Here is a 68,725-nt window from a genome sequence, read left to right as displayed (position 1 = left end):
TTATATTATGTGTATATTGTTTTATTCTTTCAGGGTGGTTTTCTTTTAAATCACATTCATAATTTCTGCAAATAAATATTGGCCATTGACGAACACCGTAGTGTCTGCGGTCTGTGGGCGTCGGACCCAGTCCTGCTACACTGGTACTGATACTTTGGTTTAGCACATTTCTTCCCCAGTTAACATACTTGCCGTATATATATATCATTATTTCACATGACACTACAACCAAGCTCTTTGATCAAACCATTAATATAGTGATGCTGCCATAAAGTATCTCCAACTGAAGGACTCCAGTAGCCACTCATGCGGACATGGTGTCAACTTTAGGGGATGTTCCAGCATACTGGGTTAAAAGTCTGGTCATTTAATGTACTCCCATCATTGGAACTGAATATCAGGATTGACGTCATCCTACAGCCTTTAAACATATAAATAACACTCGTCATTTGCTTGCCGTGCCGTATCCATGTCCGACCAATCAGACCGCTGCAGTATTTGGTATCGTGTAACACCAGATGTTGCTGTCATCCAATACTCATCTCGTAAAGAAATTTCTCTATGAAATGTATGAGGTCAATGCTATAGAATGACCAGCCTCAGATTAATATACATTTTTTATTGATGTCTGTAATCAGGGACATATATGTAAATGTACGTACATGTCGTGTATTTATATCTGGAAAGCATTCTGCACATGAACTTTTTTTTGTTTATTTGTCGTTTAACGTCGCACTCAGCAATATTACAACTATATGACGGCAGTCTGTAATTAATAGAGTCTGGACCAGACAATCCAGTGATTGACATCGTGAGCATCGATCTGCCATGCTTGTCGTAAGAGGCGACTAACGGGATCGGGTGGTCAGGCTCGCTGACTTGGTTGAAGCATGTCATCGATCCCTATTGCGTGGCTCGTGATATCAATCACTGGATCATTCTAGTGCAGACTCGATTATTTACAGACCGCCGTCATATAGCTGGAATATTACTGAGTGCGGCGTAAAATAGCAAACCAACCAACTTACCTTGGGCAATGAGTACTGGGCCAAGGTATATTGTAAAGGATAGAAAATACATCTCTTGCAGTTGTTAATTGTTTAACGCCGCCCTCAGCAATATTCCAGCTATATGATGGCGGTCTGAATATAATCGAGTCTGGAACAGACAATCCAGTGATTGACATCATGAGCCTCGAACTACACAAATTGAATACGATGACATGCGTTAACCAAGTCAGCGAGTCTGAGCACCCGATCCGGTTAGTCGCCTCTTACGACAAGCATAGTCGCCTTTTACGACAAGCATGGGTTGCTGAAGACCTATTCTACCCCGGATCAGTATAAGGTGTGTGAGTAGAGTATCCATGCTATACTTTGCACAGCATGGTATTTTAATGGGCGGGCAGAAAATCTTATTCATATGCATAAAGAAACAGATCAGCAAAAAGGGGTGCCCATGGGAATGCCTTCTACTTGCCTGTGTTACCCCCAAATTTTACACAGATGTTATCAATGAAGACGCCCAGCATTTCACATATTGCATTCTCAGTGAGCTTCGGGTAGCGTTTGCTTTCATTTGCTTTCCGCAGCACGAAATGTTGAAAGTGAAACATTCATTTAATAAACCACTATTTCGAATACAACTTTAAAAATGAATAGTGTCTTATTTGTGAACCTTTTCAAGAGGACCATGCTCTCTGTTTGTTTTTCATAAATGTCAATGCCAACATTTCAATTTTCAGAGTTTGTAAAATCAATGTGACATGGTGGGATAGGGAGGACATGTGTTTCGTTCAGTCACATCACCTTCACCTTTCTGCTTCCTGACCAAAGAGCCTTCATATCTGTGATAACTGGACTTCACCAGAACAGTCCAATAAGTTAGACTGGGGTGTTTTCACAGTGACACGTCTCATCCGACTGATGATTAAATCTTAAAACCACACCGCTATACCCCAAGAAAAGACAACGTAAGATGAACAGTAAACTACGTTGTCAATGAACACGCTCGTTACGAACTGACCGATATAACGAACGTTTAGTACCTATTGGTGTATATAAGCTGTATATATGCTTCTCGGGGCGGTGGGGTAGTCTAGTGGTTCAAGCGTTCGCTCGTCACGCCAAAGGCCCGGGTTCGATTCCTCACATGGGTACAATGTGTGAAGCCAATTTCTGGCGTCCTCCGCCGTGATATTGTTGGAATATTGCTAAAAGCGGCCTAAAACTATACTCACTCACTAACTATATGCTTTTCACTAACTGCGGTTATTACGAACTAAAATTTGTGTTTTTTATAAGCCTAGTTTACTGTATATCTATTGAGGAGGAAGTATAATGAAGGTGTTATAGAAGAGATTAATATCAGGTCAGGTCAGGTGAAATTGGGTTTAACGTCGCGTCCAAGATTATTGCACTTATAATTATATTGACGTGCATGTAAGTGTGTGGATTTGTGTGGCTGTTTGTACGAGTCCGGACTGATGCCGTTTAAAAGTGCCAGCTCACTGAGATATCATGCCGCAGTTTAACATGAATACCCCACTCAGACACAGTATACTGACTCCGAGCCAACCAGTCCTTGTTTTAGCCCCTTAATGCCGTGCGCCAGACAGGGTAACAACAAGTACCATCTTTTAATGTCTTTTGGTATGACCATCCCCTTAAAACTAAGGCTGGCATCATCTCTACCCTCACCAAACGAGCCATCAACCCTTCTTCTGATGACCTCAAATCTGAGATCGAACACCTCCACCAAGTCTTCACTCACCTCCACAATTATCCACAAAAGTCATCTCCTCTGTATTCCATCCCACACCTAAATCTGCGACCTCTATAAAACCTGAATCAGCGCCCTTCCGCTTCGTCCTCCCATTCATTGGAAAACCATCCCATATCATCAGCTGCCTCATCAAACTGCAAGTCAATATTGACACCAACTCCACCAGTTCCACATCCCTCAATTACCTGTAAAGAGGGGCGGTCGGGTAGCCTAGTGGTTAAAGCATTCACTCGTCACGCCGAAGACCCGGGTTCGAGTCCCGACATGGGTACAATGTGTGACGCCCATCTCTGGTGTTCCCCGCCGTGATATTGCTGGAATATTGCTAAAAGCGGCGTAAAGTCATACTCACTCACTCACCTACAAAGAGCCTAAGGAAGAAAGACAACCAAACGCCAAGAACCTAAAGGTGTAGTGTTATTTTAAATCGACTGTAACTGTGCACACTCCTACGTAGGTGAAACATCCCGCCCCATCAACACCAGAATCAAAGAGCACGCAACTCCAGCCATCAAATCAGACAGTAAATCAGCTATCTCGGACCATACCAGCAACTGTCCCAATCACATCAACTTGGAAACGTCCAAATCCTCTCCAACAACATCCATGACGTCATTAAAAGAAAACTAACATAAACAGTCCGCATCCGCCGCCGCAAGCCATCAAATAACAGAGATCAAGGCTATTTCATACCATCCGCCTACTATGAACTCATTCAGCAATAATCACCCCACCTATGTATACTTGATCCTGTTTAATTGGCTTTCTGTCTTATTGGCTTCCTCATAATGAGTTCCCATCCAGTAGCGACAGGCGCTTACGGTCAAATGGAGATAACTCTAGATAACAATGTTGCAGTCGCTCATTGGGGACAGCAGCGTTAGAGCGCTTGGTCTAAGGGAGATAAATCTGGATACTGGAAGTGACTGCGAATGTAAACACTGTTTAATGCTGCTAAGTAACGCAGCTCATAATTTTGTGTACATAGATATCTGAGCCTCCTGCTTGGAAACTCCTGTGTTGTATCCTTGGACGAGGTCTTGACTCCACTTGTCCTGCTGTGATATGACTCAAACAGTTGTTGACTGTGATGTGAAATGCCCATTCAACTTCATTTAACCTTACTTGGAAAAATGTACAACATGAGTATAAATACAAATAGTTTATTGCAATCACCTAAACTGACGAGTACGGAAGCGTAGTAGGGCCACGGTGAAATTTCTTTTTGTCTATGTTAATCTCTTTCATGTATGCAATTGTTGGTACAGTTAATCTTCCACCTGTTATATATATTCTGTACCATTTTCATTATTCAGCCTTGCTTTATCTGTACCGAAACGTCGCCTTTACATTACATGAATCAGTTGCTATCCATAAATTGTGTCTACTTTGGAGCCATAAGCTCAGTAGCATGTATCTATGCTGAGGCAACTACAAAAGAAATGTTTGGGCCGAGAAAAAGCGTTGTTGCAAAACTTCTTAAATGATTTTCTTTACTTGTAAGCAGCAGAATCTCTGCACTGTACACTGTAGACGTAATTCAAAATTAACATATCGTTTTTCAAGAAAACCAGTAAAGCTGATTGTGTGAATGGCGGGTGCTGCCGGTAGGACAGGACATGCTTTTCGCGAACACGGAGTATCGTCACTGATTTTCATTCAAATGTTTTTCACAGCTATTTGCCCTTTAAGCCAAATGGAATCTGTTTCGGGGGATAATCTAGAATCTAGAATGTTTTGTCAATATATGATCCTCCCCGTGAATGCATTACTGCTGTCAACATCGACTAATCTGCTTAACCTTGACATGACTTTCACTACATATCGTTATTCATGGACATGGTTATTTATTCTGAATATTTTTTGTCGTTTTTTGTGTCGTTATCACCAGATATATGCCTAGTGGGTGACATGTATTGTGCTGACATGACGGATACAGATACATGTTATATATAGATATACGACGATATGCATCTGAAACAAGCATTAGGGAGACCGTATGTAAAAGTCAGCATTAAGGAAACCAGGTTAATATTTTGCTGCAAATAACCTTTTTTTACTTGAACTATTATTTTATCCGTCCTGACAAACGATAAATGAAAGATGATAAAAAAAAGTAAACAGTAAAAAATATACATCCTATATGCTATTTTCCTTCCCCTTTTCCATCAGATATCAATATCATTTTAATATTATTTATCATTGTTATCATCCCGTTTTTTATTATTTATTTGTTTCTTTTCAACATTGAAAAAAATATATTACATCCACATTTTATGCATGACTACCAAATACAACTACAGTCTGTAGTGGTATATGCTAGGGCTAGCGACAGGCGCTTACGGTCAAATGGAGATAACTCTAGATAACAATGTTGCAGTCGCTCATTGGGGACAGCAGCGTTAGAGCGCTTGGTCTAAGGGAAATAACTCTGGATACTGGAAGTGATTGGGAATGTAAACACTGTTTAATGCTGCTAAGTAACTAAGTATCGCAGCTCATAATTTTGTGTACATAAATATCCGAGCCTCCTGCTTGGAAACAAAATCAGCCTCAATAGAAAGTATCGACCTCAATATACCCATCCTCACCAATACAGAGTATTTCGCCCCCATTATGTTTCTAGGTTTGTCAGCACCATACCCGTGCTCGTGGGTTTCACCGAAGTAGTAAACGTCTGAGACCTACGTCACTTCCAGTTATATCACGGCGTGTCAGTTTAATGTGGGAGGACCACATTAAACTGACACGCCGCGATATAACTGGAATACTGTTAATACTGTTAAACCCAACTCAGTCACTCACTCAGAGTATTTCGTGAGCGAAGACATATTTAATAATCTTAGACATAGAAACACGATCATGTGAGACCGAATGCCTGTAACACTTATCTATTAATAATCATTTCAAATCTTTCATTTCAAGATGCAAGATGCAAGTCACTGTGTTGTATCCTTGGACAAGGTCTTGACTCCACTTGTCCCGCTGTGATATGACTCAAACAGTTGTTGACTGTGATGTGAAATGCCCATTCAGCTTCATTTAACCTTACTTGGAAAAAGTACAACATAAGTACAAATAAAAATAGGTTATTGCAATCACCTAAACTGACGAGTACGAAGCGTAGTAGGGTCACGGTGAAATTTCTTTTTGTCTAAGTATCTCCTACGTAGGACTTATTATCTCCTACGTAGGATTTAGTATGGCCTAGAATCACTATCTCCTACGTAGGACTTAATATCTCCTACGTATGGCTTATCATCTCCTACGTAGGACTTAATATCTCCTACGTATGGCTTATCATCTCCTACGTATGGCTTATTATCTCCTACGTAGGACTTACTATGTCGTACGTAAAACTTACTATCTCCTACGTAGGACATAGTATGGCCTAGAATCACTATCTCCTACGTAGGACTTAATAGCTCCTACGTAGGACTTATTGTCTCCTACATAGGACTTACTATCTCCTACGTAGGACTTAGTATGGACTAGAATAACTATCTCCTACGTAGGACTTAATATCTCCTACGTAGGACTTAATATCTCCTACGTAGGACTTATTATCTCCTACGTAGGACTTAGTATCTCCAATACAAGAATAAGGATTTGGTGTGCACTCCGGCTTTTACATTTATACACTAACAGATTTATTGACAGACCCATACCTGACACGCCCTAATCACACTGCTGTAACTACACAATTCACAATGTCAGTATCGGGGGTGACCATCATTTGCGTTGATACAGCAGAGGGAGCGGACAACAGATGATTGAAAACAACCAGGTGGATGTTGTTCCCCATTGAAACCAAAGATCGACCCAACTGAGGCAGTTCCATCCAATCTCAGACATGTTCTATGGGGAGGCGTTATGTCCCTAAATTTGCACAAAGGATAGAACATTATCTTGAGCGATGTCGTCCCGATAGCGTACGCCATTCAGCCATAAAGGATGGTGAGTTGGGTTCTGCCATCAATTGTGATGCCACACCATACCATTACACTGCCACCCCAAAACTGACGACGTTGAGTAACCCAGTGTCGCTAAAACGTTCTCTTGGGCGCCTGTAGACCCTTGCACGACCATCCAGATGGTGTCCAAAGCTGTCCAGATGAAACCAGGACTCATCTGTGAACAGTATACTGTCTCAGAACCTACTGTCACTGTCTTTGGAACCTTAAATGCTGTCTACACCAAGCTAGGCGTGCCCGACGGTGACGTGGAAGCAATATTGGGCGTATTGCTGGACGTCGAGGCCGGATATTGTGCTCCCCATGTGTTTCGGGCTGTTAATGGGGCAGGTTGGTATGAAATTCCGTAGATACTCCAACCGAATATGGTCGTCTTGAAGACGTGACGTCACACGTGGACGACTGGCCCGTAGCAAGTCATGAGTTTTGCCCTGCTGTGTTGATAACGTCTCCTAAGCCATAGCATTTCAAAATGTCTGACAACTTCGTTTGGCGTCACAGTCAACAACTGTTATGGGCCCTTGAAATGAAACATTTGCAATGACTATTAATAAAAAAGGGTTACAGGCATACTGTCTCTCATGGGCATGTCTATCTGTCAAAGATTATGGCTTTGTTCACGAAGACGTCCATATTGTGGTCGATACTTTTTATTGAGCCTGAGTTATTCACACACACACACACACACACACACACACACACACATACACACACACACAAATACCGGCCCCTCCCCCCTAAATGTTTACATATGTTTGATTATGAATACTGCTGCTTCCAAGTCTTGATTTTCGGCCATTAAACAGCGTCCACAGAAATGTGTTGCTAAGTAGTGTCAGGATCTGCTGATCGTGTGTTCCAATCCTAGATTCGCCTTGAAAATGATACCTAGCAGCAGCATCACACTCTTGGCTCTTGGGTTACACCAACACGATAAACGTCTAAAACTGGCGTATTTTGGACTTTACTCCCACATTAAGCTTGGAACAGACATTCTGTTCTGCACTACACCCAACTCACTCACACCAAATAGAGCAAGAATGTATTTGTGATACGAGCGGCAGTCGAGAACAGTTTTCGGAACTGTGTTTTTATTTGTTCCCATATCGTCAGTATTATTTATATAGGTGGTCATTCTTTATCGTATTGACTCATATACACGAGTAACATCATGTCAAATTAAGGCAAAATATAGTTCTTGCGATTTGCCGGGTAGACAGTAGACTTGCGTGTATTAGATGCCATGACACTCTGGTCGAACGTTCGAATCCTAAATTCGACCTAATTGTGATCCTTTGTGTATCAGCTACCAAACCATGCAATCCTCGTGGGGTTCATAAACTGTCCACTTTGTGGCACTTACGTCGTAACTTAACTTATATACTGTAACAATACACTATAACCTTTGACCTTTTCCACTAGCATATCACGCCATCACTTAATGAGTAGGAGCCTCACTATCAGTAGAAGTACCCTGAACATGATAAACGCCAATGTCAACCGTTCCTTGTCTTACATGTCATCACCTGGGGTCATGAAATCCAATGTAATGCACCCCAAGCTGTATGTGTGTTTCAGAAGTCCTGTGTCATTACACTGGAGACCGCCCACGTGGTCTAGAGGTAAAGCGTCCGCCCGGAGAGCGGAAGGTCCGGAGTTCGATCCCCTGCCGCGTCATACCAAAAGACGTTAAAAGATTGTTGTTACCCTGTCTGGCGCTCGGCATTAAGGGGCTAAAACAATGACTGGTCGGCTCGGAATCAGTATACTGTGTCTGAGTGAGGTATTCATATTAAACTGCGGTATGGTATCTCAGTGTGCTAGCACTATAAATCGGCATCAGTCCGGACTAGTACAAGCAGCCACACACACGTGCATGCACGTCGCTATATAAGTGCAATAATCTTGGACGCGACGTTAAACCCAATTTCACCTCACCTCGTCATTATACTGGAGGGGAACATTAGGCTTGCTTTTCTCATACCAAATTATCGTATCAAACGCAAACATTGCGCACGACGAGCGGACACGCCGAATACAGCTGAAACTTGTTCATGTCCCTTAAGGGTAGACAGGTTGGGTCAGTTTGTTTAACGCCGCTTTGAACATCACGACGTGTCAACTTATCACGGCGTGTCAACTTATGGTGGGAGGAGAGCCCGAGGTAATGGGGACTTTGACGTTACCACTTTCGCGAAGACCCGTGAAGATTCGGTTTAGAATAGGTCTTCAACAACCCATGACTTGTCGTAAGAGGCGACTCTTGCTTGTCGTAAGAGGTGACTCTTGCTTGTCGTAAGGAGCGACTAACAGGATCGGGGGGTCAGGCTCGCTGACTTGTGGTTGATGCATGTCGCCCCCCGTCAAAAAAACTACGGCCTTGTCTGCCGGCTCCGTGGAGAGCGTCGCTGTTCGTGCTTTACGTCTGTGCTTTTACAACCCTTTTGCTAAGCTTCAATAATGATGACTGTGGCGTTTCAACATTCATTCAATCACTCACTCACTCGAACACACTACCACGTGTGACATTGGATGTACAAAGGTATAAAAATACGCATAATGTCTGCAGAACGTGCAGTCCAATGTACCGCGGTGCTATTGGTGTAAAAGTGCAGTCGGAATGTTTCCTCGGTGGTTACGGAACGTGACGAGATAGGCCGAAGTGTTATCAATCATCTGCCCCCACGATTCATGTTCACCCTTCATATTAACGAGGCCGCGTTCTGCACACGCCTGTTAATTATTCATCTATGAAATAGGTTAATATCGCCTGGCTCAGTCACAAAGTTCACCCTTTCCTCGCCAACAGGAATAGGAAATCACAGCTGGTGAGAAGAAACCATTAATATAATTACTCAGTCGAGAGCGTGCATTATAACAAACTCGCTTTATATTCCTTTTACTGTATTATTGCCCTTAGTTCGATGAATGTTACATTTTCAAATAAATTGTAAGCTTGTATGAATACCTTTCACAACATTTTCACAGGCCGCCTGGTTACAGCTGTATATGAATACTCTGTAATTCAAGGGGCATTTAGTGCGTCCTAAGTAAACATACAACTTAAAAAGAGTTAAGGATCACCAGACTCTTTCATATTACAATACAGCAAACTACGGTTATAACGAACCCAAAGGGACCACTAATTTTAGTTCGTCATAACCGTAGTTCGTTATAGGCATATATACAGCATAACTACAGCAAATTTTAGGGACAGAAAAGTAAGTTCGTTATATCCGTCAGTTCGTTATAAGCGTGTTCGTTATAACCGTAGTTTTCTGTACTTAATCTTTCATAGCATGACAGATTAGCTACAGCGATATGAAAGAATCCCGGTGGTCCTTAACTTTTTTGAGGAGCATATTGTCACTAATCCCTATATTGAGATAACGAAACTATTTCAGTTTAGGTTTAACGTGTATTCACTAATAAAACGTTGGTTCTTTTTCATTTTCTGTTTTCACATGTCATGGAGTACAAGCAATGAATTAAATTTCACTTTACTGTCAAGGGGGCACAGATGGCCCAGTCGTCTAAGGCGCCGCGATTCGCTGTGCAGAGTTACGTCAATTGGGCACGCCAGAAACCTATGATTGTGGGTTCGAATCCCGGTTCGCCCCGATTATGTTTCTAGGTTTGTCAGCACCATACCCGTGCTCGTGGGTTTCACCGAAGTGGTAAACGTCTGAGACCTGCATCACTTCGGGCTTTCCTCCCACATTAAGCTGACACGCCGCGATATAACTGGAATACTGTTAAAAGCGGCGTTAAACCCAACTCACTTACCAGCTTTACTCTCATCTTTCACAAAGAGTTAAATACAATAAAGTACGCTTATAACGAACACGCTTATAACGAACTGGCGGATATAACGAACTTACTTTTTTGGTCCCGACTATTTGCTGTAGTTATGCTGTATATGTGCATATAACGAACTACGGTTATAACGAACTAAAATTAGTAGTCCCTTTGAGTTCGTTATAACCGTACTTTACTGTATGCAAATTCTTCTTTTTTGACCAGCCAGGGTTTGGCAAGACATGTAACTATATATGTTTTGACTTTCCAATAAAAAGCATTACATATTACGTTGGTAAATATTTTCATGACTTTGTATTATCTCCGAGAAGATCCAGATTATCGGTCTTCAGCAACCCATGCGAGGCGACTAACGGGATCGCCTGGTCAGACAAGCTGACTTGGTTAATGCATTTCATCGTATCCCAATCCATGCTCATGATGTCAATCACTGAGTTTTCTGGTCCAAGCTCGACTTACAGATTGCCGTAACATAGCTGGAATATTGCTCACTGTAGCGTTAAACAACAAATAAACAAAACAAACAAAATATATATTCCAAAAGAGAGATGGTTGACAATTCTACTCCCGGGCTAACTGTAAAAACCAACTGTAACTGCCTTGATAAGTACAGTCTGTAGTAGAAAGGTACGATATAAACAGCGATTAAAATGCCAACGTGAACGCGAGCAGTTAGGCTTTAGGCTGTTTTTCGTGGGTCATCGACCTGACGACCCAACATGTAACTCATGTATTTGCGAAAATCCCATTAAATGGCTCCAAAATATTCCAACAGATTAGCTGTGTTTCGACTGTGTGGTAGAGCGTTGAAGAGATTAAATTCAGAGCATAGGCGTTGTGGGCAAAGACACCAACCACGAGTCTACCCTCCCGCCCGCGGTGACTGTACAAATCGCCAGTTGTGTATTCACAGTCAATAACAAGTTATCGGCAAACATGCACAGCCCTGGGTTTCAGCTTTTGATTTTTCACATTGCAGCGTTGTGGTCTGTAGTTTCAAGTATTTAGCAGCGGTGTGGCCTCTAGTTTCAACAGTAGTACTTAGCAGCATCTTGGTCTGTTTCAGCATACCCGTGAATATCCGGGTCAGATTAGGTCTTCAGCAACCCATGCTTGCGACTAAAGGAATCGGGTGGTCAGGCTTGCTGACTTGGTTGATGCATGTCGTCGTATCACAATTGCTCGGATCCATGCTCATGATGTCAATCACTGGATTGTCTGGTGCAGAATCGACTATTTAGCAGTATTGTGGTCTGTGTCAGCATCAGTATTTAGCAGCATTGTGGTATGTGTCAATACCAGTATTAAGCAGCATCGTGGCGTTAAACAACAAACAAACTGTAGTAACATTAGTATTAAACAGTATTGTGGTCTATGTCAGCACCAGCAGCGTCGTAGCCTGTGTCAGTACCAGTATTTAGCAGCGTCGTGGCCTGTGTCAATGCCAGTATTTAGCAGCATTGTGGTCTGTGTCAGTACCAGTATTTAGCAGCATTGTGGTCTGTGTCAGTACCAGTATTTAGCAGCATTGTGGTCTGCTTCAGAATTAGTACTTACCAGCATTGTAATATGTGTCAGCATCAGTATTAAGCAGCATTGTGGTCTGTGTCAGTACCAGTATTTAGCAGCATTGTGGTCTTTGTCAGTACCAGTATTTACCAGCATTGTGGTCTGTGTAAGTACCAGTATTTGCCAGTATTGTGGTCTGTGTAAGTACCAATATTTAGCTGCATCCTGATCTGTGTCGGTGCTAGTATTTAGCAGTATTGTTGTCTGTGTCAGTACCAGTATTTACCAGCATTGTCGTCTGTGTCAATACCAGTATGTAGCAGTATTGTTGTCTGTGTCGGTACCAGTATTTAGCAGTGTCGCGGTCTTTGTCAGTATCAGTATTTAGCTGCATCCTGGTCTGTGTCAGTACCAGTATTTAGCTGCATCCTGCTCTGTGTCAGTACCAGTAGTTAGCAGTATTGTTGTCTGTGTCAGTACCAGTATTTAGCAGTATTGTCGTCTGTGTCAGTACCAGTATTTAACAGTATTGTCGTCTGTGTCATTACCAGTATTTAGCTGCATCCTGGTCTGTGTCAATACCAGTATTTAGCAGTATTGTCGTCTGTGTCAGTACCAGTATTAAGCAGTATTGTCGTCTGTGTCAGTATCAATATTTAGCAGTATTGTCGTCTGTGACAGTGCCAGTATTTAGCTGCATCCTGATCTGTGTCAGTACCAGTATTTAGCAGCATCGTGGTATGTGTCAGTACCAGTATTTAGCAGCGTCGTGGCCTGTGTCAGTACCAGTATTTAGCAGTATTGTCGTTTGTGTCAGTACCAGTATTTAGCAGCGTCGAGGTCTGTGTCAGTACCAGTATTTAGCAGCATTGTGGTCTGTGTCAGTACCAGTATTTAGCAGCATTGTGGTCTATGTCAGTACCAGTATTTAGCTGCATCCTGGTCTGTGTCAGTACCAGTATTTAGCTGCATCCTGATCTGTGTCGATACTAGTATTTAGCAGTATTGTCGTCTGTGTGAATACTAGTATTTTGCAGTATTGTCGTCTGCGTCAGTACCAGTATTTGGCAATATTGTCGTCGTCTGTGTCAATACCAGTATTCATAAGCATCGTGGTATGTGTCAGTACCAGTATTTAGCAGCGTCGTGGTCTGTGTCAGTACCAGTATTTAGCAGCATTGTGGTCTGTGTCAGTACCAGTACTTAGCAGCATTGTGGTCTATGTCAGTACCAGTATTTAGCTGCATCCTGATCTGTGTCTGTAGCAGTAAGTCAATATATCAAATGTGTTTACATTATAGCATGTTCCACCAGAGTGCTATGTACACAGTTATTATAGCTAGTTGTTGTACAAGCACTATACTGTAGATCATTGGGAGTTATTACCCTTTAGTTGATTAAACATGGCTACAACCCAGACATGTGCTTTTGACTCAGTAGAAAGTTGAACCTCCTAAACAGAAGTTCCACAAGTCAGTAAGTCCATTACAGTGTCGGTACCGGTATTTAGCAGTATTGTTGTCTGTTTCAGCACCAGTATTTAGCAGCGTCGTTGCTTCTGTGTTTGTCATAAGAGGCGAGTTGTCGGGTGGTCAGGCCTGCTGACTTGGTTGATGCATGTCATAGTATCCCAATTGCGTGGATCGATGCTCATGATGTCAATCACCGACTTGTCTAGTCCAGACTCAATTATTTACACACCGCCGTCATATAGTTGGAATATTGCTGAGTGAGGCGTAAACAAACAACCATTCAACAAATCAGCGTTATGGTCTGTTTCAGCACCAGTATTTAGCAGAGTCGTGGTCTGTGTCAGTATTTTGTATCGAGATTAGGTATTTTTGACAGCTAAAACTACAAAGCTTTTTTTTTAAACTAATAGCCTGAATTTTTTTCAGAAAAACCCCTTGCAGTAATGTGACGGTCTGAAGCATAATTGTTGTTTTCAAGAAAAACTGTCCGACCTCCGATCCCGAAACCAGATCACACCTCTCCCGTTCTCCTTGCGGCCTTCAGCGGCTATGTATTGTCAAGGAGACTACTAGTATAATCACACTCCATCTGCACTGACCCGTCTGCACCCTGAGTGACCTGTGAATTAGGTAATAAACAAATTAACGGAATTCCTCGCAGTTATCAGCACTCTGCTTTATAGTATTTACTGTAATGCTTGATACTATATAACCCCACGGGCATTCCTACCATCGCCTGTGGTGTAATAACCTATATTAATCACTCATAATTCCATCCACTACTTATCCGACAGATAAATTACCGTCACATGGTAAAAATTTGAGCCGGAGGGGCGTTAACTTCCTTATTAGGAAAGTTTACTGTCAGCTCACTGCTGATTGGTTCAAATGCGTCGTCTGCTAGCCATCTCGCGAGCTCATTTATCGATCGAGGTGATGTCACTGGGCGAAGATTGCAAGGATTGTCGAAACAGGTAAAGACGGGAGCATTTGTTGAAAGAAGCCGGTCTCGTACCTGGGAAATAACAGTGTCTGTTGAAGAGCACGGCGACTTGTACCTGTCAACCTCTAGACATCGTCCCCGTCTATCGTCTGCCCGCTCTCACTTGGTGACCAGACGAAATCTACGACTTCTCCCCCTTGAAGCTCAAACACTCGTCAGTGTTGATATTCACAACGAGCAGTATGTCGACTAAACTGGATAAAGACGACGTGAGGGCCGCCTACGAAGACGTGAGAGATGATACATCGGCCACCTTGTGGTGAGTGAAACACCGGGGACCACTTCGCCATATGTTCAAAATCCTTGTTTAACGATCAATCGCTAATCTGATGCTAATTCGCTTGATCAGCGTAAATCTTTCATTTAACATTTGCTTGAAATATTTAGTTTGCTGCTTGTTGTTTTCTTAATTGATTTTTGTAGCGTGTCTGCAAACTTGTAGTGGGTACTTGAATAAAGACACACCCACCAACCTGACACTTCAATGGTGTCTCGTAAGTCCTGGAATGTTTCATCATGAGTTATGACTTTTTCAGGGCTGTGTTTAAATATGAAGGAAATACGATTCAGAAGAGCGCAATTGGGAATGATTACGACGAATTTCAATCACAATTTGGGGGTAAGCTATAATAATGTATATAAATCTCGCAACGTATGTCAATAATATGTACTTATAATTGTTGCATAGCCAGAGTCACAGTACTTAATGGTTTCAAAAAGTTTAAACATCATATGTAATTGAGTATACTAGCTTCTAAATGTCGTTAGCACCATTCGACATTCCTCTATGTCTATTATAACCCTGCTTGACATACTGACGCTAATTGTTTGCATACGCTATTCTGTCATTTACTTTGAATTTATTCGTGTTTTACTCTTGCTTCTGAACGACCATGACTTTTGTGCTGAGTGTGCGATGTAGTGTTTGTTGTCTTTTCATTGTGTTAATGTATATTTTGTTTGTATTCTGTATTCGACATATTTTGTTGCAGATGAAGAAAGGGCCTTTGGTTTTATACGTATAACCACAGGCGACGAATTGAGCAAACGATCAAAATTTGCTCTTGTCACGTGGGCCGGTTCTCATTTATCAGCATTAAAGCGAGCGAGGCTGAGCACCGACAAGTCCCTTATAAAACAAGTCATCCAAGTATGTATTAATGAGGTGTTTTACCTATGACTTTAACCCTTGTTATGACATTTCTTTACACAACTCACGACAACACAAATTAAGGGTTCGGTGTCTGCATCATTCTGTATGTTAAAGTGCACCCAGTGCACTCGTTACCTTACAAAAGTGCAGTGGACTTCCCACAAATTATCTCTCAGGTGTTCAGGTTTTGAGACGTGTGTCACAGAAATTGACAGCCGACTTTTACATGCCACTCAATATGGGACTGGTAACACGGGAATGGTGTCTTAAACCGTAGGCGTTGGAACTACAGTGTATCTATAGATATCACATACGGACATGCATGTGCGTGTATTATGCCTTCATTGTCCTTGACTATTGAATTTATTATGGAAAATATGACAATATCTTTACAATCAATGTATTTCCGAAACCATGACGTTCATTATGTAAACGTATAAAATTATTCCTCTATTTCTTTTACTCTTGACGTTTGCCATTTCACATGACATATCCTACACTTACATGCCTAACCCCGCCTTGACGTTTCCTGTATATTATAATCCCTGAATTTCCATGCCTGCTTTCTTTTTGACGTTTCCAATATAAAATATGAACATATCTCTCCTCCTTGACGTTCTTTTATAGCATATTTCACATACAGACAGAATCCAACGGTCCCGTGCCTTCATCCTCCCTTACATATGGTGTTGCACATACAGACACATCCCGAATCTACCATGCATCATTTCACTCTGGCATATGCTGTTTCACAAACAGACGCATCCCGAATCTACCATGCCTCCATTCACCCTGACATTCTGTTTCACATGCGGACACATCCCGAATCTACCATGCCTCTTTTCACTCTGACATATGCTCTCTCACATACAGACCCATCCCGAATCTACCATGCCTCATTTCACTCTGACATTCTGTTTCACACGCTGACACATCCCGAGAATTCCATGCCAAGCCAACCATTGACATTTCCTAATTAACACCTCGTCATATTCCTTCACCTCGACGCGTAAATTACACTGGTTTTTAAATAATATTGGCGTATACTGAACAAAACTGTTAATTTCATGAATATGTTTAGGGATATTTTTTTGGTTGACATAAAATTTTCACATTTCATCAAAATATCATAAAAAATGTTCTTGATCCCTAACTATTTCTTGTTCTGTATGGATCAATGCCTAAAATTCATCTTACAGAATAAAAGTCGAAAATAGTCAATACTGAATGTTAAAGAACTGTCACATCGAGTTTTGTGTTTGCGTATGCGTGATTTTTATACCTGTACATGTGAACGTGTAATATTCATAAGGTCATACAGGTTGTAGTGCATTTGCCCCGTTGTATTTCTGTGTGTCACGTGCGACCTAATGTATATCATATCTATAACACAATAGGGTATCATATGACAATCGACGGTGGACTCGGTATGAATGCTGTAGTCCGTTACAGTAAATACGGGTCAATAGTTCACTGATAATACATTGGTATGTATTTCATGTGGTTTCATTAATTTAACAGTGCGTTCCTAAGAGATTTCATCATCATCATCATCATCATCATCATCATAACAACTGTGGCAGCAATTAGTGCAGTAGCCAAATATGCTTTAATGAAAATATAATTTTGGAGCAATTATTGTAGAAGATACAATAAAGATGTTTTCATAATTGTTGCATCGGCTTTGAGGATATAGGAAACACATCACGTTAATCAACGGTGATAATCCCGCACATTTATATCTTGTTGTTCTAACACTTTGGTCCGTAATAAGCAGCTGGTATATAAGTCGATTAAATCCTTGATCTCGTGGAAGTTATTTGGGGTAATTCTCGAGCTCAATAAGTCACATTTAGAATGTTGTGCAAATTAGTCGTCGACTCTCTCTTTAAGACATTATAGCATTTTATTTTTCACAACTGGGGGATAGCCGATTTGACTTTATAACAGAATAAATATTCAAGAGAATCGTTATGGAACCTGTGGCGTTAGACATTTTAGCGTTAAAAACATTAGCATAGGGAAAGGTGCACTTGTGATTGTAGCTAAAAATGATTGAATTGTTAGATGTGAAACAAACAATTGGAAGCTTCCATAACCGCATCTATCAAATAAAGATTTGTACTTAGGGTCTGTTGTGTAGTTTAGATTGTGAAGCATCTTGGTGTCGGGCGGCCGTGATGCTGTTGATGTATGCTAAAGGCGGAGCAGTGAACGCTTATCGCTCTGTAAAACGCGATGCGCTACTTTATACTGCATATACAAGCACATTATTTCGGGAATATACTGTCAAATATAAGGTCAGGTTTCCTGGTTACCCTAGTGTTCAACACATCTATAGGAAAATACCCACGTAGTGCATTGTAGCTCATGGCATAATCTTATCAGATAAGCCAAGGCATTGTAATGGAAAGATATTTGTTTAAAATGAGGAAGATCATAACCAAATATGTTAACATGTTCTTTGTTTTCGCCAATCGATTGAATAATAATACTTTTTTTGGAACGTTAATGCATAAAACGGGCCAGTATACATACATGGACGTGCAGGAACCTTACACAGGTAAACGGCCACTAGTAAGTCCCGGCCAGGCAAAACAAAACAAGGTGATTCACTTTGCCTTATGTTATTTATTGCGACTATCTTCCAATCGTAAATATTATTAGTTTCTTACAAATAATATGGCCTCATCAGTTGTCACACACACACACACACACCTTGTCTTACAAATTAATGTTTGCCTGAATGTTTCTGAAACGAGCAAGTGAAGGTCCATCTTGTTTACATATCATGAGTCACGTAATGTGCCGCCTTAGAGCTGGAATATTGCCGAGTGCGCCGTTATACAATAAACTGATACTTTGTGTTATGCATGACTTAAGCTAGGTGACATGCAAAGAAGCCTAAGGTGTTGCAACTCGCTATGCGGAGTTGCGTCCCTTAAATTAACCGTGCAATCCGCACCAATTGTAATTCCCGGTGTGCCAGGGGCGGGATTATACCCGTGATGGTGGGTTTTATCAAAGTGATATACGTTTAAGTGAGTGAATGAGTATGGCTTTACGCCCCTTTTAGCAATATTCCAGCAATATCACGGCGGGTGACACCAGAAATGAGCTTCACACATTGTACGAGAATCGAACCCGGTTCTTCGGTGTGACGAGCGAACGCTTTAACCACTAAAGCTGATAAACGTGTAAGACCTCCATCTCTTTGGGCTTGCAAACACGCCGTGATGCAACTGAACTACTGTCCAGAACGCCGTTACAATCAACTCACTCACTTAATTATTTATACACATCCGATCTCATTGCAGAACTTTGCCGTGGAGATCATGACGTCAGAACAGGATGAAATCAAAATAGAGTATATCACGGACGAGGTGAAGAAAGCAGGTGGCGCCAACTATGGAACCGGCAAATGATGACAAAGAACTTAGTCCATTGTGCAGTTGAACAGTGCTGACTATCTTAAACGTGAATCACCAGGGTTGAAACTGTGGATTATGAGTAGAGATCTTAAAGGACTGGAATGGTGCAACGTCTTTGATAGTTGTCCTTCTGTGCTCTGATGATTCTGGGAATATGTGTTCTGTGGCAACGGAATCGAGAATCGGGGGACAGTTTTTGAAGAGGCCGCATCTGGATCCACTACTCCACATCTTAAACTCTCAAGATTCACTTTCATTTTCTTTAAACATTTCTGTAATATTTTCACTTTTGTGAAGTAATGGGGTTTCAAACGTTGTGTGAATGCTACACATCACTGAAGTGCCTTCCTACCAACTACTTTGTGTTGTATTGTAAACCCAGATTAACTTGTAGATTTAATTTTCGTATACAGTTTGTAATGTTACTTTGTATAACCAAGGAGAAGAAGGATTATCACCATCGTACAATTTGGAGCTATTTTGACTTTGCAATATTTACACGAAGATCACCTTCACCTTCATGCAATCACATCATGTGTTCACACATGACCCGGAAGATGCAAAAGGCTGCTGTTACAGTAAACTGTAACCTATTACAACCACAATGGTATTGATTCACAAAAATTTCACACATACGCCATTCACTACATCAGATATGGCTTGAAAAGTATGCCAAAGTACTATGTATGGATGACGAATGGTATGAATCTGTATTTTTAATAGATGAAAGCTCGCTGACTTGTTTGATGCATATCATCGTATCCCTATTGCGTTTATCGATGCTCATGATGTCAATCACTAGATTGTCTGGCCAGACTCGATTATTTACAGACCGTCGTCATATAGCTGGAATATTGCTGAGTGCGGTGTTAAACAATAAAGAAACAAACGTCAGGGGCACGGATGGCCCAATCTAAGTCAAGGGCGGCACAATTCGCTGTGAAGAGTTGCGGCTCTGGCAGAAGGCATGCCAGAAACCTAGGATCGTGGCTTCGGAGACATGATTCGACCCGATTATTGTTCTGGGTTTGTTCGCGCCACAATATTGCTCGTGGTTTCACCAATGTGATAAACGTCTAAGACCTGCATCACATCAGGCTGACAAAGCGACGTTTTACCCAAACCAACTCTGGGCAACTCATATCTGATCATTCCCCTCGTTACCAATGATGCGCACAAACTTTAAACCCCATCTGTCAACTTTAAGCTAAATAGAGGTTTTGACTTTCAGCAAGTTCCTCATCACAGCTATTTACTCACTTCATTGTGCCCATTCTGTAGGCTGCACAGGAATGTGTAGCCGCGGTGTCCTACTATTTGCTTTGGGTTCCACATATGTACAAAAGATAAGTTAAAACTGTGGGACAAAGGGAATGACAGGAACGAACAAAATCAAAATGTTTGTTTAAGATCAAAGAAAGTGTTTTATTTCTTCATGATCACAGCACCTTTGATCATCTGATTATCTGTATTTGAAACGGTGTATAACGTCAGAGATTTATTCCATAATGATGCATTCCAAATTCCAGCCAGGGGCTAACAGGAAGAAAGCACCGATTGTCTTTAAGGGAGTCACTTCCGTCTCGCAGTCTTATCTCGGATTCTCAGCGTCTGACTCAAGGTCAAGTTCAATGAGTTCATGTACAGCGCCGTTATTCAGATTATTACTATATTCTGATGTGTGCAATTCACAAATGTTATGAATTAACATTTGTTTTGTTTCTATTTATTGTTATATTCTAATAGCAATACCATTTATTCGGATTACAGATATCTACTTTTTTAATGCAGCAGTTGTTCTCGAATGTCATGTCAAAATGTATTTTCAATCGGTTCATCATGTGCCGTGTCATTAACCCACGATGTAGTCCGATATATACAGCTCACCATGTTTCCAACTGCAGAAGAAACAATCAAAATGGCGAAACAAAATCAATTTTTGTTATTTACTTCAAACTTGATTTCAAAATTACCAATTCAGAAAGGTGATGTGTGTCGTATGTATTATCTCAACAACGGTGGTTGAATCGTGTTACTTGTTCCAAATTTCAACGTTTGATTATGGTTTTTCCCCAAACGTATTATAAAGTTTAGCACAAAATGGATCATGTCCGATATTATGCAATATAGTGGTAACGTATGTCAGTCTCTGCCGTTAAACAATGCGGTAAACGGTTATAACGAACTGAAAGGGACCACTAATTTTAGTGCGTTATAACCGTAGTTCGTAATAAACATCTCCACAGAATATATACAGCAGATGACTTGGACGATACTAACAGTTCGTTTTAAGAGTGTTCGTTATAAACATTATTTACTGTATGTAATAGGCTGAAAATAGAAACACTTGGTTGCCATGCAGTGAGTATTGAATGGTGCATTTGTTTTTCATTCGTTGTCTCATAAACATAAGTATATAGCTAATAAAGGTATTTTACTTATGTGGACAATGGCTGAGAAGCAGGAATATTTCTTTGGGCCTTAACTGTGTGATACAGGGTTATATATCAGACTCTACAGCTCACTGTTGTATTTTACGAAATAAATTATTTTTACAAGTTTATGATGTCCTCCGTGACTTTTTTTATTATTAATTATATTCAGACCTGGGTAAAGAATGAAGATTAAATGTAACACGATATTCATCTGATCTGTACACAAATACATCATGCGCAAGGCTGCATGCTGACATTGAACCAGTGGTACACAGCATGATCATCGTCCCACGCCGTTGGGATACGGAAAAACACAATCAGCCAGGTCATACATTGGTATCTTCCGTTAAGAATGGGTTACGGGGGACCCTTTCTGCCCCGGAGTCCACAGTACGAATGACTCAGTGTTGAAATCGTATCTGGGACGGGTGGCCTCGTGATCTGCGTTCCGCAGTGTCAGAGTTGCGCCCTTCATCCGTGTCAGGATCCGCAGGTCATGGATTCGTATCGCATATTTGCAGGGGTAATGATCCTTGATCTGTCAGCATCATACTCGTGCTCCTTTTATCTAAGTGGAAGAGGTATATGACCGGCGACACTTTTCTCCCACGTCAAGATAACGTTCCGTGTACAACTGAAACACTGTTCAAAGCGGCGTTAATCCCATCTCACTTGCGCAGTCAATTTAAGGACATCGGTGTCGATGTCAAGTATGAAAAGTTCCCCATGGGATTAGTTCCACCCGGAACAAATGTTGCCAGTGTAAAAGTATCGTTGAAAAAAATGTCCTAGTAAAAATTGTTTCATGAGAAACATTTCCCAAGATATATATAGTACAAAGAAACAATTTCACTGCAGGAACACAGATAGTCTTTGACATCTACATTATTCTAGGATGGATATGAATCCAAGAAGAAAACCACCTGATTAATGAGTGATTTTACGCAGCTACCCTTGTGTAGCCATTTTATGTTCGGATGAGAACAATGAACAGAAGTGATACAGTTTAAAACCTTCTCAGTCACATTCCAGGGCAGTACTGAATTCAACCGTCAATGGACACCGCCTAAGTATTATTGGCCTCGGGATGATAGACATGTATATAGGGTGCACTGCCTTCTTCATATATAGCTGATACATGTATATAGGGTGTACTGCCTTCTTCACATATAGCTGATACATGTATATAGGGTGTACTGCCTTCTTCACATATAGCTGATACATGTATATAGGGTGTACTGCCTTCTACATATATGGCTGATACATGTAAATAGGGTGTACTGCCTTCTTCATATATGGCTGATACATGTATATAGGATGTACTGCCTTCTTGATAAATGGCTGGTACATGTATATAGGGTGTACTGCCTTCTTCACACAAGGCTGATACATGTATATACGGTGTACTGCCTTCTTCATACATGGCTGATACATGTATATAGGGTGTACTGTCTTCTACATATATGGCTGATACATGTATATATGGTGTACTGTCTTCTTCATATATGGCTGATACATGTATATAGGGCGTACTGCCTTCTTCATATATATGGCTGATACATGTATATAGGGTGTACTGTCTTCTACATATATGGCTGATACATGTATATAGGGTGTACTGTCTTCTTCGTATATGGCTGATACATGTATATAGGGTGTACTGCCTTCTACATACATGGCTGATACATGTATATAGGGTGTACTGCCTTCTTCATATATGGCTGATACATGTATATAGGATGTACTGCCTTCTTCATATATGTCTGGTACATGGATATGGGCTGTACTGCATTCTACATACATGGCTGATGCATGTATATAGGGTGTACTGCCTTCTACATATATGGCTGGTATGTACTGCCTTCTACATACATGGCTGATACATGTATATAGGGTGTACTGCCTTCTACATACATGGCTGATACATGTATATAGGGTGTACTGCCTTTTTCATATATAGCTGATACATGTATATAGGGTGTACTGCCTTCTTATTATATATGGCTGATACATGTATATAGGGTGTACTGACTTCTACACATATAGCTGATATATGTATATCGGGTGTACAGGCTGGTTCTGGTCCTGTTGTAGGCGTCTCTCAATCTCATTCCAGACATGTTCAATCTAGGCGAGGTCTGGACAAACAGCCAGCCACGGCAGTACTACAGCAATGTTATGCTGCCTCAACAAGTCTGTTCCAACACGTTCAACTTCTTGGCGGGCATTATCCTCATGCAACGGTGAACAGTATACTGCCCTAGTCTTGTCTTCTGAACCTTTGATGCTGTCTTCACCAAGCTAGGCGGGCCTGATGGTGACGTAGAAGCGAACTTGAACGTATCGCTAGACGTCGGGCGGAAATTTGTTTTCCCTCAGCCGGTTGCGTTCGCTTCTGCCACTAATTGGTCTCAATCCAAGAATGGTCTGAGCTGTTAATATGGCAGTTTGGTATTGATTCTGTAGATGCACTAACTGAAAATGGTTGTCTTGCAAGTGATAAGTGTTGCCCTGCTCCAGATAACGTCCCCAAAGGAAGATATTGTCTTTCGATGAACATTAAAATGTCTGGCAACATCGTTTTGGGCCATTCCTGTTTGCAGCACAACCACAGCATGTAGACGTTGATTCTCAGCAACTCAGGGCATTGCGTAAGCTTTCTTTACGGTTCAACATAGGTGTTTTCATGAGCACTTGATAGCTAAACCATCATTTTGTGTTGTTCACATTAAAAAACAGTGAGTATCACGCGCCCAACAAACACACAAACATCCAAATTGTGAAAGATGTCTTCAAGAATATGTATTGAAAGATGCATTATTTAAATTTACAATGAAGTTAATTTTATTCAACTTACTTAGTCATGAAACAATTGCTAGAGTGTCACTGGCAGCTTTTGCAGTGTCTTCCTGCCTGCACAACTTTCCAGATTTACAGTATGAAATATATTACTAGTACTTTTTTTTTCGCTGGCACAGTGTACTGCCTTCTGTACATAGCTGGAAGACTGATGAACAGTCTTCATTTCATATATGGCTGGTTGATGGATGAAGGCTAATTGCCTTCCACACATAGATGAGTGAGTGAGTATGGTTTTACGCCACTTTTAGCAATTTTCCAGCAATATCACAGTGGGGGACACCAGAAATAGGCTTCACACATTGTACCTGTTACGGGAATCGAACCGGGGTCTTCGGCGTGACGAGCGAACGCTTTAACCACTAGGTTACCCGACCGCCCCTCCACACATATATAGCTGATGGATTAATAGTGTAAACCATCTTTTGTAAGCAAAAAGCCTACTGTTACCTTGAGCAAGTCCACTCAACATTATGGTGATCTGAATGGTCAAGCAAAAGACACTGAAACAGTAATAATCCATTACTTTCTTAACAATGCCTCCCACTTCAGATGACTCCATTTTAAAAAACGATAGAGGCAAATATTGCATAATATATTTTATTCAATTAAATAACTAAAAATAGTGGTCATTATACAAAAACATTTTCCTTGGTTTAAAATTTTACACGATTATATTTCTTTGAACATATGACCTCAATATATCACTCATACATCAACGTAAGTATTCATAACGGTGTGGCAAAAGAGCCCCATCACTAAAACACAAGAATCACAGATGTAGTCAAACACGGAAACATACATTTTACAATTGTCAACATCTTGCATGCATGTTGTCAATATAAGTAATGGAAAGATGTGCCCGAGGCCCCATGCCCCTGCCATGTATAATACTAAAAAAAGTTAAGGACCACCTGATTCTTCACATTACTATAGTTTATATGTCATGGCATAACAGATTAACTATAGTAATATGAAAGAATCCAGTGGTCCTTAGCTTTTTTAAAGTAGTACATATCTGAGTAATAGTGACATTGTAAACCAACATTTTAAGTCTTTTTGTGTGGTGATGAACTGATCTTGCAAAGGAATATTGTACAGACGTACTGAAAGGGTAAGTCAGAATGGCCGGACAATTATCAGTCTGACCACAGACCCCCTAACAAAATTATTGGTGTGTATCATGGCTACGTTGTCTACAAGCAGACCTCTAAATATTTACTGAGTTGTATCAGCCTGTAAGTGGATCTAGTCCCTGATAAACATGTTACACCTTCAAATACTAAGCAATCAAAATTCTATGGACTAATTGCTTGCCAAAACAAATGATACATCATTCAGACATTGATCACATAGTTTCATAGAAAGAAACGTGATCCTCAAATAAATGGTATATGTGTTGAAAAACTTCCAATCATTTTCATTCATGACACTTAGAGTAAGTGATTTGGTTTTAACACTACACTGTACAATATTTCAGATATTTTACATTCATGTCAGCTTAATATGGGCAGAAAGAGATGCTCTACATTTGCAGCTTTGGACCCGCAGGCATGGGGATATTGCTGACAAGACGATTGTTCTTAATTGTGCTGGATCTTGAATATCAGCCAGATAACCCTGCATCCTGACATATCTATGTCCCACTGGGCCATCCACTAGGTACGGAGATGCAACTTTTAAGTAGTTATATGCCAAAACTGAATACTGCTGAAATAACGTATCTGGCATTTCTGGTTCAGAATAGTATCTCTTAAACCTGGAGCTAAAAATCAAGGAGTCCTTGTCATGGTCCTATGTTAAATGTTAGGTTTTATGCTTCCAAAGTTTAATGAGCACTGTATGCAACCTCAAGGACACCCGTGTATTTTCTAACACTGACAGTGATGGCAACATGGCACATAACATGCGGTAGCCATGCGATATAGTGCAATGGGTCTCTTCACCTTACTTCAAACCAGTCAAACATGTTTGATTCATTAAAAAAAAGAATAAAATAAAATAAAAGTTACCAACAAAAACACATAATCATCACATAGACAAATATGACCTTGGGTATAAACTCATTAACTGTAACTTGTAAATACTTCAGGACAACTATTATAAAACAACAATCGATTCTGGTATGAAAATTAAAAATCATAACTAACATATCCCATAAAATCTATCCTGCTCTTTACAATAAAAATTCCTATAAAAATCAAGGCCTATAATTGCTTATATATATGCTAAAATTTATATTTGTATCCAAACTCATGATAATCCATTCACAAATCTTAAGTGCAAGGACAAAAATTAACAAATCAGGATTGGGGAATTTGTTAAGTTGATGTCCATTTATTAAATGGCAAAATAGGTTCTTATTGGAGACGCTGTTTCTTTGGGGAATTGTTCTCATCTGTTTCCATGCTACAGTTGACCGATGGGGCTATAAACTTGAGCATGGAATTGGTTGACAACTCTCCAAATAGAGTCGTGAGTAGACTAACTCCGTATCCTGTTGCCCTCTCGCCCTGCACAATGAAAATAGAGTGAGTGAGTATGGATTTACACCGCTTTTAGCAATATTCCAGCAATATCACAGCAGTGGACACCAGAATTGGGCTTCATACCTTGTACCAATGTCAGGAATCCAACCCGGGTGTTCGGCGTGACAAGCGAACGCTTTAACCACTAGGTTACCCAACCGCCCGAAAATAGAATGAGTAAGGCTGAACAATACTTGTACAAATCTTCCAGCAATGTCACTGGGGCCAATGATTTTGGCATTGATTTTCTTTACTATTGATAAGACATTCTTCAATATCATTACTAAATTTGAAAGTAATAACTGGGACATTTTGGATGAAAACCATCAGAATTTTTGTCAATAGCTCACACAGGAGAGAACTTAGGTTTTCCTGCCTTGCACATGCAAAGAAGGCATGGATTCAAGATACTATTACTTGTACAACTATTAATTGATAGTGGAATGTGAAGAGGACTTGGTTGAAATCTAAAGATTTGTTGTAGTATGATGACAGCTAAAGTAAGGGAATAATGGCAATGATGTAATAGAGATAGGGTGTTCAAAAGAATCATAATAATTAGGACATTTTGGATGATTATCAGACAATGAACTGACATGAGACTCATGAATGTCTTCACTTATTGTACCAATGTACAAAAGGATGTCCCTTCACCCAAAGAAACAAAAAGTCAACTTCAGACCTATTCTTTTCTCTGGAGTGCTTGTTTTTTATGCCTCACTCTGCTATATTCCAGCTATGACAGTGGCCTGTGAATATTCAAGTAGGGCAACCAATCCAGTGACTGATATTATGAGCAATGACTCATGTCAACGGGGTACAAGGACACACAGTCACCCAAGTCATTTAGCCTGAACACCCGATCAATAAGGCTGCCTCGATCAACCATGGGGACCTATTTTAACTTAGATACCCACTGAATGGGGTACACAATACACCACAATACCCAGTACATCGTTGTTGGAAAAACCAAGAACAGATCTACTTGTACCCATGTCTTCCAGTTCCTGAATGCAACCAGGTGTTCTCCATAATGCAAACTGACAAGGGAAGATAACTCACCACATGAACTGGTGCTGCCATGTCAATGTGAAGCCACACACCAGAGTAGTCAAAGCCAAGGTGGGAGCCAATAAACAGTCCCGCACAGGACACCTGGGCATTGTTACGATCCTGCAACAAAATCATTATGGTGATGGTAAAATGGTTGACCAACATATGACTAAACTAGAGAATGTACTTTACCATAGTACAGGATTATATTCAATTTGTATCCATAGGCTGGATTTTCTTGAAGCACTGTCGTCAACAGTCAGGGGTCATAATCCATAGACTGTAGAGTCACAGCTGAAGATACCATAATCATGGTCTTGAAAGTGCACATGCCTTTCTTTACTTCAGTATAGACTCTATCCATTGAGATATATTAGAGTTTGTTTGTTTGTTCGTTGTTGAATGCTGCACTCAGCCATATTTCAGCTATATGACACAGTCTGTAAACACTTGAGTCTTAATGAGTGAGTGAGTGAGTGAGTGAGTATGGTTTTATGCTGCTTATAGCAATATTCCAGCAATTTCACAGCGGGGGACACCAGAAATGGGCTTCAGACATTGTACCTATGTCGGGAATCCAACCCAGGTCTTCGGCATGAGGAGCGAACGCTTTAATCACTAGGCTACCCGACCGCCCCACTTGAGTCTGGACCAGACAAGCCAGTGATTGACATCACGAGCATTGATCTACACATTCAGGATACAATGACATGCATCATCCAAGTCAGCGACCCTGACCACCAGGACCTGTTTGCCGCCTATTACGATAATCATATGGGTTTCTAACCAAGGAATACAAGGCATACATATACATATTAGTGAACAGGTATACGCTTCTCATCAGAAATGTACTGTAGGCAAACACTACTAACAGCGACAGAGTTCTTCATATCAGCCAGCGCACTAGCAAATTCACTGAAGTGTAGCTCTGGGCAGTATGGCATGGGGTGAACCAAGTCACCACTGTTCTGACCAGCCTTCACACAGGCAAGTTCCATGTCCTCGCTGTTTGTCACAATACTTGCATGGTAACGACCTATAATGAAAATACAAACACAGATTTGAGCATGCATTTGGGATGCATTACAAACGTTCATTATTATTATTATTATTATTATTATTATTATTATTATTATAAATTATTATTCCAAAAGCATAAACTAGAACAAAGATAGCCACTTAAATACAATTGCAGTCAGCATTGCTATTCAAATATTTTCGGCCACTGGCAGACGTATTTGATTTCCAATCAAGATGTCTTGAACTGCACAAGGTCACGAAAGAAGTTTGTTTGTTTGTTGTTTAATGCGGCACTAAGCAATATTCCAGCTATATGACGGCAGCACAGAAGTAAAAAATGTAACAACTTAATGGTAGACAACAACGAACAACTTATAACGACACATGAGCTGATAAGTATGTTAGTTGCCGAGTGCTCTACTGACCTGTTGCAACTGATTGGGCCCCAGTAAGTGTTGCCATGTCCACGATGACATCAGCTTTCAGGTCTTTCTGGGCATAAGCAACCTGGAAGAAAGAGATCTACTGTACACCGCAGGATCGGAAGTTTGTTTGTTTCTTTGTTTGTTGTTTAACGCCGCTCTCAGCAATATTCCAGCTATATGACAGCGGTCTGTAAATAATCGAGTCTGGACCAGACAATCCTGTGATTGACTTCATGAGCATCGATCCACATAACTGGCATACGATGACATGCATCAACCAAGTCAGTGAGACTGACCACCCGATCCCGTTAGCCGACTCTTACAAAAAGCATGGTCGCCTTTTACGGCAAGCATGGGTTGCTGAAGACCTATTCTTCCTCGGATCTTCACGGGATTGGAAGTAAAACCTGGAGCAGTCAAATAGTGGGAGACTCTTATGCTCAATATGATATCATATTTTGTGTGAAATTAGCAAGCTATCAATGTGGCCAGCTTCAAAATGATTGCTTTATTATCACCATAGAAGAGAGTGAGTGAGTTAATGCAGTCCCAAATCCCTTGGGAGGATATGATGTAGGTTGTATCTCTTCAGTTGTTTAACAATCAAGAAGGTAAGTAGTTTCCAACAGTAGGGCCAATTGTTAGTACACTAAATCAAATGCTCTAAATAAAGACCGTTACTGTAATGTCATATCACTCCGCATAATGATGTGATAAACGATTAAAAGGAGTTTGCGTCGGTGAACTTTCCCACTTCACACAGAGGTATCATATCATGTTAAGAGGTCTGATCTGTAATCTAAGCTTGCCTCAGAATTCAATTGAAAAGCCAACCTTTCAGAAACATGTCCTATCCTCACAACTACTCTTAATGTGGGCAGAACATTTGAAAACAGCAAGATGATCAAATAGACATGCTTAAAATTCTCAACATATGCTTTTCTAAATAACTGAACGTCCAAATTTAAGTATCAGGGATAGACAAATGGCATTAACTTACACCATCTCCCAACACCAGTCTCCCTTCAGCATCTGTGTTGTTCAGTTCTACAGTTCTGTAAACAGGAACATTGCTGTTAAACACCATTGAGTGAGTGAGTGAGTGAGTATGGTTTTACGCCGCTTTTAGCAATATTCCAGCAATATCACGGCGGGGGACACCAGAAATGGGCTTCACACATTGTACCCATGTCGGGAATCGAACCCGGGTCTTCGGCGTGACGAGCCAACGCTTTAACCACTAGGCTACCCGACCGCCCCAACACCATTGATGACCCATCGTGATAATGGCATAGTATGATGAGTAGTAATGGGACAATACCGATGCATCGGTGGATAGTGATTTTTTTCCATCTCGATACAAGTATCGATCATAATCACACACTAAGTAAAAAGTATCGATTCTTAAATGTTTTCTTTAAAAAACGTTTCTAAAAACAAAAGTAAACACTAATTACAAGTGAAAATGAGTAATTAAAACGTAAATATTTTCATCTATTCTGCCATATTGACAATGCCAACTGTAAATCGTAAGCCAGGTTTTTGGACATCCTGTCTATGAAAAAGATGGCTTACACACCACAGAAGAGAGCACTGGCAAGTATCGTGAAACAAATCGGATCGTGAGCAAGGTATTGTGATACGTATTGGATCACACAGTTGGTGTATTGTCCCAGCCCTAATTATAATGTACAGGCATTCCCCGCTTATACGGACTTCAGATATCTGGAAACCTCGCTTCCCGGACGATTTTCATTCAAAACAAAATAATTCTATATAAATTTACCCGTATATCCGGAAATTCAGTTTCCCGAACCGGACGGTCATTTTCATACACAAAACACTGAAATGCACACAAAATTGTCTCACTTATCCGGACAATACACTTCCGCTGGTGGTAATCCTTTGATTCGTGAGAAGTCAATTAACCAAGTGACACTGAGTTACGTTTGAGACAAGCTTGTTTATTGTACATGTAATCCCCTTCGATAAATATGGCGTCTGTGGAGATCACAGGTCAAAGTTGTGTAAGTATGGCCTGTCAACCAGAAAACGTAAGCGAAACGCAGTTACAGCAAAGGGAAATTTGTCTGTTTAAAGAAAAACACCCGTCAGCAAGTTTAGAAACCATCAGTAAGCATTATGGCACTGAATTTGGACATACCATAGGAAAATCGACAATTGGTGACAGTTCAAACTTCCATGACAGACTTTTAAAAACATGTATGAATAAAGATTGAGTGGATGTATCTGTTTGCTCTGCAATCTGTCATGAGTTGCATAATTGAAGGGAAGTAACTCTTCCAGTAAGAAGCTGGTTTCAGTTATACGGAAATTCGTTTATACGGACGAATTGTCAAATGACGCAAGTGTCCGTATAAACGAGGCACGACTGTACATGAAAGTTTTAGTTACGCTGTGCAAACAATCAGTGATCCTGATAATTACAAAGAAAATTTGACTTCTGTTTAGTATCATGTATATTTAGTATAAAGACAACATGCTTTCTCTATGTTTATCATTAGATCTGGGTACCTACCTCCCTGAATACATAGTTACTATATCATCAGGTCTCTGTGCCGTTGGTCCCACAGCATTCTCAGCCAGGCACAACACGGCATGAAGATTTTCTCGGAAGCCCTGAAACACCAGTTTTTGCATTGACTACAGTGATTGAGGCAATTAGTATTTACATTTTTGTCCTCTATATTACAGTCTTAAGACCGAGACAGCAGCCTCTGTGACCTGTATCAATATTGAGACAATGGCCTTTCAGTAAGTGAGTGAGTGAGTATGGTTTAAGCCGCTTTTAGCAATATCCCAGCAATATCACGGTGGGGGACACCAGATATGGTCTTCACACATTGCACCCATGTAGGGAATCGAACCCAGGTCTTCGGCATGACGAGCGAAAGCCTTAACCCACTAGGCTACACAACTGATCATGCAAAAATTCCAATCAGAAGATTTTACGACATCCTACATAGTGTACATGTCCAGTCATTCTTTTTTCACTCTCCTCATTTATACAAATGAGTGAGTGGGTGAGTATGGTTTTACGCCACTTTTAGCAATGTTCCAGCAACATCACAGCAGGGGACACCAGATATGTTATATAAATGACTTATGATGCAGTTTCCAGTGCCAGTTTTCAGTCAAAGGGACAGCAATGTCAGAACAGATGAGTGTGACAGTCTTCTCTCACCAGTTTGACAGCAGTGTGGAAAGCAGCCAGGATCCCTGCTGCCCCTCCGCAGTCTCGCTTCATCCCACACATGCCGGTCTGTCAAACAGCAGAATAACAGTCAACAGGAGGGCTGACACCACAAATAGCAATTCATAAATCAGAAGTCCATGTTAGTTGATAGCTGACAATGAAGAACAAGATATGCAGTGAAGACAAGGACTGAAACAATACACTGATGTCACGATACAGCATCACAGTCCACTATTTCAGACTAGAAGTGTGTGAATATATTCTACTTTTGATACAAGTTACAACAAATGAAAAAAAAGCTGATATGGCTTAAAAAAATAATAGAATTGGTTCTCAGGCAGTGGCTTTTGAAAATTGTGTGGTCGGGCGGTGTTTTTTTGGTTTGGAAGTTCCAAGCAAGAACATAACCAAATTTTGTTAATAATAACTCTGGGGAAATCATGTTGTTCTTTCGTATTGTAGCATTTCACTGCCAGGGTTGTGTGTTCAAAACAAGGAATATTTAAAGTTTTTTTGTTTTTTTAAATGGAAGTAAAAATGAAACATGCTGCAGACTTTATGATGATGCAGGAGGTGCGTGAGAACCCATACTACCGTATTCGACTTAATCAGCGCCTCGCTCTAATAAGCACCCACGGCAATATTTGCTAATATATTGGCTAGTGAACAATCCCAATTAGCACCCCTTCCGATTGATCAATGTACACAAGACTTATTTCTTCACGTATAATACTCACTTTGAAGACCTATTCTAGCTTGAATCTTCACGGGTCTCTCACTGTAAGGATACAACCCATGCTTGCTGTAAAAAGCGACTATGGTTGTTGACCAACAGGATCGGGTGGTCAGGCTCACTGACTCGGTTGATGCATATCATCGTATCCCAATTGCGTAGATCCATGCTCATGTTGTCAATCACTGGATTGTGTGGTCCAGACTTGATAATATACAGACCACCATCATATAGCTAGAATATTGCTGAGTGTGGAGTTAAACAACAAACAAACATCAAGGGATACCTCATAGTAAATACACAAAAGAATGTGTTGTTCCATTAGTCACCATTGCAGCTTACCTTTGACTTGATGCAGAGGCCACCAGTGTCGTAGACAATACCTTTTCCCACCCACGCAATGCTTTTTGTGGCCCCGGAAGGTTTGTGACTTAGAACAGCAAGAGCTGGCTGGTGGATCGCAGCCATGCCTACACCATATATACCTGAACAGAGTGAAAGGGAACATTGTCAGACTCAGAAACAAGCACCTTGCCACAAGGTAGCTACTTGCTAGATTTAAGAATTTGATTCAACTTGCAACAGGTGCATGACACATAAGTATCCACAGTTAGACTTCCAGCCCAAGAGGTGAGGTGAAATGGGGTTTGATGTCGCGTCCAAGACATATAGCGACCTGCATGCAAGTGTGTGAGTGTGTGTGTGGCTGCTTGTACTCGTCCAGACTGAACACCCCACTCTGACAGAGTAAACTGACTCCAAACCTACCAGTCCTTGTTTTAGCACCTTAATGCCGAACGCCAGACAGGGTAACAACAAGTACCATCTTTTAACGTCTTTTGGTATGACGTGGCCAGGGATCAAACCTCGTACCTTCCGCTCTCCGGGCGGACACTCTACAACTAGACCATGGGGACATCTCAAGCCTAAGAAGGCATGACAAATTATATACAACAGTAACATAGGGAATATTGATATAGTATGGCAAAAAAGACTAGAGGTATTGAATGTGCTCAAAGATTGGTGTTGTGTGGACACAATGTAAGGTTTAGACACAAATTTTGAAAGATTTGACAAACACTTGGTTCCTGTAGACAAATATTTGGGAGCCTTTTTCAATAACAGGTTGCATGCATGTTTTGCATAGCTAAATCAAGCCGGCTACACACTAGCATGTTCACTTTATCCATGTTGTCTCATGTTACCAGAGGGATAGTAGAATTTCAAACTTTGTGGGTATATTGAGAAGTGTTTCTATTCGGCCTAGAAAACATGGTTAATGCTTCCCATTTGAAGCCAAATATATTAGGTTTATTGCATCTTTCTCTCTCTCTCTCTCATTTAACGTCATCAAGTTCAAGATAACTTCACTTACATGATCTAGCCTCTCTCTCTCTCTCATTTAACGTCATCAAGTTCAAGATAACTTCACTTACATGATCTAGCCTCTCTCTCTCATTTAACGTCATCAAGTTCAAGATAACTTCACTTATATACATGATCTAGCAATGTGAGTGCGTGTGTGAGAGATATTTTATAGTGCTTGCCCTCTGAGGTACCATGCCCGAGTTTAACTCGAATAAATCACTCAGGCACACTATACTGACTCCAAGCCGACCAGTCTTTGTTTATGTCCATTAATGTTGAGTGCCAGGCAGGGTAACAACAAGTACCATCTTTTGGTATGGTTCGACACAGCAGGGTGGACGCTCTACCACTAGACCACGGAGGCGGTCGATTCTGGAACAGACCTAACAGTGACTAGTGTGTGGATCAACCAGAGGCCATCAGGAAATAAAGGACTATTTCCAAAATGACAGTAGACCTTTCAGATGGCCAATGCATTATCTGCACTCCAATTTGAACCACATTCTATTTGCAACTAAAATAAATCAGGGGCGGTTTCGTAGCCCAGTGGTTAAAGCGTTCGCTCATCATGCCGAAGACCAGGTTTGATTCTCAACATGGGTAAAATGTGTGAATCCCATTTCTAGTGTCCCCCATCATGATATTGCTGGAATATTGCTAAAAGTAGCGTAAAACCATACTCACTCACTCGCTCACTAAAATAAATCAGTAGGTACTTGCACAAAATGTTTAAATTAAGCACGCAATTGTCTTTGGTAAACATAGTGTTAGCATAGAGAAGCATATTCAGATACATGGGACTGTATTCAAGTAGCAACACCCCTACAAATGAACTGCTTGCCATACCTCCAAATCCCTGCTTCTGGAGTTCTTCCCCCTGAATAATGACTGGTTGGATACCAAGGTCAATGCCGACTCTTCTCACCTCCTGAAAACAACCATCTCTGTTACTGGAATCTCAAAAGCAGGGTTTGATATGAAGTCCAAGACTAGTAAATTCAGAAAAGATAAACTGACTCTTGAATGCTTAATTTGGTTTACTGAAAATACATGGGCCTTTTCAATGTTTGGGTGGGATGCTTCAGAAGTAAATATATTATCCTTCAAACAACCTAAACTAACTGAAGACTAAAGATTAACAGTCTCTGCTTACATCTAGAAAGGCATCTGTATGCATTTCAGCACAAGGAATATCGACAATCTTTGCAGCAAGACGAACATTCTCTGCAGCAACAGCCATACACTGGATGTCGGTGTCACTGAGAGGTGTGTCACTGTACTGTCCCACAAGGAGGAACTCCACATTGACAGTGCGCTTGCCTCCTCCCTGATTCGACTTGGCCGTGTACAGAGGCAGAGCTCGCCCCACCGCCGTTGCTGAGGCCAGGGCATCACCTCTCTCACAGACAATCTGGAAAAACAATGAAGAATTGATACAGGATTAGAAATCTATGAATGTTCCAATAAAAAAGATGCATAAATTTTTAGGACAACCTCAGATTGTAGACCTAATCTCATTAAAATCAGATCTTAGTTCTCGCTACCGCTAACCAAAGATCTGAGGACATCCCATTACGGGTCACATCAGATCTTTGTTGAGCGGTAGCGAGAACTAAGATCTGATTTTAAAGAGATTGATTGTAGACCATTTACAGTTCAGAAATTAACTACACTATGCTGTATGTAGAATGCAGCACAATATGCTTTGACAATCATGCAGAGGTACGTCAACCCATTATATACATCAGTGTTCTGACTGAAAGGGTGTCCTGGGGTCTTTAAGGTGTTCTTCCTTAGTATTTGAATCCACGGACCCCCTAAATGGTTTTCTTTTAAAATTAACTTCCTCATGAACGTCTGTCCATATAGTGTAAGGTCAGTGGTTCAATCCCTGGCTCTGTTGTACCAAACAACATTAAAAGATGGTACTTGTTACCATGGCCCTCACTCAGCCCTAAGGGGATAAAACAAGAGTGTTCAAAAGGTGACAAATCACCCCAGCCCCTACAAATACGAAAGAACAAATGATCTGACTGTTACTTTAAGTTTTTTTGGTCGTTTGTTTCTTGTTTTACGCCACACTCAGCAATATTCCAGATATATGACAGCGGTCTGTAAATAATTGAGTCTGCACCAGACAATCCAGTGATTGACATCATGAGCATCGATCCACACAATTGGGATAAGATGACATGTATCAACCAAGTCAGTGATCCTGACCATTCGATCCCATTATAGTCCTCTTACGACAAGAAAAGTCACCTTTTATGGTAAGCATGGGTTGCTGAAGTTACTTTAAGTCCAACTTGATAAGAGAATTTCTATCTAATCTGTCTGTCTGTATACAAGAGTAGTTATTGAGCTATCAAAACAATACCATGGAATTGGGATTCGGAACTTTGATTTCTATGTCAGGTACATATCACCATAAACAGAGTCAAATTCAAACTTATTGCCATAGAAACGGAAAAAATATAAGTTATAAATACCCCTAAGTAGCAAACGGCACCATTTGGCAACCTGGTCTTTGTATGTGCACAGTTTCAAGAAAGAATACCAATTAGGTTTAGAGTTATGGTCCGGAACAAACACGCCACTATGATCAGAGTCAGCCCTTGATTAATACATGTACCAAGTTTGTATGAAAAATGTTGAACGGTTTTCGAAACGATTACAGACGGACAGAAGAGGTGTTGATTATATCCCCACACATTATATGTCGGGGGATAACAAGGACTGTTTGGTGTGGAGTCAGTATATGGTGTCTGAGTTGGGCTTCCAAGTACATTAGGACTATCACACGAAACCTAAACTTTTATGTTGAATTTTAAACACTGAGTAGTATATGTAAGCCATCTTGGAAAACAGAGTTGCTTCCCTTGGGCAATCAGAAACCTATGATTGTGGTTTCGCATCCTGGTTTGCCCTGATTGTGTTTCTGGTTTGTCAGCACCATACCCGTGCTCGTGGGGTTCACCAAAGTGGAAATGGTCTGAGACCTGCATCACCTTAGGCTGTTCTCCCACATTAAGCCGTGATATAACTTGCATACTGTTCAAAGCGGTGTGAAATCCAACTCATTCAGCAGGGAGAAGGGACTACATACCACAACATATTCATCTCCCCCAACAAGGCAACTCTTGACGATCTTGGTCAGTGAGTGACAGCGCGAGGGTGTGTTGTGCCTGCTACACTTGGTGGGCAGGGCAGCGACAGTGGCATTGTTAAGCCACAAGGAACAGGAGTCAGTCGGGGATGGATGCAGCCCCGCCACAGCAGTGTTGAACGTCTGAAATGGAAGACACATATTACTGATATCTTTTCCTATAAGTACGGAAGCATTTTAGGGCCATTTGTTTTTGGGTTTCAAGATCCTAAGTTGAAATTTCAAGAAACTAAGTTGCAATTTCAAGATACTATCTTGAAATTTCAAGATACTATATTAAAATATTAAGTTGAAATTTCAAGATAATAAGTTGAAATTTCAAGATAATAAGTTCAAATTTCAAGATAGTATCTTGAAATTTCAAGATAGTATAAAAAAAAAACGAAAAAAACACCTTCCCTACATAAGGGATACAGTTTCTCACAGGGAATATGGATACACTATGTATGTCACATATATTCCAATTAGCAGCTTGTTTCACGGCACTGTTTTGTTAATATTGTTAGGAATCCACCTTGATTTTTTAGATATTCAGTTGCTTTTGCATAATTCTACATCTTATGCACGAAGCCACAGTTACTCGTCTTGTGTTGTTAAAATGCAGAAAATTGGCATATTCAAGTTCCAAGACCAGTCAAACATACATAATACCTAAATGCCAATCATTAGAATGTCAAATGCAAAGTTATGTATAGAATACTAAACAAGCTCCTTAATACCAATTTAATGAAATGAGTGAATAGTTCTAGTATCTGACGAGCGAAAGCGAGTTTTAAAAAATGGTATTACATCAGTTTACATGGGAGCAAGTTTAGTATTTTATTTTCAATGTTGTGGGTGAATAGGCAGACATATACGCAATCCACAGATTAGTTTAATTGAGTTATAATACTGCAAAATTCAACAATGCCATGTGATGTCAACCTAGCAACAGGGTTGCTCGGGTCATTGAGTGTGCAAAAGCTCCTCTCAGTGATCTATCATCTCTACACGCAATGTCATTGAAAAACCCCAGGGAGGTTGGGAGTTTTCAATATTTGTTACTGAAACGTGTTCCTGCAGTACATAAGCACATGCTTTGGTATCATACAATGTGTAATACTGCTGTATGTTTTTTAAATGGGTGATCTCTTCATGGGTGAATAATAAAAGCATTGAAGTAGCTTTTGCATATGAGCTCTGCACCTTCAAGCAAATCCCATACCTTGTGCTTTTGACTGGTTTGTTTGTTAATGCTGCATACAGCAATATTCCAACTACATGACGGCGGTCTGTAAATAATCGAGTCTGGACCAAACAATCCAGTGACTGACATCATGAGCATTGATCCACACAAATAGGATATCATGACATGTATCAACTGAGTCAGCGAGCCTGACCAACCAATCCCATTAGTGGCCTCTTACAACAACCATAGTTGCCTTTAACTGCAAGCATGGGTTGCTGAAGACCTGTTCTACCCCAGTTCCTCACGGGTCGTTTTGACTGGTGGTTCTATCATAAGACTGCTTGTAGCACCATGACGTGGTCACATGTGTAACATCAGGGTACAAGACTTTTCCAGCCATGGCTCAGTTTAGCACATGTTATGATGTACAATTTCAAATAGTATATTTAATATACTCGTGCACATCCTGGCCTGCTTCAATTCAGGGGATAACCTTAATACTGGACTTTCATATGAATACCTACATCTGCATCCACTCTTGGCTCCAACTTGCAACGGACATCATCAAAAGAAATTAGACCCAGGTTTTTAGGCTGGCCAATGATGACCACTGCATTATTCTGAGGGTCAGATTGGGCCAAGGTGGCCGAAAACTTCAGTGAAGTAACCATCAGGTCAGATATCTAAACCTGAAAAAAAGAAGTTATTCTTTCAGTAAATTGTCTAAAAAAAAGAATATAATTAACAGGGCACAGTAAGGAGACATTTCTCCAGGGACCATTTGTTGTATTTTTGAGTCACATATATTTTGGGGTAAATCCATGGCCCAAACATCAGTGTTTATGATAGCAGTGCATTCCTTTTACCATGTTTACATTTCAAATTGTTGTTGGTAGACACATCTGAGAAATTGTATGCAAAAACACAGCTATGATTCAGACTTTGTTACTGTTCAACAAAAGTTGAATGGTGATTTTGCACAGTTCCATCAGAGTACAAATTACAGAATGTCATGGAAATATTTATTGCCCCTTGTTCCTACACCAATTACCTGAAGTATACCAAATATTTCCTTTGGAAATGTACTCTTAATTTGAGTCTATTGTTAGATACAATGGCTGAGGAAATAAATTTGACCCCTTCTCATTTACAGATTCCTAACATTTCCATCGATATATGTTTTTTGCTTTGAGGGTTCTGGGTGTTTTAAAATCATGCATGATATCATTTCTGAGCGTGATGTCATAGCTTCGGTTCATGTAGGATTCAAGTCTCAAACCAAAACAATAGAGCTCAGCATAGCCAAAGCCAACAACCCAAGCGTTGCGCAAAATATCTTTCAATCTTAAGCCTTCATTTACATTTGTTGTAGGGTTCCATATGCTTATATTGAAGCCCTACGGAGAGCTAGAGATACGGTCAGTTTGATGCGTAAAGCTATATCGTCATGCATTTCAGTCACAGATGTATTTCTATTTAAGTACCCAAAACAATATGTGAAGCGCACTCAAAGGCTTGCATTCTGTTCTTACTTCACAATAAGAGCATTTGTTTACAAATGAGAGAAAAGTCTGGTCACATGATAAGCCTACACCTGCTCTATGGTCACTTGAGCAAAAACTACTCTTGTGGAATAAGACAAGCAGAGCCTCATTGCCTGTTGTCTGTAAACAATGCTTAAGAATGGTCAACATACTGGCCCTTTAAAGGTCCTTGAGGAAGAAGAGGGCAGAAACACTTCCACAATATTAACTACAGTCAAACCCTGTTTTGTTGAACTTGGATGTGTCGAATTCCTGGTTGTGTCGAACTCATTTGGGAGTCCCAAGTATCCAAATTAACCATAAAATACCTGTGATGTCTCGACCCCCGCGTAACTTGAACTTCTCTCCAGGTCCCCACGAGTTCAACACAAAGAGGTACGACTAATTTCCACACTGACTGAGCTTGGGAAGGCCTGCACAGTATAAGTATCAGACTTTTATAGAACGTTATGAAAGTTTCTTTCAGTGTGATTTAGAAGTGTAGATTCGGTGTAGATCCTAACACCTTTATCAAGCAAGTGATGGATAGTGCTAAACAACATAGTTATATATATATACTTATTAACATCAATGTTTATACAGTAAATTGATTGATGGACACAGAGAGCTGATTAAGATAATTGGAAGCCAGTTATCATAAAGGTTATGAAAGTTATGTAGCTATGTAATGTGGTAAATGCAGGACAGTAGATAGCTACAATTTTGCAGCCAGGGTAGACAGGAATTATACAGTAGGTAAATCTTGACTACAGGTACAGGGTTATTATTTTAAGCATGGGTAGCAATGGTCTGAGGGCTATCTCAGAGAACTCTTGTCCAATGAATATTACAAACCATTCAAATAAATTACAAGCAGACACATAGTCGCCGTGTTATCTCTGCATAAATCGAAACATTTTCACTGCTTGTGAATACCCGTTACAAGTCTACAGTCCAAAAAGAACAAGGTTCAAACTTGTCCAACTCTTGCCTAGGGCCTTCCCTTGTTTCAGTTCTGAAAGCTGCCTAAATTTTACTTGAGAAAAGATATCGCCGATAGCTCCAAAACTAGCGCATAATCAGCTGATAATGGACCACTGAATAACCTTTCGACATAAGAAAATCATGCTTCGTATGTGATTACGTTATACAAAATCGGATCAATCACAACTCAATAAACCTTGGAATTAGTCGATCAGTTCATTCAGCTTGAATCTGCTGCAGGAATGCCTCTTCCGAGAAACTCTACCTTGCTAAAAATGCGTGACCGCTCATGAGTAGGAAACCGTAACGCCACCTAGCGGCGAAAGAGAGATAAAGGTCAATTTTGTATCGATAATTTTTTATTTATCATACATTTGTGTTTTTATAGCAGTTGAGAAAGGTTTGCTATACAGTATTGAGATTCATATTTAAAATATAAAACACTGAAGTATCTGACTTTGTGGATGAACATTTGATGAACGTTTTACATCCACCAGTTCTACGGTTTAGACTCCCCCTAGCCATAATTCAAGGGAGATAATGATGTATAACTATCAATAGTAATGAGTACATTTATTTAATGTAAGTTATTATTTTAATTCCTAAGTACAACTATGTATGTCATCCCGGTAGTATAATAATTTTCTTTCATTAGAAATGAAATCTCGTTACAATTTGTGATTAAACGTGATCTAAACATTCAAAATGGCGTCGCGGTGGCCTCCTGGAGAATGTAAACAAAATGCAAGAAAATTTTCTTGTCATTTACACGCACAAAAGCTTTTATTGGCTCTGAATGACAACAGACACAATGCACATCTATGTGATGCAATTGTTGTTATCGGTGAAGAAAAAAAGCACGTTCAAAAGAATGTATTGTCGGCTGCCAGTCACTACTTCAGGTAGATTTCTTTTACCCAAGTTTAGTCATTCTGACATATTCTTTTTGCTTGCTGATCCCTCTGCTTGGCTGTCCACGAGGCTGCAGTTTTCAAAGGGGCATTTTACCAGCTCTTATAGCTTTAGTTTGCTCCGGCTTCAACTCACGCTTCACTGATCTCGCGTGCCACTTTCATCATTTGGAGTAATTAGGCCAAACAAACTCTATACTAGTAGCCCTTGCTGATTATTAGGATTAGTTGATCTTTTCTTATCAAACCACCCTTCACGATCATTAGGGTTGGGCACCTTTTGCCAATCAAAACCCCCCTTACGATAGTAAGGGTTCGGTGCTCATTTACGGTTCTTAGGGTTAGTTGTGAGCTAGGGTTAGCTACCTCACCTCTTTTAACAAATTATATCAATGTATAATTAAAGGAAATTCAGTTTTTAAGTTTGTGTCCAGTTTTTGAGATTTTCGGTGGACAAATGTTACCACCCTTGTTCCTCAAGGTAAACAGTCGGTCACTGATTTCTCAGTAAACAAGCTCAAATTATTTATGATAGCGCAGTGGCCTCATGGTAAACTGTTGGATAATTAAATTAACTCATGAGCCTAGCATAGCTGAGCTACTACCTCAAGCTGGAAATGCAAGTTCTATCCTCTGCCCAATCTCATTAAAATCAGATCTTAGTTCTCTTCAGACCGACCTTTCACGAACTTTGACCAACCAATGGAATGACTGATAAGATTTCGACATTAACCAATCAGAAGGCAGCTTAATCGAGCTCTACGTCACAAGCTTCAAACTGGCGACTACGCTTCAAACATATTTTGACATATACTCGATTAAAAAAATTTAAAACTCAACAAAAGAACATTCTGGAATACCCGGTATGTTTTATTTTCGAGGTTGCATGATCAAAAATCCGATTCCAACTGTCACTTTCATGATCTGATAAGCGACGCTCTGATTTGGTCAGATGAAAAGTCGTTCTGACGAGACCCATAATGGGATGTCCTCAGATCTTTGTTTAGTGGTAGCGAGAACTCAGATCGGATTTTAGTGAGATTGATCCTGTGCCCAGCACTAATTGAAATCCAAAAAAAGTGTGCCTAGTAGAAGTAATAGCTTACCCGTTCACAAATCTGCTGACCTATACAGAACAATGAACACCTGATAAGCACCTTTAGAAAAAGTACCACAACTTATAGGATGACATGGACAATCTCTGCCATATTTTACATGTCTCAAAGACAAGCAATCAGTTTTTATTAGAATCCATTAACATGAACTCACAACATTCATATTGTTAGCCCAACAGCTAACTGATTGAGCTACGTCCACATTGTTAAATTTAGTGCAAATTTACATAGTCATGCCAAAGACTTTACGGACCTGAATGGAAAGAAAGGGCATAAAAGGTGACGGACACTTACGAAGGTTAAGGGTAGTCATGGTGTCTCATGACTTTAGCCTTCAGACGCTTACAAGCAATCCCGATGCCATTTGGCATACTCATCCTATTACGTAATCTACAAGATACCAAGAAGCGAGGAATGAGCCAATATGGCGCGAATGGCTCCAGGTATCAGACGTTGAGTTCATGAGTATGTATGAATGACAGCTTTTTAATAATTTGTAGAACACTGTAGTGTAAGGAAAAATGTGTATCATATCAAGGAACTAGGAAGGTATAGGCACTGACTACTGATGCCAAGAGGGTGAGGCAGCTTTTGAATCATTACTGACAAAGTTTCGTGAGTGAAAGTAGCTTGGTTGGAAATTCAGTGACAGTTTTCTGTAGCCAAAAACATTTGACATGAAACAACTTCTTCCTGCTCACACAACATTTTTTGTGAGAGGAATAAATACAACTGTAAATGTTGCAAAATGTGAAAAAAATATACAAGAATACCCTGACAAGTGCATGTATTTGCCCACTTAGTGCCTACAGCTCACGTGCTTGAAATTGAATTAGAAGAGGGCACTACCCCCTGAGACCTCCTCCACAGCTTATAAAGTACACGGGGTATTCCGAATGACAGTTACGGGTTTTATGATTATATCCATACAATCTAGGCCATCTATAAGTCATTCCAGAATATTCTTCTTATCAGTTTTTATTTTATTTATCGAGAATATGTCAAAAGTATGTTTCGAAGCGTAGTCACCAGTTTGAAACTAGTGTGGTAAAGCTCGAGAAAGCTGCCTTCTGATTGGCTATTTTTCTAATTGCAATGATAACAAGATTGAAATCTGTAGTGTTGTCTCACTACCTATGATCAATGATGTGAACAGAAATTGTTTAATATAGCGTTCATGGTTAAAATGATGGCGCCTGAGATACTGAGTTCAAAGAAACAAGTAAAAAGAGTTCCTGTTTTGTTTAGACCAACTTACGATTGTATATTCATGGTGTGATATCGACATATGTATTACTATTAAATTAGATCTCCAGTGTTGGGTCGTACTTATTTGTGTCCATGTAAATGGTTATTCATGTTGACTCTTCAGTGCTAGTGTTTAAAATGTAGGCTTCATCTACAATTATGTTTGTGGAATATTTTACCGACTGCACTCTGCAGTCAGCTTAACTTAACTTAACTTAACTTAACTTAACTTAACTTAACTTAACTTAACTTAACTTAACTTAACTTAACTTAACTTAACTTAACTTAACTTAACTTAACTTAACTTAACTTAGTGCAGTCTTGTAAATGGTAAATCGCACCCTGAACTCTTTAAAAGGACTGCTACTAATTACTGTTATAAATATGTATACAAAATGCATCAATTCACACATGCACTGTAGCTGTTTACATATGTGACTTGATTGTAAAGGATTAGCTGTCTTTGACTGCTTAGATATTAATCATAGATTTGTATGTCCCACAGAAAAAGTCTTCGGAAGAAATAGAAAATCAAACTCAAAACAAATTAGGAAAACACACGACCTACAAGCCAATGAGCAAAACTGTCACCCATGCTCTTGTTGTCAACAGGTCAACATTTTTCTTCAGTTTGTTCAGTAGTAACAATGTTGTTTAACTCGTTAAATTATGAACATGTCTCAGATAAATATGTTTCAACATCTAACACATGCTTAAAACATAACAAACAATACTACATGTTGAAATAAGCTGTAGTCACTAGAAACACCAAGTGTCGTATTCCATTCTCAGAGCACTGTTCAACTATGGTGAGGCAACAATAGTACATGCTGAAATAAGCTATAGTCACTAGAAACACCAATTGTCGTATTCCATTCTCAGAGCACTGTTCAACAATGGTGAGGCAACAATAGTACATGTTGAAATACCGTAAGCTGTAGTTACTAGAAACACCAAGTGTCGTATTCCATTCTCAGAGCACTGTTCAACTATGGTGAGGCAACAATAGTACATGTTGAAATAAGCTGTAGTCACTAGAAACACCAAGTGTCGTATTCCATTCTCAGAGCACTGTTCAACTATGGTGAGGCAACAATACTACATGTTGAAATAAGCTGTAGTCACTAGAAACACCAAGTGTCGTATTCCATTCTCAGAGCACTATTCAACTATGGTGAGGCAACAATAGTACATGTTGAAATAAGCTGTAGTCACTAGAAACACCAAGTGTCGCATTCCATTCTCAGAGCACTGTTCAACTATGGTGAGGCAACAATAGTACATGTTGAAATAAGCTGTAGTCACTAGAAACACCAAGTGTCGTATTCCATTCTCAGAGCACTGTTCAACTATTGTGAGGCAACAATACTACATGTTGAAATAAGCTGTAGTCACTAGAAACACCAAGTGTCGTATTCCATTCTCAGAGCACTATTCAACTATGGTGAGGCAACAATAGTACATGTTGAAATAAGCTGTAGTCACTAGAAACACCAAGTGTCGCATTCCATTCTCAGAGCACTGTTCAACTATGGTGAGGCAACAATAGTACATGCTGAAATAAGCTGTAGTCACTAGAAACACCAAGTGTCGTATTCCATTCTCAGAGCACTGTTCAACTATGGTGAGGCAACAATAGTACATGCTGAAATAAACTGTAGTCACTAGAAACACCAAGTGTCGTATTCCATTCTTAGAGCACTGTTCAACTATGGTGAGGCAACAATACTACATGTTGAAATAAGCTGTAGTCACTAGAAACACCAAGTGTCGTATTCCATTCTCAGAGCACTGTTCAACTATGGTGAGGCAACAATACTACATGTTGAAATAAGCTGTAGTCACTAGAAACACCAAGTGTCGTATTCCATTCTCAGAGCACTGTTCAACTATGGTGAGGCAACAATAGTACATGTTGAAATAAGCTGTAGTCACTAGAAACACCAAGTGTCGCATTCCATTCTCAGAGCACTGTTCAACTATGGTGAGGCAACAATAGTACATGTTGAAATAAGCTGTAGTTACTAGAAATACCAAGTGTCGCATTCCATTCTCAGAGCACTGTTCAACTATGGTGAGGCAACAATACTACATGTTGAAATACCGCAAACTGTAGTTACCAGAAACACCAAGTGTCGTATTCCATTCTCAGAGCACTGTTCAACTATGGTGAGGCAACAATAGTACATGTTGAAATAAGCTGTAGTCACTAGAAACACCAATTGTCGTATTCCATTCTCAGAGCACTGTTCAACTATGGTGAGGCAACAATACTACATGTTGAAATAAGCTGTAGTCACTAGAAACACCAAGTGTCGTATTCCATTCTCAGAGCACTGTTCAACTATGGTGAGGCAACAATACTACATGCTGAAATAAACTGTAGTCACTAGAAACACCAAGTGTCGTATTCCATTCTTAGAGCACTGTTCAACTATGGTGAGGCAACAATAGTACATGTTGAAATAAGCTGTAGTCACTAGAAACACGAAGTGTCGTATTCCATTCTCAGAGCACTGTTCAACTATGGTGAGGCAACAATAGTACATGTTGAAATAAGCTATAGTCACTAGAAACACCAAGTGTCGTATTCCATTCTCAGAGCACTGTTCAACTATGGTGAGGCAACAATACTACATGTTGAAATAAGCTGTAGTCACTAGAAACACCAAGTGTCGTATTCCATTCTCAGAGCACTGTTCAACTATGGTGAGGCAACAATAGTACATGTTGAAATAAGCTGTAGTCACTAGAAACACCAAGTGTCGCATTCCATTCTCAGAGCACTGTTCAACTATGGTGAGGCAACAATAGTACATGTTGAAATAAGCTGTAGTTACTAGAAATACCAAGTGTCGCATTCCATTCTCAGAGCACTGTTCAACTATGGTGAGGCAACAATACTACATGTTGAAATACCGCAAACTGTAGTTACCAGAAACACCAAGTGTCGTATTCCATTCTCAGAGCACTGTTCAACTATGGTGAGGCAACAATAGTACATGTTGAAATAAGCTGTAGTCACTAGAAACACCAATTGTCGTATTCCATTCTCAGAGCACTGTTCAACTATGGTGAGGCAACAATACTACATGTTGAAATAAGCTATAGTCACTAGAAACACCAAGTGTCGTATTCCATTCTCAGAGCACTGTTCAACTATGGTGAGGCAACAATAGTACATGTTGAAATAAGCTGTAGTCACTAGAAACACCAAGTGTCGCATTCCATTCTCAGAGCACTGTTCAACTATGGTGAGGCAACAATACTACATGTTGAAATAAGCTGTAGTCACTAGAAACACCAAGTGTCGTATTCCATTCTCAGAGCACTGTTCAACTATGGTGAGGCAACAATACTACATGTTGAAATAAGCTGTAGTCACTAGAAACACCAAGTGTCGTATTCCATTCTCAGAGCACTGTTCAACTATGGTGAGGCAACAATAGTACATGTTGAAATAAGCTGTAGTCACTAGAAACACCAAGTGTCGCATTCCATTCTCAGAGCACTGTTCAACTATGGTGAGGCAACAATACTACATGTTGAAATACCGCAAACTGTAGTTACCAGAAACACCAAGTGTCGTATTCCATTCTCAGAGCACTGTTCAACTATGGTGAGGCAACAATACTACATGTTGAAATACCGCAAACTGTAGTTACCAGAAACACCAAGTGTCGTATTCCATTCTCAGAGCACTGTTCAACTATGGTGAGGCAACAATAGTACATGTTGAAATAAGCTGTAGTCACTAGAAACACCAATTGTCGTATTCCATTCTCAGAGCACCGTTCAATTATGGTGAGGCAACAATAGTACATGTTGAAATAAGCTGTAGTTACTAGAAACACCAATTGTCGTATTCCATTCTCATAGCACTGTTCAACTATGGTGAGGCAACAATACTACATGTTGAAATACTGCAAGCTGTAGTCACTAGAAACACCAATTGTCGTATTCCATTCTCAGAGCACTGTTCAACTATGGTGAGGCAACAATACTACATGTTGAAATAAGCTGTAGTCACTAGAAACACCAATTGTCGTATTCCATTCTCAGAGCACTGTTCAACTGTGGTGAGGCAACAATAGTACATGGTGAAATAAACTGTAATCACTAGAAACACCAAGTGTCGCATTCCATTCTCAGAGCACCGTTCAATTATGGTGAGGCAACAATACTACATGTTGAAATAAGCTGTAGTTACTAGAAACACCAATTGTCGTATTCCATTCTCATAGCACTGTTCAACTATGGTGAGGCAACAATACTACATGTTGAAATAAGCTGTAGTCACTAGAAACACCAAGTGTCGTATTCCATTCTCAGAGCACTGTTCAACTATGGTGAGGCAACAATACTACATGTTGAAATAAGCTATAGTCACTAGAAACACCAAGTGTCGTATTCCATTCTCAGAGCACTGTTCAACTATGGTGAGGCAACAATACTACATGTTGAAATAAGCTGTAGTCACTAGAAACACCAAGTGTCGTATTCCATTCTCAGAGCACTGTTCAACTACGGTGAGGCAACAATACTACATGTTGAAATAAGCTGTAGTCATTAGAAACACCAAGTTTCGTGTTCCATTCTCAGAGCACTGTTCAACTATGGTGAGGCAACAATACTACATGTTGAAATAAGCTGTAGTCACTAGAAACACCAATTGTCGTGTTCCATTCTCATAGCACTGTTCAACTATGGTGAGGCAACAATAGTACATGTTGAAATAAGCTGTAGTCACTAGAAACATCAATTGTCGTATTCCATTCTCAGAGCACTGTTCAACTATGGTGAGGCAACAATAGTACATGTTGAAATAAGCTGTAGTCACTAGAAACACCAAGTGTCGTATTCCATTCTTAGAGCACTGTTCAACTATGGTGAGGCAACAGAGACAGAAAATGGCAAAACTGTGATCAACCTGGGATCCGCCAGTATAACCATGGCGACCTTCACCTTGATCCTGGACTTCCTGTACACTGCTGAGATCAACCTCTGCCCTGACACAATCCAAGATGTCCTACAAGCAGCAGACCTGTTCCTTCTGAATGACCTCAAGGTGCTGTGCTGTGACTACCTGGACACCTGCATCACGCCCACCAACTGTATCGGCATCAGGGAGTTCTCTTCCCAATACACCTGCAGCTGGCTCCTCCACAAAGTCACCCGTTACCTGGATGAACACTTCAGGTCAGTTATACACCCAGAGACTTGTCCACTAACCCAAAGCCTAAGTTTGGTAAAATTCTGTTAAGCTTGGTAAATTCGGCTAATAAATGCCCATATATAATACTATCATTAAATATCTACTGAAAATTATTCTAAAAGCCAAGTTTTGGTAAGTAAACTCAAAATTTGAAGAAGTAAACACATTATGGCTCCCTACCTTCATATTTTAACATGAAAAATAGTTTGGGTTCCTAAGAAGTGTCTATTAAAAGCGAGGCATCTTCTCTTTTAAATGCTGGCCAATTGTGAAGTCTAAACAACATACCCTTGACATGCCCTTTCCACGTGGAGATACAAGAAGTGAATAAGAGTAATCAGTATATGCCATAAGTTAATTGCTTTCATTAAATAATGGAGCCAGCCCATCTTTAGACTTCTATGTTTTTGACAACATATGACCTGACATCAAGGAGGGGCCGGCATGTGCTGGAGGTCCAGCATCTAATAGAGGAAATACAGTATTCATATTTTAATTGCCATTCATACATGGGAAAGGACAAGGTATGAACTTTAAACATGTTTATTTCAACCTGAAATTAAGATGAAAATCTGTCCGTTCCAAAGCAATATCAAATACTGCTATATAAGTGCAATTAACACGATGTTAAACCCTATTTCACCTCACCTCCAATCTTTGATTTTACCCCAGGGAGGTAAGTTTCTGTGATGAGTTCCTCAGCCTCTCCGCCGATGCTGTCACAGAACTACTCAATAGGGACACACTTGTCATCAACTCAGAGGATGACATCCTTGATGCTATCATCCGGTGGTTTCGCTTCGATGTCCAAGGTCATCAGGCAGAGATAACTGATGCAGTGACAAGATGTGTACGTGCTGCCCAGATATCAGAGAGTTTCCTTGAGGAATTTGAAGATCCCAGTCCAGATCTTAATCGCTTCTGCTTGCCAAAACTGATCAGAGATCTTCGACAGACAGCAACGGAACTGCGTCCGAGGGGATTCAGCTGTGTTCTCCTAGCTTGTGGGGGAGAAGGAAATGTGTCTGAGTAAGTAATATAGATTTTGAAGTTGAAAAGATAGTATCTTACACATTTTTTTAACTATTTATTGTATTTTCAAAAATACTGTGTCATGTCTTCTCTGCTGAAGTCCACTGTAAATATTGACTGGTTATTCAGAGCTACAGATTAGCTGCGTATTTATGTATAATACCCCCCAAAACTATTCAAAGCCCGATTACTTTCAGTTAACTTGTGTGCAGAAACCCATGCATTAAATGAAACACTCAATTGATTGAAAGCAGCACGCGTAAATACCCAATGAAGCTTTTTTAGCATGTGTTCAATGGAGCTAATTTCCGTGCCTATATTTAGAACTGTTATACACATCTAAAACATTGTTTCATTTTATTTTAAATTTCAAAATGCTTACTCATTTTGGGAAAAACCCAAAAGATAGATAAGTGAAAAAATAGATAGATAAGTGAAAAAATATTGGTAACCCAATGAAAAATGTAATAACCCAATTAAAATAGAAACCCTCGAGTAAAAACTCAATCGCTCAAAAAGTTATCTGAAGACTATGTTAATATGTACCAAGAATGATGTATATCTTGATTTAGGTTATAGTCAGTCCTTTGCAACTTATACAAGTTGTAAGAGCTGGCTAAATGAATCGTGTGATCAACCTTGGTGACTTGTTTGATTTGCATGTCAAGACTTTGGTCAGTCACAGGACCTTTTAGCAAAATTGATGAATATTCATGGGCCCAGCACCTATCGGCCTCAAATGGAGGTTTGATCCATGAATATGCATGAAGTCCACTAAAAGGCCCTGTTGGTCAGTCAATGTGTGCATGAACACGACCATTTTACATTTCAATATACAGAAGACAATGCTTTTTTCACAAGCTGACTAAAATGGTATGTGTATGATGGTATGTTAATTTTTGGATGACATGTTTTACAGTCATAGTGATGACTCTGAAGTCAAAGCAACTGTCAACTGCGTGAAAATCTACAATCAAGGCACTTCTACCATTGGCCAGTGGATCTCACTGCCCAACATGAACAGCCCTCGTACCGGACACGGAATGGTTGAAGTTGGTTAGTGTTCTTATACATGATTATTGGTTTCGGTCATCTTCTTTGCACCCATAATTCCGGGGGAGAATAGGTCTTCAGCAACCCATGTTTGCCGTAAAAGGTGACTATGCTTGTCGTAAAAGGCGACTAACGGGATCGGGTGGTCAGACTCGCTGACTTGGTTGATGCATGTCACCGATCCCAATAGCGTGGATCATGATATTAATCACTGGATTGTCTGGTCCAGACTCGATTATTTACAGACCGCCGTCATATAGCTGGAATATTGCTGAGTGCGGCATTAAACAACAAACCAAAACTAAAAAATCATTGCACCCATGGTCCCTTGGTCAAAGACACCATAACAGGGGCACATGGTCCTGTGCACAGCACACAGGTCACAAACCAGGTAAAGTCACGGAGAATAGTTGGATTGGTGACAGTTTGATTCCTGACAGTTTCTTAGGCTTCTGTCCTGCCCCACACTGAAGCACATAGAGCACATTAGGCAAGTGATTTTGCTCAACATATGTCTCTGTTCACCCAGTGGTATTTTTGGTACCTGGCAGGACGAGATGGTATTGTGACTGTTAACTTTCTAGCACCTGATAATGCGGCTTAGGTTGTATTCCCCCCTTTGAGCTGAGATTGAAATTGAGTACACACTGATCCATTGACTGGGGTAATAATATTAGCGCTTTGAAAATGCACCTTGTGTATGGAGTCTAGTGCTGTATAAGTACACACATTATGGCTGTAAAAGGTGACTATGCTTGTCGTTGTGTGGGGATAAAACGGGATCAGGTGGTCAGGCTCGCTGACTTGGTTCATTCATGTCATTGGTCCCAATTGCGTGGATCGATGCTCATGATGTCAGTCACTGGATTGTCTGTTCCAGACTCGATTATTTAGAGACCACTGTCATGTAGCTGGAATATTGCTGATTGCGGCATTAAACAACAAACAAACAAACAAACCACTGATTTAGGAGTCATTAACAGTTGAGCAGGGTATCAGGGGAGATAATCAGCAGGCTGCTGCTTTATCCACAAGTCCGAAGTCCGAAGTGTAAAATGTCTTTTGGTCTAGTAAGATCAGCTTGTACTAGTCCATATACTGTGACTAATATCTACTGAAAGTAATCCCAAACTTATGTTCGGGTGAGTAGACTCAAAGTGTTTGGCACAGACTGAATCAGTACTGGAAGGTTGTAGGGCTGGGATGGGTAACTCGGTTACTCGGGTTGGGTGGGTACTGAGTAGGACCCAGGTACCCACAGTACTACCTGGACCTGTGGTTAGTCATTTGATATATTGTTTAATGAAACATTTCACTGTAAGTTCATAGTTACAAAACAAGTCACTACTGGTCGCGACCCGTGAATATCGGTAGAATAGGTCTTCAGCAACCCATGCTTGGTGTGAAAGGTGACTATACTTGTTATAAGAGGCGACTTATGGGATCGGGTGGTCAGGCTCGCTGACTTGGCTGATGCATGTCATCATATGTCAATTGCAGGGATTGTCAGTCACTGCATTTGATTATTTGCAGACTGCCGTCATATAGCTGGAATATTGCTGAGTGCAGTGTTAAACAACAAATACTATTGGTCACATTTCTTTCTGACTGCGCACACATTCCTTCTGACTTTTATATGTTTGAATTAGATGAAGCTTCAGTCAACTTCAGTGCATGCATGAGCTGATCATTTTATGTGTGTATCTGAATAGTTTTTGCCAGGGCTTCAGTAAAACAATTCCCCAAAACTTATCAGACATTTTGTGCCCAACTAATGAGACATACAGCGGATACCCGGGTAAAAGAGGGCCGGGTACCCAGGTAATAAGTATTGACTCGTCCCAGCCCTAGAAGTTAGGGTTGATGGAGGATCAAGGGTCCTTGAAGATTTCTGCTGTCATTTGAATCATGTTCAACATTTATTTTCAACATTAAGGCACTGACAAGGAAGTCACCATCTTCCCCTCCTCCCCCAGTTCCATGGGGATAAATGTGTATATAGGACATTAGGGCGAGAAGGGAAAGTTTTAGACAGTTGACACTTCATTCAACAGAATACAGTATTCTTATAGAAACTTATAGATACTCTTTCTGGGACGTAGTTATCCCTCTTTACTATGTTTCTGATCTGACCAGAGGAGTTGGGTACATACATATCTTTTTTAAACCCTCCCTGGACATGTATTTTTTTCTGTTTTCTTATAGGTAGTTTTAAAGCTACTGTCTATACCCTTTTTGCCTTGATATTGTTTAAGGTTTGTGTGGGGTTTTAAACTGTACATGTGACATTGTAACAGACTTCTAATTTTGTTCATCAGGTGGGTCCATATATGTATTTGGAGGACGAGATCGTCACTGTCAGATCTTGAACACTGGTGAGAAATATGACCCCAACACTAACACATGGACTGTTTGTGCACCTATGGCACATGCACGTGTTGGTTTCGGGCTGGTGGCCGTCGATGACAACATCTACGCTATTGGTGGCAGCAATGACATGACAGATCCCTTGACCTTCGTGGAAACCTACAACGTATTCTCCAACAAGTGGCAATCCCTTCCTGACATGACAATGAAAAGAGTGTGGTCAGCATACGCCGCTGTGGGGAAGAAGATCTATGTTATTGCAGGTGGCACAGTTGGCAAGTTTTATGAAGCTGTGGAATGTTTTGACACTAGAACTGAGACTTGGGTGTCTGTCTGTCCCATGCGGGAGAGACGATGCGACGCGAGAGCTGTAACAGTTGACGAGGACATTTACGTTTTTGGTGGATTTCGTCGATTTGAATGTCCAAGCGCAATGCATTCTGGTCACAGCTTGAAATTCTGCGGCACAGAAATATACTCCACATGTAACGATCACTGGCTTCCAATGTGTAATAAAGGTGGAGTTCCAGGGATGTGCACAATGACGGATGCATCGCATATAGAGGGTGCAGTCTACAATGGGGAAGACGTGCTGGTGGTTGGTGACCTTGACATTGGCAATGCATTTCACTGTGTACGAGCTTACAACAAGATTACAAACTCATGGCGCTGTGTGGTCCAGAATAAGCCCAAGAACCAGAGGTTCTACCAAGTTTGTCTTCTCCATATGCCCAATGCTGTTCTGCGGAAGCTCCTTTGGGACCAGGAAAAGATGGTCTATTCTGACCTGAAATGATGAAGATTTAGGATAGGTGTACAAAGTTCCATGACCCAAAAGTAAGCTGAAGTGAAATGCATAACAAAATTCAATATTTATACATGGTAAAAGTCCCATTACCACCAGTAAATGCAGTGTCTTTGTGTGTTGGTGGTGTGTGTGTTGTGGTGATGGTGTGTGTGTTCGTGTGTGTGTTCATGTGTGTGTGTTCGTGTGTGTGTGTTTGTGTGTGTGCGTGTGCGTGTGCGTGTGTGTGTGTGTGTGTTTGTGCGTGTTCGTGTGTGTGTGTGTGTGTGTTCGTGTGTGTGTGTGTGTTCATTCATGTGTCAATATTCATGTGTTCATGTGTGTGTTGAGGGGTCGGGGATTGGGATTTTACTATGTGTACTGTAGTGTTGCAGGTATACAGCCAAGCCGAACAGAAATAGTTGTCATCAATTATGCCGTTAGTGTCTCATCGGTTTATTGTTCTTGTTTTTCGTTGACAGAAACAATGTCTCTCCCTCAAGACTGAGATGTGTGTGTGGGCGGTTGGTTGGTTCTGATATTACTATGTAGAAGGAATTTTGTTATGGATTTCACTTCAGCTACCTGAATGTGGATGACAACAAGTCACATTCTCTTACCCAAGATTTTATGCTTGCACCAAAGTCACTACTGCTGCAGGTTAGTGTTATCGATCAGGATCCTATTGAGTGTTTGGTATGGTATCTTCCTGTAGTAGTGTCAGCTCAGGTGGTGTTGACCAGTGTGTTGACCAGTGAGTTGACCAGTTTGTTGACCAGTTTGTTGACCAGTGGACCATGTGTACATCTTCCCAACTTGTGGCATCACACATCTTACAAATATGGTTCTCATCAAAATGTTTTTGAAATTTGTAGGTTTTTCATTTGGACATGGTATTTATTTTGGCTCCCATGTCTTATAAATATAAGTTCCATTGGGTATATTTCTGTTCAAAAAATGATGTAAAGATGATTTACTGGAACTGTGATTCCAATTGAACGCAGTTACCTTTTTAGGAATGGTATTGAATGTAGGTTCTCAAATGTTCACATGGAACGCTTTAACAATGGACTTTAACAATGATAGAACTTATCATAGAGTTTGTGTCACTGAGATTTTACATGTAACTAGCATTTAGTTTAATTAAGACACAAGTGACTTTGTGGATAAAGTGATATAAAAAAGTAGTTGTTGAGTGTTTAAACCACTTGTTTCTAAAGGATAGGGCTTGACAATACAGATTCAATGTGTGTTGTATGTCTGACAGTTGAGGACGTTCCCGCTCTGGGTTTTATTGTCGTAAGACATGTAAATTTGCTACTTATGCAATAAGTTACCATGACAAATTTGAGCCACGTAGCACATTTTTATACACTTTACATTTCTTGTGGTTGAAGATGTTTATACATTTATAACAAGATAAAGTGCAAAACAATAAAAAGTTCATATTTGTAAACATAAATTAACAGAGATGCAGATGTTTTATCTTTGTTAATTGTTCTTGTTTATTGATATGTGACAAGAGGCATGAAAACTTAGTGCTGACTCGATACAAATGTTTCCATTTTGCTGTATTCCTCAGTTAAAAAAATGTATGCCAAAGCAATGTGTTGAATTGGATACCTGTGTTTATTGTTATACCCCAAAATGTTGACAATATGAATATTTCACTGCCAGTGGTGGCAATATTGGAGAAGCTAGATTCTGTCCCGAACATTTTGTCCATCTTGTTATGTTAATGTTATGTGTTTTGTGATATTGATCTTTGTAGAATATTTGGAAAGTTGCACATGAGATGTGAGTGGTATCATCACTTTTGATTGTCTCTGTATTGGTTGCCTAGCCCAGTGGGCGGTGGGTTGCTCATCACTGAGAAGCTCAGATGGTCCTGGGCGTACAATCTGCAGAGATGCCAACCATTACAATTTTGGCGTAATTTATGTTACGATTTTTACTCTTGTCCTCCCAAAAATTGCACTTTTTTTGTCATTTTATTTTCATGAAATTATTTACAGGCATAAAATATTATGAAGAGCAGATTGCTAATGCACCAGTGAGCTACATAAGGCATTCTACAGTGAGATTATGCTGACTAATGAGAGTCATGCTTTTAATTCACACAGGGTTAAAATATCCATTACTCAGTAGTACGAGGTCTCTGATTGGTTGTTGTGTTAAAACAAACAAAATGTAAAGTCAACTTATTAATCAATCTTTGCGGGTGCAGACAGGGAAGTACTTCATGACACTGAACTGTAGACATGGGGACTCAAGAATAGGAGAGTAGCTTTTTGCATTGAACACTACACTGGATTTTAGATGCTGGAACACAAGGATAGGAAAGTAGCTTTTTGCTTTGAACACCACTGGATTTTAGATGCTGGAAGACAAGGATAGGAGAGTAGCTTTTTGCATTGAACACTACACTGGATTTTAGATGCTGGAACACAAGGATAGGAAAGTAGCTTTTTGCAATGAACACTACACTGGATTTTAGACACTGAAGACACATAAATGGGAAAGTAGCACTTTGTGATAAACACTGCACTGGATATTAGATACTGAAGATAGGCGAATAGGAAAGTAGCAATTCATGATAAACACTGCACTGGATATTAGACACTGAAGACATGTGAATAGGAAAGTAGCACTTTTTGATAAACACTACACTGGATATTAGACACTGAAGACACACAAATAGGAAAGTAGCAATTCATGATAAACACTGCACTGGATATTAGACACTGAAGACACAAGAATAGGAAAGTAGCACTTCATGGACAGACATTTTGATATACTTTTGTCTTCAGGTCACCTTGACATCCTCAATATATGCATGTGTCATGGTTCTGTCTGGCCATCTGTTAGCACTGAAATTATACAAACCCTTCTTCAGAATTACTGAACATTGATTTTCAGAACTTCAGAATAGCTGAAGTAGCAAATTGTTGTGACAACCTATTTTCCTTCAGAACCATTGGACACATTTCAAATGTCTGGAGGATGTTCATCACACCATTAACAAATGAAGTAAGGTTATATTTTTGAAATATCAGTTGAATATCTAGTACATAGTCACTGTACTTGTCTTTGTACTACATATGAGAAGGTTCTCATTTCTGGCATATGATTGGCATATTTTGTAGGTCAAGGTTGCTACTTATGAAATAATCCTACCAGCAACCGATGACCTCAATGGTATTTTTTACTATGAAGTAAGTTTTTATTTTTAAAAAAGGTTATCTGAAATAAGGTATATGAAATCAGTTGAATATCCAGTTGGTCTACTACATTGTCACTGTACTTGTCAGAGTTTTTGTACTTCATATGAGAAGGGTCTCATTTCTGGCATATGAATGACAGATTTTGAAGGTCAAAGTCACTACTCATGAAATAAAAACTGATGACCTCAGTGATATTTTACTGTAGCATTTTCACCAAACTAGGGGTATAGTATCTCTTAATAGTTGTCTCTAGTTGTACTAGGTACATGCTTTTATTGGCTTTTGTGAAAGGTCAAGGTCACTAGAATGTGGAAAGACAATTGTCATAGCTAAGGTTTATTTTGTGCTCTATATGATTATACCTTCTATTTAAATTTTCTAAATTTTAATTCACTTTTTTTATCAACAAGTATTGCTAATTTTAGTAACAAATAGGTAATATATTGAAGCTAAAGGAAACAGTAACAAGAACAAAAAAGGTTTTTATTCATTACATAAGAAAACATCAATTTGATCTGTAATATCTTCAGTCACATCTGTGAACCTCTCCCTTAAAATTTCACAAAGTATCAAAAAATTCCTCACAAAATGTTGATAGAAATAATTACCTGCATGATATCCAAGCATTGGGTGGTGTGTTTTTTGTACAAATAGCTGGGTTTACACCTTCTCAACACTCAGGTTGTTTATCACTGAATAAAAGTGAACTTCAGTACCTCGACTACTTTGAACAACAACAGTTGCAATGCAACAGAAGATATAATATAGTGGCCAGTGTGTAGGTCTCTTTGATGATATGTCAACAAGAGTAAGGGCATTGGGGTTCTCCTTGTTGGGTCCCTGTCTTCATGTACAGTAAACAATGTTTATAACGAACCCGCTTATAACGAGTAAGTGAGTGAGTTGGGTTTAACGCTGCTTTTAACAGTATTCCAGTTATATCACGGCGTGTCAGCTTAATGTGGGAGGAAAGCCAGAAGTGATGCAGGTCTCAGACGTTTACCTCTTCCGTGAAACCCACGAGCATGGGTAAGGTGCTGACAAACCTAGAAACATAATCGGGGTGAACCGGGATTCGAACCCCCAATCATAGGTTTCTGGCGTGCCCAAGGGACGCAACTCTGCACAGCGAATTGCAGCGCCTTAGACGACTGGGCCACCCGTGCCCCCACGTTTATAACGAACTGACAGATACATCAAATGGGTCTTTTTGGTACCGGCCTTTTGCTGTGTATATGTTGCTTATATGCTTATAACGAACTACAAGCTAAAATTACTGGTCCCTTTGAGTTCGTCGTTATGATCTTAAGTTACTGTACTTAGTTCATCCTTTGCATTTCATTTTCAAATGGCATTGTGGAGCTGTGACTTCAAACTCACCACCTATTTTTTTGTTGCGAACCTGACTGAAACAAAGACCAGCAGGTCATGCAGACATCGTGGCTGTGATAGGCATGTGTTTGATCTAGTCTTAGTATATGCCACCACTTCAATCTTTCATCACGAGATTAGACACTGGGTCAGTTGATAAGCTTACTAGGATGTGCAATACCTTCTACAGGGCATGGACAAGGGCATTAACCTCTTTGTCATTAGAGGATCCTTTGTAACAATAGCTCCAGCAGGTCCATAAGCATGTTAAGCTGGGGATGTCATCTGTGTGACATTTACCAAATTTACTGGTATCCTATAATATATGCCCTTCATTTTAGAAAGCTTTGATGATGAATAAAATACCCTGGGTTTTTTTTAGAATGTTTGACCAGTTTACCCATAAGATCATAAAAGCAAGGCTTATCAAATCCTTCTCTGTATTTATATCTACAATTAGTTTGATTAGTTGTTGTCACAGAAATTAACACTTAATAAAAATACCTGATGTCTACCTCACCTTTTTAATAGCACCATTCTTGACTTATATGTATACTGGAGGGGTAAAATGTTGACTCATTATGGTAATGGTAATTTACATTTGGAAGCAATACAATATTTAGTATGCCAGTACATGATCCTATGTTATATAAAATCTGTTCTCACCTGACTTAGGCAGGTGAAAGAAGCCATGAAGATAGTGATGTCTTGCAGCTCAGCTCAGAAGACTGTATTTCCACATGGGTACATGTGAGTTACATGAAGTGTCCCAGACTTGGATGTAGCTGCAGTATCACTGAGAATTGTATGGAAGTTGTATTGACTAACCCTAACTGGATGTACTTTGAATTGTGGTTGTGGTGAGGTGTATGGGTTAAACGTCACATTCAAGATTATTGCTGTTATACAGCGACATGTATGCATGCACTTGTACTGGAACAGATTAATGCCTTCTTTATAGTGCTAGGCAACTGAGATACCATGCCGCAGTTTAACATGGATACCCCACTCAGACACTGTATACTGATTCAACTGGTCCTTATTTTATCATTTTTTATGTTGAGCACCATGCAGGGTAACAATAGGTACCATCTTTTAACATCTTTATAATATACCGTATTCGACGTAATAAGCTCCCCGCTCCAATAAGCGCCCATTGCGATATGTGCTAATATATTGGCTTGTGGACAATCCCAATTAGCACCCTTTCCGTTTGATCAATGTACACAATACTTATTTATTTGCATATAATATGCACTCGTGTGTTATATGCACCCTTAATCATGGGCAATTAAATTCTGGAAAAATATATCTCTCTTATATAAACACTTCAGGCTGTCAGCATAAACCACAAAATTTATCTTTCAACTCTGTTTTTTTTCGACAAAATAATATTCTAATAAGAGCCCCCTATTTCTAATTTTGAGAGCGCCCTGGGCGCTTATTACGTCGAATACGGTAAATGACGCTGCCAGGGATGAACCGCTGAGTTTCATCTCTCTCAGGACAGACGCTCTTTCCACCGAACCATAGAGGCGGTTGATTATGGTTGTGGATCAATAATGATCATGACCATCACAAAATAATACTGCCTTCAGGATACTGAACACTATATAGGGCAGTCAGGTAGCCTTGTGGGTAAAGTGTTCGCTCGTCACGCCGAAAACCCGGATTGGATTCCCGATATGGGTTCAATGTGTGAAGCCAATTTGTGGTGTCCCCCACGGTGATATTGCTGAAATATTGATAAAAGCGTCCTATAAACATTCTCACTCTCTCACTACTGAACACTTATCAGTCATTAAACACATGACAGATATATATATATATGTGGTTCTCTGGTGTTGCTTTTAACCAAAAACACGAGTTGATTTTTTCACAGATTCTATCATGGACGAGTAATCATTTTTGAAACAGTTTTAGTATCCATGCAAGATATTGGTGTTGTGTGAGATGGCTCTTTGTTGTTCTTGTAACAGATCTGTTATTATGAGGGTCTTGATGGGTGAGGTCACATGTCAGTAGTCAGTGAAATAAGGGGCCTTTCGTCACTAAAGTACTCACGGAAATGAAAAAAAACTTTTTCTCAATTTAAAAATCGACACAAAGTGTTGCGTAGCTGTAAATACGAAATGACAAAACAACTCGAAAAGTACTAGTCTGGATTTGCTAGTTTGATCTCAGTGAACAATACAAAATGTACTTTACAGGAGGTAATTTGTCGGCACTTTCAACATTCAAAAATAAAACTAAGTCCAAATTGACATAGCAGAAACAGACTATAGGCATTATGCACCTGTTCTCACCTGTCGTCAAGTTGTCATAGGTCACCTTGATCTACTTACACCTGGTTATGCCCTGTTTCACAATAGTCTGTTTTATTCACATTTTTACACACTTTTACGTGTAAAAAGGCATAAAAACATTTGATACGCTGTATTTGTGCCACGGCCCAGCTAATACTAATTTAGTTGTTTGAATATTTACATATTTTGTATATTAACTGCATTTATTTAAGATCCGAGGTAGAAAAAAACAGTTTTTTTTCATTTCCGTGAGTACTTTAGTATTTGTGCTTTTGGCTTAGTTAAAAAAACATGCGAATAGGGGACAAGCTGTCAAGTTGAATCTAAACTATGAAATCATCTTTTTGCAAATGTGGATCATAAGCTTTTGTTTCATTACTGCAATTTGTTTTTTGCAAATACCAAACACTGACTGGTTTTGTTGTGTCATTAAATCTTGTTCTTTATGATTTTAGCACGATTTCAATAAGCAGTAAAGTTTTAATTTACGCTTAGCATTCATTAATGGATATTTTACATTAATCTTTTACAATGAAAGTTTGACTCTTACATTTACAAATGGTTGTTTATAGTTGTTTTATGCTGAAAAGTTTACCCCATCGAGACCCTCCATAATGCCTTCATTGTATTGTACTTTTATATATTTTGTTAATGTTTTGTGGCGATGTTTCATAGGTTCCCCTTTATATTGATATATATTATAGGGCTGGGACGGGGTACTCGGGTACCCGGGTCGGGTTGGTACTGAGAAGGACGACCCGGACTCGTGGTTAGTCACGTGATATATTGTTTTATGACAAAAACTATCTAGAACTCTATGGTTACAGTACAAGTGACTAATGTTCGCATTTCTTTCTGACTATGCACCCATTCTTTCTGACTTTTCAAATCTTTGAATAAAGATATAACTTGAGTCAACTTCAGTGTATGCATGACCAGATTGTTTAATAACATGTTAAATAATGACCAATCGGACATTTTGTACTAAACTCTTGAGACCTACAGTGGGTACCCGGGTAGGGTCGGGTAATAGGGGGGTGGGTACCCGGGAGTAAATTCGGACTCGTCCCAGCCCTAATATATTATCGGGGACGGGAATATATAAGGGAGCTGCAGACACCCGAGAATTAGAAAGCAAACTGGGATGTCATGATCTAGTTTCATTGTTACACTTCTCCACCTGTAACTGTTATCTCAAATATTTTCAAGCATAGTCATCCTTGATTATAATGCTGCATGTATGACCTATAGATGAGGAAATCCAATACATGTATATATATCTTTATGTATATATTGTATCCAATGGGATATCAGATGGAAGGAGATTTTTGTGTATTGATGTTTGTCTCAATGTGTTGGATGCTATTTTTTATGATCTGTGTAAATGTGGAAACGTTTAGTACTCAGGCAATCAGACAGTACTCATCATTCATGCTGTGAAAATATTTCGACATTCACTTGTCTTGTAATGGATGGAGGTAGGATGGCCCAATGGTCCAGGGCAGTAGGACTTGCCATAGCAGCTCAGACTTGTGTCTCTTACGCCTGCTAGGGTGCTCCAGCCCCATTCTAAATTTGCCATGATCGTTGGTCTGTCAGCACCAAACTGGTGCTTCTGTGTTTCACCGAGGTGGTCGGTCAACGTCCCTGACTCTCACCACCTGGGTCTACTCTCTTCCATCAAGCTGACAGTCCAAGGGCTGTGAACATTCATGTATGTTGAGCTTTTTTCTCCTAGGCCTTATACTGTTTTTAGTTGGTTTACACACAAATCAACACTGAAATTTAAAATGAAATAAAATGACTTTTGACAAAAACATTTTTGCCCACTCTGTTTTAGAGTGAAATGAAAACTCCCATGAGATTATGAATAAAAATCTCTATTCTAACAAATAAATAAAGCAATCCAAAAGAAATCTCTGCATAAAGCAGAGTCGATTGTACGATTCTGACTATGTCATGAGAACGTGTTGATGAATCACAACATGATCAACTATCTTTTGGTATTGTTTCGCATTAATACTTCCATGATTGTGTAACCTTCGAGATTGTTTTTCATTCGGAAGTAGCAGTAATAGTCTGCAAGTTTTTTCGACTACCAACATTGAATTTTGGGCCAGTTGTTTTGTAAACCAATTAAAAAAGATAAAAGGCACTATGAAGCAAGGAGGGGTTGGCCACCAAATGTTTAGTGTGTCCATGATTCCAAGTTTCACATTATAACAATCCTTATTTGTAACCCCAGTCTGTGAATATGAAATCTCATTAAAATCAGATCTTAGTTCTCACTACCGCTAAACATGGATCTGAGGACATCCCATTACGAGTCACGTCAGAACAACCTTTCACGAATTTTGACCGACCAATGAAATGACTGACAAGAAATCAACATTGGTCAATCAGAAGGCAGCTTTTACGACACTAGTTTCCAACTGGCGACTACGCTGCGAAACATATTTTGACGTATTCTCGATTAAAAATTATAAAACTGATAAGAAGAACATTCTGGAATGGCTCATAGATGGCCTAGATTGTATGGATATAATCATAAAACCCGTAACTGTCGTTCAGAATACCCTGTATTAAATATATCGTGGTTGCATGATCAGAAAACACATTCCGACTGTCACTTTCATGATCTGGTAAGCGACGCTCTGATTGGTTGGATGAAAGGTCGTTCTGACGTGACCCTTAATGGGATGTCCTCAGATCTTTGTTTAGCGATAGCGAAAACTAAAATCTGATTTTAATGAGATTGGTGAATGTGAAACTGTTCCATGACCAGTGAAAGTATGTTGATAGGTTAAAATATTTTGTAGAGTTTATACATTTCTGACATATCATGTTTTATCATGAGAAGTCATACATCAGTTTATATACTAACTTCATATATTATCCCAAAGATACCTCTTGTTCATGTTGACGCCATCACACAAGTTTGTCTTATCAGCACAGCATTATTCAAACACTAGTTATTGAACACATATTTAGCACTGTTGTGAAAACATATTAGAGTTTATATAGACAATTTAGATGATAATTTCAAACAAGTGCTATTGTCTAATATTATATTGTTTTCCATCTTCAAATCACCTTGAGATGTGTATAATTGTACTAGAGAGTTGTGATTTCATGTTGATGTAGTGTTGTTTTGTCATTTATTCATGGTGTAACAATATACAACCTCCAATAAAAGAATTGTAATGGTCAGTTTTGTACTCTGATGTCTTTACTTCTGATGGAAATGGACATGGAATTGATCTCTTGGTTTGAGTCCCCATGAAGGGGTTGTTTGGAAACAAAATGCCAAGTGCATCATGCTTGGAGTAAGACAAAAAAGTTTCTAGTTTGCTAAAAGATGCCTTGTATCCAGAACAAATGTGAAAAAGATATTTCAAGCATCCTCAATCAACAAAGACCTGACCAAGTGGAAAATGGCCGCTATGGCCGATGGAAATAGAAACTGAAGTGGCTTTACCCCTGAACACAATCATTGCCCATATGAAGAACTATCACTGTGTCTAGTTTCATGCTTTTATGAAAGAAGGCTCAATTTTAAGTTATATACTCTGCACAAAAATAAACCCGCAAAAGTAGTAAAGTACATGTATATGACAGTGATGCTGATATCACACAAAATTTATACCAAAAATGAATTGGTCAATTCTGCATGGATTGGAATCGATTGTGTGGAAAAATTTAGGTACTGCAGAGACTTGGTGTAAAAACCATTTTTTAATCGCTAAAAACACAACCACGCGAGAGCCTGGCGCCAAAACACACCAACATGACATCCACGTGCAACATCACTTGCTGGGCCATACCGTCGGGTTTTCATTTGCATGCCATCAGAATCTGACAGCAAGTGAACAGCGAAAACATGCCACGACTGATGGAAGCCCAACGCAAAATCGCATCCAGACGAATCATCTTCAGTCGTAGCCAGGTTTTGCCACTAAGCACCAAGCACCGTTACATGACTGCGGAACGGTGATCAGACACACGGGACTTCCCAGATTCGGTTGACCACGTATCACTACTAGAGCACGGGGCAGGTTCATACGGTTTCGTCACTCACGTGGAAGAACCACCACGGACACCTCAACAACTACGGCAATACCAGGATTGCGTAGGATAACAGCCTACACAGTGATGAACCGTTTACCCACTGAAGGTATTCGCACCAGAGGACCCGTTCCACGGGGTCATTGAGGCGGCCTGCATCGTCGGCTGCGACGTCAATGGTGTCAAGGTCACTGAGTATGACCACAGGTTTGGCTCAATGATGAGTCACGTTTTATGTTTCGCCGTGCGGATGGGAGGCGTCGCGGGAACGCTATGCCCGAAACTGCATACAGGAAGTGGATAGATGTGGCGGCGGTGTCGGGCCGGGAAGTCGAAAATATATTTACCAGTAGTACCGGAAAGGCGAATGGAGGGGTAAGGGACTGGGGACCGGGAAGGCGAATGAATAGATCAGTGATGTGTACCCTCGTTATGTATACAACGGACACTTATACATTGAGGACACTGGGGTGTTGTGAGACGGAAAAGTGAAGAAAGAGATAAAAAAAAAATTGAACTCAGAGAATGTTATTTCTAACTTCCATTGAACTCGTCGACCTTGAAGGATGGCATCATCACCTGAACAAGAGCGCCCAGAAGACTCACCCTAACATCTTCGAGGTAGTGAATCTTCTGAAACGTGAACGATCTCTAACAGAAGTGAGTGTTGAACAGCTAGGCGCTCACCCAAGAGCACCTGCTCGGAAGAGAAAATACCGAGTGATTGACTCTAGACTCCGTGCCTTGAAAGAAGATCTGTTGAACCAATTGACGACAACAATGGACTACACTGATGATGTGGCAGATAAGGTGCACTGGGAATGAACTGAATTATTACATAAATGATAAAATGTATGTCTATATACATCTTCAAATACATGCATGATATATGATATGTTATACTATTCTTGTTATATATTGACTTTGTTGCCCAGATTAGATAGTGTCCTCATTTCATTGGTGTTTTCTTTGTAATTAACAAGTACCGGGAAGGCGATCATCTGCCATAATAAGAATTTTTGTGATGACCGGGAAGGCGAACGTAATTTCTAACTCTGAGGGATTGATTTTCGCCTTCCCGGCCCATAACCGTGGCGGCGGTAGTGTGATGATGTGGACAGCCATCTCATACACTGGTCAGGCTCGCTGACTAGGTTGACATGAATTCCACGAACACTGGTTTGGTTCTGATAACCAAAACCACATGCATCGGATCTTGGAACGTCGTGTGAGTAAGTGAGAAGGGTTGAGTTCAACGCTGCCTTGAGCACCAGTTAAGTCATATCACGGTGTGTCAGCTTAATGTGGGAGACAATCCCAAAGTGAAATAGGTTTTAGACATTGGCAACTCACGAGCACATTTTTGTTGCTGACAAACCAAGGATCATAATAAGGGCAAATGTTGGTCCACAGGATCCTGCAACACCCATGGGACGCAACACTACTAGGGGATTCGACAAATTCTAGTATTGCAGGGTTTTTTAATCTGTAAAGAAAACCACCTAGTAAACGCCAGGTAGTAATATGAGTGTATTTGTATGTGGAGTGTCACAGTGAGGCTTGAAGATCTGAGCCCCTGACACACACATTCATGTTACTGCATAGTTACAAGGTTAACACTGGTTATTTCAGAACATACAGTAAACTACGGTTATAACGAACTCAAAGGGACTACTAATTTTAGTTCGTTATAACCGTAATTCGTTATAAGCATATATAAAGTATAACTACAGCAAATAGTCGCGACTAAAAAGTTAGTTCGTTATATCCGTTCGTTTTTAGCGTGTTCGTTATAACCGTATTTTACTGTAGTTGTAGTGTTTTATCTCTTTGACACTTCCATTGTCGTACTCAAGTGGCCTTGATGGGGTGCGGGTGGCACAGTCGTCTAAGGCGCCACAACTGGCTGTGCAGGGTTGTGTCCCTTGGACACGCCTTGGGTTCGTATCCCGGTTCGCCCCGATTATGTTTCTAGGTTTGTCAGCACCATACCCGTGCTCGTGGGTTTCACCAATGAGGTAAACGACTAAGACATGCATAACCTGGGTTTTTTTCTTCCACATCAAGCTGCCACACCGTTATATAACTGGAATACTGTTCAAAGCGGCGTTAAACCCAGCTCACTCACGTAAGTGGCCTTGTTCATGTTTTTTAGTTTTTCGAGAATGTGATAGTCTCATGCTTGATAAGATGACCTCATTCTCTTGTGACCCAATTTGAGGGACACCTCGTGGTTTTGCATATACTTTTGAGTCTTTATCTAGTTGTCTTTGTCAAGTTGAGCTGAGCGGACGCACGCGCCCTTCACTAAGGTCAAACCGGTAAGTTCAGTTTCTACAATAACTGTATCTTTTTAGCTAACTCTCTCTCCCTCGTGCATCTTAAAAGGAACCAAGACGACTGCTTATAG

At 40.0% G+C, this 68,725-nt stretch overlaps 4 protein-coding genes across 4 annotated transcripts in view; 3 read left to right on the top strand and 1 right to left on the bottom strand.

The window, feature by feature from the left end:
* The first annotated feature begins 14,469 nt into the window (after positions 1-14,469).
* LOC139454389 (coactosin-like protein) lies at positions 14,470-21,706 on the top strand. The gene is made up of 4 exons (XM_071236055.1): positions 14,470-14,820; positions 15,098-15,180; positions 15,554-15,711; positions 19,032-21,706. The coding sequence occupies exons 1-4, from the start codon at positions 14,744-14,746 to the stop codon at positions 19,137-19,139; spliced, it is 426 nt and encodes a 141-aa protein (XP_071092156.1). The 5' UTR covers positions 14,470-14,743; the 3' UTR covers positions 19,140-21,706.
* Positions 21,707-25,037: 3,331 nt separating this feature from the next.
* On the bottom strand, positions 25,038-41,911 carry LOC139454388 (probable aminopeptidase NPEPL1). Its single transcript, XM_071236054.1, has 13 exons — positions 41,821-41,911; positions 39,642-39,806; positions 37,890-38,072; positions 35,937-36,194; positions 35,630-35,711; positions 33,758-33,900; positions 32,671-32,748; positions 32,005-32,105; positions 30,466-30,520; positions 29,466-29,547; positions 28,893-29,056; positions 28,030-28,140; positions 25,038-26,952 (listed from the first exon to the last, which is right to left on the bottom strand). Exons 2-13 carry the CDS (start codon positions 39,786-39,788, stop codon positions 26,800-26,802), a joined length of 1,557 nt encoding a protein of 518 aa, XP_071092155.1. The 5' UTR covers positions 39,789-39,806; positions 41,821-41,911; the 3' UTR covers positions 25,038-26,799.
* A 418-nt stretch (positions 41,912-42,329) lies between these two features.
* LOC139454387 (gigaxonin-like) lies at positions 42,330-56,303 on the top strand. Its single transcript, XM_071236053.1, has 5 exons — positions 42,330-42,526; positions 49,771-50,097; positions 50,786-51,142; positions 52,065-52,201; positions 54,517-56,303. The coding sequence occupies exons 1-5, from the start codon at positions 42,330-42,332 to the stop codon at positions 55,359-55,361; spliced, it is 1,863 nt and encodes a 620-aa protein (XP_071092154.1). The 3' UTR covers positions 55,362-56,303.
* A 12,255-nt stretch (positions 56,304-68,558) lies between these two features.
* The window catches only part of LOC139450599 (uncharacterized), a 6,971-nt gene continuing 6,804 nt past the window's right edge, over positions 68,559-68,725 (top strand). The window contains exon 1 of the mRNA XM_071232368.1: positions 68,559-68,636. The gene's annotated coding sequence lies outside the window, so the exon portion shown is untranslated. The remainder of the gene's footprint in view (positions 68,637-68,725) is intronic.

This window comes from Haliotis cracherodii, unplaced genomic scaffold, assembly GCF_022045235.1.
Source record: "Haliotis cracherodii isolate W230 unplaced genomic scaffold, xgHalCrac1.p SCAF_10, whole genome shotgun sequence".
NCBI lineage: Eukaryota > Metazoa > Mollusca > Gastropoda > Lepetellida > Haliotidae > Haliotis > Haliotis cracherodii.
The sequence above is the reverse complement of the archived record's forward strand: the minus strand, read 5'-3'. Positions and strand labels throughout refer to the sequence as shown.

What these genes read in the sequence shown, in the direction of transcription:
- LOC139454389 (XM_071236055.1), top strand. Translation starts at nt 14,744, where the DNA reads ATGTCGACTAAACTGGATAAAGACGACGTGAGGGCCGCCTACGAAGAC. An exon ending in ATTTCAATCACAATTTGGGG is followed by an intron (nt 15,181 to 15,553) that starts GTAAGCTATAAT and finishes ATTTTGTTGCAG; the next exon opens with ATGAAGAAAGGGCCTTTGGT. An exon ending in TTATAAAACAAGTCATCCAA is followed by an intron (nt 15,712 to 19,031) that starts GTATGTATTAAT and finishes ATCTCATTGCAG; the next exon opens with AACTTTGCCGTGGAGATCAT.
- LOC139454387 (XM_071236053.1), top strand. Translation starts at nt 42,330, where the DNA reads ATGGCGTCGCGGTGGCCTCCTGGAGAATGTAAACAAAATGCAAGAAAA. An exon ending in GCTGCCAGTCACTACTTCAG is followed by an intron (nt 42,527 to 49,770) that starts GTAGATTTCTTT and finishes TTCCATTCTTAG; the next exon opens with AGCACTGTTCAACTATGGTG. An exon ending in ACACGGAATGGTTGAAGTTG is followed by an intron (nt 52,202 to 54,516) that starts GTTAGTGTTCTT and finishes TTTGTTCATCAG; the next exon opens with GTGGGTCCATATATGTATTT.
- LOC139454388 (XM_071236054.1), bottom strand. Translation starts at nt 39,788, where the DNA reads ATGGTTACTTCACTGAAGTTTTCGGCCACCTTGGCCCAATCTGACCCT. An exon ending in GACTGGTGTTGGGAGATGGT is followed by an intron (nt 29,548 to 30,465) that starts GTAAGTTAATGC and finishes TCTTTCTTCCAG; the next exon opens with GTTGCTTATGCCCAGAAAGA. An exon ending in GGCCCAATCAGTTGCAACAG is followed by an intron (nt 29,057 to 29,465) that starts GTCAGTAGAGCA and finishes TTTTCATTATAG; the next exon opens with GTCGTTACCATGCAAGTATT.